This window comes from Eumetopias jubatus, unplaced genomic scaffold, assembly GCF_037043125.1.
Source record: "Eumetopias jubatus isolate StellerSeaLion01/CBP00866 unplaced genomic scaffold, mEumJub1_p1.0 scaffold_1, whole genome shotgun sequence".
Classification (NCBI taxonomy): domain Eukaryota; kingdom Metazoa; phylum Chordata; class Mammalia; order Carnivora; family Otariidae; genus Eumetopias; species Eumetopias jubatus.
In genome coordinates, this window is record NW_028274807.1 from 75,677,655 (window position 1) to 75,749,743 (window position 72,089).

General features: G+C 37.0%; 1 protein-coding gene across 1 annotated transcript; it reads left to right on the top strand.

Moving 5' to 3' along the window:
• Positions 1-29,450: 29,450 nt before the first annotated feature.
• Positions 29,451-35,526, top strand: GMNC (geminin coiled-coil domain containing). The gene is made up of 5 exons (XM_028101098.1): positions 29,451-29,525; positions 29,926-30,100; positions 31,784-31,872; positions 33,236-33,352; positions 34,906-35,526. The coding sequence occupies exons 1-5, from the start codon at positions 29,451-29,453 to the stop codon at positions 35,524-35,526; spliced, it is 1,077 nt and encodes a 358-aa protein (XP_027956899.1).
• The last annotated feature ends 36,563 nt before the right edge of the window (positions 35,527-72,089 follow it).

Sequence of the window (72,089 nt, forward strand, 5' to 3'; positions counted from 1 at the left end):
GAACCACGGAAGAACAAAAAATGGTGATGTAATGATGAATGAGATGCTTTAACAAAAAACTGGCAGTGGTGAGCAGTGCAGATTGGAGGAAAGCAAGAGGCTGTTGAAGATGCTGTGCTCTATATTCGTGACAGGCTCTTGGGCAAGGAGAGCTGAAATAGGACTAGATGGAAAGAGACAAATATGAGATATATTATTAAGGACTGAATCAGATGGCTGCAGCTAATGAAAGGAGAAATTCAAGATGATAATGCCAAATTGGCAAGCTTAGTAGCAAAAACCATGACAGTGGCAAAAGTGATGTGAAGACAAAGATATTGGAAGTCAGTTTTTTGACAGAGGAAATAGCATAGTTTTAGTCAAATTAAACTTGTGGAGTGATATGCGCAATGGGAATAAGTATCTGACAGATCTAGGTTCTGATCAGCAGAGGGGAAACATTTTAGTCTGAGAGTTACTGATATGATGAGGATTGCTGGACATGTGTGAATGGTGCACTCTTCAAGGGAGGGGATATAAACCAAGAGGAGCAATAGGTCATGCCCTAGGTGTTAATTCCCAGGATAAAGGGGCAGAAGGGAAAGAAGTTAGGAATGCAAACATAGGAAGAGAGCTGAAAAGAGTCAGGTAATGGAAACTACTAGAATTAGTGAAATCCTAAAAGGCAAAAAAAAAAAAAAAAGGTAAAAACATCTCGTGGAGCATTAAAAAAATGGCTAAAAATCTGGTTAAGTCCAATTAAATATCACTGGAACTTTTCAAATTCCATTTCTCAAATATGAGAGCCAGTGTGGTCAAAAGTATGGAGTCAGTGTTACACAGAGAGGCAAGATTTTATAATGTATTATTTACTAGTTTATAACCATGCTTATTAGGGGAATGGGTCAATAATTCTCCTCTCTTACGCTTTTCTTGCTCTGGTTTGGATATGGCAGTTACACTAGCTTGATAAGATGAATTGGGGTATCTTTTCTCTTTTTCTCTTCTCTGCAACTACCTGCAATAAACTGAGATTATCAGTTTGTTGAAAACTGGATTAAAAATTCCCCTATAAAACCATCTGAGCCCCAGTATATATGTTAGGCTTTTTAAAATTTTTTTATTTATTTGTCAGAGAGAGAACACAAGCAGGGGGAGCGGCAGGCAGAGCAGGCAGAGGGAGAAGCAGCCTTCCCAGTGAGCAGGGAGCCCGATGCGGGGCTCGATCCCAGGACCCTGGGATCATGACCTAAGCCGAAGGCATCCACTTAACTGAGTGAGCCACCCAGGCATCCCCCCCAGTATATATGTTAGAAGGGGATTTTCAACTCTGTATTTAGTTTCTTTAAAAGTTATCTAGTATTTTGAGTCATTTTTCCTCCCTTGAGTCATTTTATTCATATTTCTGAAAGAGTGATCATTCCAAGTTTCCAAAGATATTTGCATTAATAAATTCATAGTATGTTATGAGTTTAAAAGATTTGTTTATTTACTTGAGAGAAAGAGAGAGCATATGGGGGTAAGGGGCTGAGGGAGAGGGGGAGAGAGAGAGAGAGAGGGAATCTTTTTTTTTAAAGATTTTATTTATTTGAGAGAGAGAGAGAGAGAAAGCATGAGCAGGGAGGGGAGGTGCAGAGGGACAAGCAGATTGCCTGCTGAGTGCAGAGCCCTGACCAACCAACTAAGCAGGGCTCCATCCAAGGACCCTGAGATCATGACCTGAGTTGAAGTCATCCAGGTACCCTGGAAAGAGAGAATCTTAAGCAGACTTCCAACTGGGCATGGAACCTGACATGGGCTCCATCCAAGGACCCTGAGATCATGACCTGAGTTGAAGTCATCCAGGTACTGGATGAAGAGAGAATCTTAAGCAGACTTCCAACTGAGCATGGAACCTGACATGGGCTCAATTTCAGGACCCTGAGATCATGACCTGAGCAGAAATCAAGAGTTGGAAGCTTAACTGACTGAGCCAGTGAGGCACCCTAGTATGTTATGATTAAAAAAAAAAAAAAAAAAAAAAAAAAAAAAAAACTCAGTTATATCAAAGTTATAGGTTTCTCTTACTTCTAAAAATTAAATCTCTCTTTTCATAATCAGGGAACTACATATGTCTATTGGATTAGTTTCTTTCAAAAAATTACTATTGAGCTTGTTGATTAAGCAGATATTTTTTCAGTTCTTTGTTGTAATTAGTCCTTTTCTTTCTTTATAATTGCTTTTCTTCTACTTTTTAAAATTCCACTTTATTCTGGGTTGGTTTTTTTTTTGGATTAAAAGGTTAGTTAATGTGTGATTTTTCTTGTTTCCCAGTATTTTCATTTAAGCTTGTGAATCACAATTCTAAATCTTTATTTCACACACATTTTTATGCAAAATTATTTTATTCAGTTCTAAACCTTTTATGATATTTGTTGTGATTTTTTTCTTTAGCTTATTTATTACTTAGACATGTAGACATGGGCTTTACTTTTTTCAGGTGTATTGGCTTTGGTTTATATTCTGATTTCTAATTTTATTAAAGGGCCAGTAAATTGCTAGAGATTACTCACTAATCTCTGAGTTCAGCAAGGCTAAAGAGTGAGTTCAGCAAGGCTAAAAACTGAATTGTCCAAGATAAAGAAATGACAGAAGGTTGGACCATGGTGGTAGGATGGGAATGGAAATTGGAGTCTTAGGAAGTCATTTAGGATTGAGACTTCATGACTGACAGTAGAATGTGAGGGTGAGGGAGGAGTCAAGTATGAATTCCTTGATAGATTCTAGCTGGAGCGGCAGAATGGTGGTGTTACCCTCTACCGACCTGGAGAAGGTTGAGAAGGATAGCAACAGTTGCCTTCAGGTTTGGACAAGTGGTGCCTGTACTGCCTCCAAGACAGCAAGTAGGAGATAGCAAGAATGCAATAAATATACAGACCTTGAGATTCCAGGAATTGCTCAGGCTAAATATATAAATTTTGAAGTCATCAAGATGTAGAAAATCATTGAAACTATGGCGGTGGTTCAGTTTGCTCCAGAAAAATTTGTAGACTAAGAAAAGGGATGAGACTGAAAGCTTGAGCAATTCCAGTGGTCTGCTAGAAGAGGAGTTGGCAATGGAGATTCTGAAGTCACAGATAGCTTGAAGAGGAAGACGACTTGTGGTATCCTGGTACACAAGAGAAGGAGGTATGTGGAGAAAAAGAAAATCATGAGCAAAGAAATGTCATTAACAATAAAGTTAAGATGAATAATTGAAAACTATATTAATGCTTAATATATATTACAGTAAATTGTATTATAAAACTGTGATTTTCAAACTGAAGTACCCTTAGTATTATGACTAATACTAATTACGACTAATACTAGTATGATGACTATTACTAACAAGGATTTTAATTTAAGAAAGTCCTGTAAATTGTACATATTTTGTTGACAGGATTAAATGGAGTTGTCAGATCATTACATCTAGTAGAAATTCTGATAAGAAAATACCATGTAGTGAGTGTCCATCATGCTGCCACAGGAGTGATAATCACTTTACGCAGAGCAACTTTGAAAAAATTGTCATTTCTGGAGCACAGAATGATTTTAAACAAATGCTTTCTTTAATATAGTAAATCTCAATTTTGTTTTGCGATTTCTACTTTGCCAAGCACTTTTCATGTTGCTTAATTTGTCACTCTTGTTGAAAGAAAAAAAGAGATCTCATCTTCTCTTCTCCTCTCCTCTCCTCTCTTCTTCTCTCTTCTTCTCTCCTCTCCTCTCCTCTCCTCTTCTCCTCTCTTCTCCTCTCCTCTTCTCCTCTCCTCTCCTCTCCTCTCCTCTTCTCCTCTCCTCTCCTCTCCTCTTCTCTTCTCTCTTCTCTCCTCTCCTCTCCTCTCTTCTTCTCTCCTCTCCTCTCCTCTTCTCTCTTCTTCTCTCCTCTCCTCTCCTCTCCTCTTCTTCTCTCCTCTCCTCTCCTCTTCTCCTCTCCTCTCCTCTTCTTCTCTCCTCTCCTCTCCTCCTCTCCTCTCCTCTTCTTCTCTCCTCCCCTCTCCTCTTCTTCTCTCCTCTCCTCTTCTTCTCTCCTCTCCTCTCCTCTCCTCCTCTCCTCTCCTCTTTTCTCATCTCTTCTCTTCTCATGTATCTGCCTCAACCCTAGAGAAGGACACTTCTGTTGACAATTCTAACTTCTTTCTTCAGTCCCTTTCTTGTGTCTGCCCATAAGAAGAGGGGTTGGTCATTGACTGTACTGAACATGAGTCAGCTCATATTTTGCTGGTAGGCAGTTTCTTTTCTGTAAGAAGGAGGCAAATGCCCTGCTTTCTCTTTAACTTCTTGAAATCAGATGCCAAAATATACTTCCTATTCCCATGTGAAAAATACAGCTAGTCACATAGTTGTGAGGGTCTAACTTTGCAGGGCTGGCCATACATTTACTCTCTCTCTCTGTCTGTGCTACAAGGTGAAGGAGAGCGGTATAAACAATCATGTCACTAGTTGAATAAGTGGAAGTTGTTCCACAAAATAGCCATTCTAGATTTAAAGACATCTCACTTAGACATCCAGTCCTAAGTACATTCTCTTTCATATTTTACTGGAGAAACCCTGTGTTGGAGTTTATCAGGTGAACACCCAAATGAGCACGTGCATGTGCACACACACACACACACACACACACACACACACACACTCTTTTCCTCATTGGCATATTATCTTTGTAGCAAGTAAACTCAGGAGAAGAAACAAATTATTATTCATGTATTACAAATTTAAAAACTGAAGTCCTGAGGTCTTCCTTAGAACTTAACCAAGGTCAAACTATTAATAAAAACCAGACCTAGGATTTAAATCCAAATCTTTTCAGTTTACTTATAGTCTTCTTATACCTAATCTGTATTTTTTCACACAGACATTATATAATTAGTTAAATTTGATTAATCAAAATGTCTGTAGCATTTTTTACATTCTTATATAAGATCTTTGTCATTTGTATTCGTCAAGAGCTCAAATATATTATCTATTTTACTAATACCCAGTAATATATGGACTTTATGGATTTCAGAAAAAAACAGTGTTCCAAACTGGAGGAACAGCATTTTGAAAATGGGAGTCAAGTGAGAGATAGGGGAGAAAAAACATTAAATGTTAACCTAATTTCCATACCTGAATAGGAAATGAAATATTATCCTATAAGTCATTGGCTTGTCATCTTTACACAAACATTATCAAAAATATGAGGTCCTGGCTGATGTTCCCACATCAAAACCTTTACAGATCAGAAAAGACAAGGAGAACAAATGCAGAGTCACACTTAATAAATAGAACAAAACTATAACCATCTCAACCTTGAAATATTATAGTCAGAAATGGCAGCTGATAGCTTCATGGGAATGATAATGAGTTCACAGTAAAAATCCATGCAACTTCTGAGTAGTGTAAACATTCTGGGAGATAAAAAATGTATTATCTGATACTACAGAAGATAGAGCTAATGGAACAGAAAAAAACAAATATTTAAAACATGGATATAACTATTCTTCAAATTCTAAGGGAGGATGTTAGAAAACAAGAAGCAAGAATTAGAGATATTGGTTGTCAAAAATTTAATAGCTGAAGTAAAAAAAAAACTGAAAGAATTAGATAAGAGAATGATACTGCCTAATATTGATATGGATGTTAGGCAGAGACATGTCAGTACGTTCATACTAGGAATACAAGTAATGAAGGAAAATAATGCAAACAAAGCAATAAATTAAAAGAATAACTGAGAATTCCTCATATTGAAGCCATAAGATCTTAGACTGAAAAGCTTGGTAGAGTTTCAAGCCTTAAAGGGAAGAAAATCTCAACATCTTAAAGACATACTGATATATAAGAATATCAAAGATAAAATCTAAAGGATTCAAGAGCATAAGAAAATAGTTTTTAAAAGCAGCAAAGAATCAGATTGTTAGCTCTTCTTGATCTACAGATATGTTGGACTATTTCTTAATAAAAATAAAAATACTAATGAACATTTCATCTTAACCCATCTTATCCATAGGAGCATGGGTAGATCTCTCTCTCTCTTTTTAAAAGATTTATTTACTTATTTGAGAGAGAGAACGTGCAGGGGTGAGGAGCCGAGGGAGAGGGAGAGAGAAACCCAAGCAGACTCCGCGTGGAGTGTCTGGAGCCAGAAGCGGGCTGATCTCACAACCCCAAGATCAGACCGGAGCCAAACCAAGAGTCAGTCGCTTAACTAACTGTGCCACCCAGGGCCTGGGAAGATTGGGAGATCTTTATTTGTTCACAAACTTCCCCAAACTGCCTTTTTGGGGATTTAAGAAATAAGCTCATAACATTTTAATCTGAAATGGGTCTTTATCAAATTGCACTTCTTTATTTTTCATAGCGTGTTCTTCAAAGAGTACACAGGGACATCATAACTCTCCTTTTATAATACCGTCAGACAAAAAAGTATCATAGTGGTGAATAATGGCTTTCAGAATCCTACTTTTATGATTGTACTTCTCTTCCGTTGGCTTCTAAAAGTGCTTACTCTTATGTTCACAAATTTGAAGGACAGACTCTTCTAGACCTGGTTGGTATTTAAAGCAAATTAAATTAGCCTCATGCTAGAAAGTCATATTATTACAAAATGTCATATTTGCTGAAACATATTTTTTCACGTTTATTTTAAAGTAAAAAGTAGAATCACAATTCTCGATCAGAATGTGTACTATTATTAAGAGACACATATCCCTTACTTAAATCTGGCTCCATTAGAAAAGTCTTCAGGAAGCCCCCTCTAGTGTTTGAAGGATGCAACAGCTCACTGGCAGAGGATTTGAGAGACACACGGTTGTGAGAATTTTAGATTGTCTCCTCTAACTTGGCTCTAAGGGACCGTGGAGATCATCAACCCCAATATCCATTCTGTTTACAAATTGGAAAACTAAATGTCCAGGAAGAAAGTGCCTTGTCTAAGGTCACACTGAAAGTCAGCACTATTTATAAGTAGTAGAACCCAGGTCTCCTGACTCGGAGTTCCCAGAAAAATCTATTCTGGCCTGCAGACTTGCATCTGGGTCAAGCAGGCCCAGAGCGAAATAAACGTAAGGAGTTTTGAAGATGTGGGATTTCTTTTTTTTTCTTTTTTTAAGATTTTATGTATTTATTTGGCAGAGAGAGACACAGCGAGAGAGGGAACACAAGCAGAGGGAGTGGGAGAGGGAGAAGCAGGCTTCCCGCGGAGCAGGGAGCCCGATGTGGGGCTCGACTGTGGGATTTCTTTTAAACGGAAAGGATATAGAAATGAGGAAGAGTCATTGGGATACAGGAGATAGAGGAGAAAAAAAGAAAGTTAGCAAAAAGGGCAAGGAAACCATAGTTCTTTAAAGAACAGAAACCCAGGGATGGGGGAGAAGAATGATGAGTTAAGATGTAACATACTTCAGAATTTATTGGTAGGTGATTGGAAATATTCTTAAAATATTTTATTTGTGGTTCTGAAAATAAGATCACTAATGAAGTTTAACTATTCATTTCCCACTTATTAAAAGTTGTCACCTAAAAAAAAGTTGTTACCTAGCAATTATTTTTATTCTTGTCACCTGTCTCAGTAGAGACACTTTACTGATAATGCAGAACATGCAAATGTCATAACAAGGCAAGAAACATTGATTTTCCACCCCACACCAGTTCATGACGATGGACTGGCAGTGGTGGTGTGAGCTAAGCTAAAAACAGTCCTCATATATTATCATTGAATAGCATCTGCAACTTTTGGTCTCTTCATCCTTCCCTGAAAATGTATAAAGGGCAAGGCTCCTCTGGAAAATACTCTAAGAATTACCCTTAAAGATGTCAGTTTGAAAACACCCTAGTTACTTTATCCCTGAGTATGACTTTTCTCTGCATACTATTACTAGAATTAGTCTGCATAAAATATTTAACTATTTCTTGTTAATGAGCATTGAATGTGATAGTGTGATGTAGGGGTAGAGATGTGCACTGGGGAGCTCATGGTCTCGTGGGGGAAAACACAAAAGTATGGAAGAGAAGATAGGAACATATGGTGTCTAGTACCTTTTAATTCCAGCCTTTTCTATGCCTTAGAAATGATGGAATGTGATGCTGGAGCACTCTAGTGATGTGTTCCCAAAATTGCCAGGTACTAAGGATACCTTACATAGGAGTTCCTCCTCACCCATAATACTGGTGTAGAAGGTGAGTCAACAAGGAAGATAGAGCTTGAACAGCAACTTGACAGAAAGATAAAAATGTTTTAGAGAAGAAGCTGCCACATGGAACAAACAGTATGAGCAATGAATTAAGAAAGTGCTAGACATGTTTGGGGAAGAGCATGTAAATGGATGAGAATTTCTCAGTCTCTATAATATATTTCATGGGATGGAATTACAAAACTCCTTAAGACTGGCCTGGCTTATTTACTCGTTAATTGAGCTGGTCTGTGCCAGACAAGAATGGTAGGGACTTGGAAATAAATGAACTGTGGTTGCCTCTACTGAACCTATCTATAACCACTCTCACCATTTGCATCACACTGCTGTAAAGTCCCTTTTAAAAAATAAAAAGGACTTCATAGGAATTTCATTCTCCACCTCATCTTCAATTTTCATCATCGTTATCATAGATGAAGTTAAATACCAAATAAGTAAATTATACTGAGAGTCAAACCTGTGCCATGCACTGTTCTGGGTACTTTCACATGCATTGTCTTATCTTATTTTTATAAAAAACTCTCATCAGTGGGCAGTCCTACTGGCCCACCAGTATAAGAGAAACAAACAGTCAAAGCATCAGAGCATTCCCAGCAAAGGTTCTCCATCATATCTCTTAGCAAGTTGCTATATTTAAGATAGTATATACAATATTGTATGATTCCTATGTTTATGAAAGATTTTACTTATATATTAGCAAGAAAGAGCACAAGTCGGGGGGAGGGGCAAACGGAGAGGGAGAAGCAGGCTCCCTATTGAGCAAGGAGCCTGATGCAGGACTCATCCCAGGACCCTGGGATCATGACCTGAGCCAAAGGCAGAAGCTTAACCAACTGAGCCACCCAGGCACCTCTGATTCCTGTATTTTTGTGAATCTCACAGAGTTATACCTATGAAAATTTTATAAATGTAATTGGAGTACCATTAAAACTAAAATGCTATAAACATTTTCCAGCCAGTGAATGACTCTACCGTGCTTTAAGATATACGATACCTCCTTGCAAAGTACAAGGGAAGTATGATGGGTACACCCACCCTGGTGGAAGATGCGACACACAAGAGATCTAAGTTCAAATTGCAATTCTACCCCTATGGCAAATAATATTTCCTTCAAGATTCCATTTTCCTACTTTTTATTTTTTTAAAGGTTTTATTTATTTGAGAGAGAGAGAGAAAGCATAGGGGGGGAAGGAGCAGAGGAAGAGGGACAAATAGACTCCCTGCAGAGCAGGGAGCCCAACACGGAGTGAGGACTCCCCGCTGAATGAGGACCCTGAGATCATGACCCAAGCAGAAGTCAGAAGCTTAACCGACTGAGCCACCCAGGCACCCCTCCATTTCTCTAGTTTTTCAAACACAGTGGAATAACCACCTCATCTCTAAAGCACATTATAAAAGCTCTAATTACATCAAATATTGTTGATTGTTTTCACTCTTTGCCACAGCTTCCCTTTCTTACCCACATTCACCATCCTACCCAGAAGCATTCATTTAGTCATAAGAGGGACCCAAGTCCAACAAATTATTCTACAAACGAGTACTCTGAAGGGATGGCTAAAGTAAGTTCTACACTATATTCAAGAGGAAGAGATCAAAATACATTTAATTAGCTTTGGGACATCTTTCATAACTTCATCTTGTCACATTATCTGACAATAATCCACAACTTTCCAGTATTTTGCTCACTTATTCTTACTATGTTTGATCTCTGCCTTCCATGAGGCATCTAGTTTCTCGACTGTTCTCCCCAATTCTTTCAGTTCTCTTGAGACATTTTTCCTTTATGATCCAACACTCCTACCACTCCTTTACCAAAACCTCCAAATCTGTCACTATATTGAAGTTCCTATAAAACTTTTCAACTAGGGCGCCTGGGTGGCTCAGTCGTTAAGTGTCTGCCTTTGGCTCAAGTCATGATCCCAGGGTCCTGGGATCAAGCCCTGCAACAGGCTCCCTGCTCCACAGGAAGCCTGCTTCTCCCTCTCCCACTCCCCCTGCTTGTGTTCCCTCTCTTGCTGTGTCTCTCTCTGTCAAATAAATAAAATCTTTAAAAACAAAAAACCCAAAAAAACAAAAACAAACTTTTCAACAAACCCTCAAACATAGATAATCCAAACATCCTTTTGATCTGTCTTTACTCCTTTGTTACTGATCACATAATTTAGTTACTATGGTCTTTCTATTTATCTGAACCCTAGAGCTGATTGTTCTCTCTCTCTTTCCCTTCTGTGGCAATTTTTAACTTTCATAGCTTTCTATAAGCCTGTATCTCTATCTCTCAATGGATTTATTGTGTCCTTCTTTGTAGAAAAAAATAGAAATTATCAAGTAGATACTTTCTTAATCTTCTATCAAGAGTTGTGTCACATCAATTTTCCACATCTTTTTATCACTATTTAGCCCCTTTTCTTACTGAAGTTCTAACCCCTATGCTTTTTATGGATTTTAAATCATATCCTTTCTGTCTTGAAAGGCACTTATCTTATTAAAATTTTGCATTTGGATATACTATGTTCATGTTTATAAGACACAATGTTATTAGGATAACAATTCTTCCAAAAATGATAAAGAGATTCAATATAATCCCAACCAAACCCAGCAGTCTTTGGAGGAAATTGACAAGCTGACATTGAAATGCAAATGGCCAAGAATAGTCCAGATAATTTTTTTTTTTTTAAGAGAGAGAGAAATTGAGAGAAAGAGAGTGCTAGAGGTGGAGGACAGAAGGAGGGCGAGAGAGAATCTTAAGCAGGCTCTATGCCCAGGGCAGAGCTGGATGTGGGGCTTTATCTCCGGACGCTGAGATCCTGACCTGAGCTGAAATCAAGAGTCAGAAGCTTAACTGACTGAGCCACCCAGGGGACCCTAGCCTGGATATCTTTTGAGAACAAAAGACAAGATTTCAAAACTTAGTATAAAATTATAGTGATTAAGACAATGCATTACTGGAGCAAAAAACAAACAAAACCAAGATGAACAGAAGAAGAAATATAAGTTAAACTCAAATATATGATCACTTGATTTATGACCTGTGAAAATGGTAACACTAAAGTGCAGTGGAGAAAAAGTTCAATCATCTTAACAAAAATACTGAATCAAGTGGATATCTCTGTGGAGAAAGATGAATCTTAACCTCTACCTAACACAATAAAACATTACATCAGATAGACTTCAGATATAAATGCACAAAGTAAGACAACAAAACCTTCAGAAGAAAAGATAGGGGTAGCCAAAGATTTGGGGTAGCCAAAGATTTTTAAAACAGGACTCAAAAGAATTACCATAAAGGAAATATCGATCAATTAAACAATTTTAACATTCAGAATTTCAGGACATCAGAAAACATCAATCGGAGTGCAAAGGTAATACACTAAGTAGGTGAAGATATTTTTGTTGATAATGAAGCAAATGCTCCCTTAACTGATAGGATTAATGTATGATAGATGGATTTTTGGGTTCTCATTAAATATTTGATTACTTTGGAAACTATTAAGTGCCCAGTAAATGACAGGAGCAGGGTACTAGCATCTTTACACATATTATTTCATTTATTCCAAATCATAACCATGTAAAACTGTGTGGTAATATATTCATAAAGAAATTAAGAAATATATTTATGAAGAAGGATTTAGTAATTTGCTCCCAATCTCACTTCTAGGAGGAGACAGAGCTATGATTTAAGTCACAGTCTGAATTCAAAGTCCAAATTCTCTATAATCTGTCTTGGTTGACTTTATTCAATAGCTAGATGTGTGCATATTCTGTGTGACCCACTTCACAGAGTATATCTTAAATTATAAATAGAAAGAAATTTGAATATCATTTTTATGCCATTATCTTCAGTGGATTCTTAAATTTGAATAATCTAACAGCTAAGTGGATTTAAGACAATGCTGAAGGGAAAACAGAAGAAGAAAGGAAAACTTCAGTGAGAGAGAAGAAAACAGGATCCAGAAAAACTCTGATATAAAAAGACATAGAAATGAAAGGGAAGACATTATATAGCCCAGAAACAGAAAGTATTTCTGTGTAATGGAAAGACTCTACTAGCCTAGAAATATGGAGAAATATATCCAAGAAAGAGCTGTGCTAGGGTCTCAAGTGTGAGCCTGGCAAAGTCCCGTGATCTTTCTGCTAGTAAGTTCTCTGACTACAAGAGGAGAGAAATGGACCAAAGGGTCTCAATGTCCTTTGCATCTCTGATATTAAATGAATCTCTGTGTGTCTGCCAAGTGCTACACATAGGGCAAAGAACATACATTGCCATTGCAGAGTAAATCAAATTTGTCTACAATTGATGCTTTTCTTTTCCATTTATTTTTCAAAATTATGGATTAGTCATATTTAAGTCAATGCTTTGAAGAATTATAAATCACAATGTTTTTATTTTCCTATAAACTTTTGGTTTCACTTCTACCAGGCATGTGTTTTATATTAAATTGTATTGAGTTCAGTATTAGGAGGACAATGATACTGATTTAGTGGCCCATGTGACTATCTTGGGCATTTTAATATACACTTCTTTCACATGTACACCTTATATTTAGATTTCTTTTGTGTAGATAAATACCATTGTGCAAATCTCTGGGCCACATATATTCATGCATACATGCATGTATGCATGCATACATTCATACATAAATAAAGTGTGAATCAGCCAAAATCCCATAGAGGGCAGTATAGTTTTAGCTGACACAGTATTAAATCCTATTTTGTTGTAAAGAATGTAGTAACTCTTTCTTTAAAAAAGAAAAGGGTGAGGGGCAGAAGACTTCCAATTATAAAGTTACATATAATCATTGTAAAATCTTTGGAATATACCAAAGTAAATATAAATTTTAAATAAGCAGTAATTGATGTTTTAAAGATACACACACATATATATAATCATTTCAGTAATATATATATATATAGAGAGAGAGTAACATATGGTAACACATACATATATATATATAAACATTTCAGTAACTCTAAATGGTGAGCAACAACAGGTATTTAATGCTTTCTGGATTAAAAAAATGGTTAACTTTACAGAACAAGCAAGTTAAACAAAGTGAATATAAAGACTAATTCTTCTGATTTCTTGGATCTTAGAAAGATCAATGTTCATCAACATGAAAATAAAATGAACATTATTCTGCTAAAAATAGCAAATCAATAAAAGCATAAAACAAAATGAAACATACAAATGTTTTATCAATTATTACTTAAATTGGAAGCGGACTGCAGTCTCCCATAAAAATACTTGTGTTTTTTTAAAATGTATTAAAAAAATTCAGTTTTATGCTATTCATAAGAATCAGAATGAAAATTAATGAAAATCTTAAAGCAAAAGCAATTGAGACAGAGGAAAGGAATAGCAATGTCAGAAAGTGGATTTTATAGTGAAAGCACTAAAGAAGATATAAAGTGGTCTGGCATGTATTGACAAAAGACATGGGACCTGGGTGGCTCAGTCAGTTAAGCCACGGACTCTTGATTTAGGCTCTGGTCATGATCTCGGGGTCATGAGATCAAACCCCACTTCGGGCTCCACACCCATTGCGGAGACTGCTTAGGATTCTTTGCCTCTCCGTCGGTCCCTATCCCCCATGCTCTCTTTCTCTCTATCTCAAATAAATAAATAAATATATTTTTTTAAAGACATTTTGTGAGGAAGATATGCAGTATTGGACCTTCGTATGGCAAACAATACGGTAGCTAAACATATGAAGTACATATTAGAATATTGGCAACTTGATGAAAATATACTTAAAATAAGAACTTCCATTGTTTCGTTTGAAATTTGAGTAAATCTAAGCACTTTGTGAAAATTTACTCATTTAATCCTCACCATAATAACCCTGTGAAGTGGATATAATCATAACCTCTATTTACACTTGAGAAAAAATACAAAAGATAAACTATTTTTTTAAGAAGTCCAGTAAAAAATGATAAAGCCTTCAAAAGCCTGTTTAAGGACAAAAGAATGGGAGTAAAATATGTAAGATTAGAGATAAGACTTAACTGCAGAGGATATTAAAAGAATAATGTTATGATACATAATTATAGGACAACACATTTGAGAACCTAAAGAAATGAATGATCCTTTGGCAAATTATATAATTACCACAACTAAATGAAAAAATAAGTGGAAATTTTTAAACGATTACTAATAACAAAAAAAATTGAAGGAGTGAATTAGATAGAGATATTGAAAAGAAATTTGATAAAATTAAGCGGTCATTCTAATAATAACACCAAATAAAATTAGAAGAAACTATTAGATTTAATACTTCACTATGCAAGTAAAACAAGACATTGCTATAAATAGCAAAGCTTTACGTCGTTTTATGTAAGGCAACAGACTGGCTAGGGAAGACTGCTTTTAACATGAGTTTTCAATATTGGCTGGAGGTGTACTGAAAGCAGTAGGGTAAGGAAACAGATTAGTATTAATATTGGAAAAGAGAGAGTTTCACTTCCTTCTGCTGTTTTCTATGGTTGTAGCCATCCAAGGAGATTCTAGAAAAATCTATTAAAATTAATATGAGCATTTGTTAGAAGTCTGGATGCAAGACATACATTAAAAGAAACACAGTGGTTTTTCTCTTCAGCTCTGAAGCATGTAGGAATGGAAAGAGAAAAAAAATCTCATAGTCATAATAGCACACATACATAGACAACTGAAAATATTTAGAAATTAGCAGAGTAGAATAGGACCTATATGAAATATATGTGTTAAATATATATTAAATTATATATGAAATACATATGTATATATGTAAAAATTATGAAATATAAAATATTCTGAACAAATGAAAGAAGGCAAAAGCTGCTAATTGAAATGTGAAGCATTGCAGCCAATTTAAAAGAAGCAATCTAGCAATATCTATTAAAACTATAAGCCCTTTGACCCAGCAAATACTCTCCTGGAAACCTATCCTTAAGAAATAAATCACTCCTACATAAGGATATATGCATGGGAAAAGTTTATTATATAATATTTATGGGAAAAATATGGAAATTGGAATATCCTTTGAGAGAAATCATTGAATATATTATGTAATATTATATAGCCCAATATAATAGTTTAGCCAATATTTTATAGCCAACAAAATAAAATATATTAAAATTTTTCATTTATTTCATTTCTACAAGGTATCAGTGAGTGAGAAAAGATATATGGACAAATCTATATAATATCTTTCTTTTCTTATGTAACATGATGTTAAAATATAAAATAATGTTAAAAAGAGCCGTACATGGTATGTGTGTATGTGTTATTTATAGATGTCTATGTATTTAATTACTTAGGCATTGATAAATTACTTAAATGAGGGGTGTTGGTGGGGGACAATGTCCAGGACAGGGAGAGACAAGTGATCACTATGACTGTATAACAAACAACCTTAAAACTTAGTGGCTTTCAGCAAAAAAAAAAAAAAAAGAAAAAAAAAAGAAATCTTGCCGTTTGCAACGTGGATGGAGCTAGAGGGTATTATGCTAAGCGAAATAAGTCAATCAGAAAAAGACATGTATCATATGATCTCACTGATATGAGGAATTCTTAATCTCAGGAAACAAAGGGAGGGTTGCTGGAGTGGTGGGGGGTGGGAGGGATGGGGTGGCTGGGTGATAGACATTGGGGAGGGTGTGTGCTATGGTGAGCGCTGTGAATTGTGTTAGAATGATGAACCACAGATCTGTACCTCTGAAACAAATAATACATTATATGTTAAAAAAAAAAAGAAGAAGATAGCAGGAAGGGAAAAATGAAGGGGGGGAATCGGAGGGGGAGACGAACCATGAGACGCTATGGACTCTGAGAAACAAACTGAGGGTTCTAGAGGGGGGGGGGTGGGGGGATGGGTTAGCCTGGTGATGGGTATTAAAGAGGGCACGTTCTGCGTGGAGCACTGGGTGTTATATGCAAACAATGAATCATGGAACACTACATCAAAAACTAATGATGTAATGTATGGTGATTAACATAACACAATAAATTTTAAAAAAGATGTAAATTAAAAAATTAAAAAAAAACAAAAATACTTAGTGGCTTAAAGCAGTGATTCTCAATTGGGGGTGATTTTGCCACTCCCCAACAGACATTTTTTGATTGTCATCATTTACAAGGGGGTTAGTTTAGGCGAGAGGCCAAGGATGCTCGTAAATGCCTGCAATGCACAGAACAGCCCTCCACAACAAGGAATTGTTCTGTCCAAAATATCAGTAGGGTGAAGCTGAGAAATCCTTGCTTAAAGAAATGTCAATATTTGTTTTGCTCAGGAATCTGCAATTTGGACAGGGCAGAGCTCAGGAGAATGGCTCACTTCCGTTCTACCCTGGGTCATGATAGAAGACCAGGCTGATATCATGTGAACGCTCTCTCACTCATGTGGTTTGGTTTTGATACTGACTATAGGTTGAGACCCGAGACTGTCAACTGGAATGCCTATCTCCTGTAGCCTGGTCTTTCTCGTAGCAGTGTGGCTGGGTTCCAAGGTTGAGTAGTGAGAGGAAGAGACAAAGAAATTGAGAAAGAAGTCACAACACCTTGTGATGTTTATCTGGTTGAGGCAGTCCCAAAGTCCCATGCAATTTCAAGAGGAAGGGAAACACACTTACGTCTTGATGGGAGTGGCAAGTTTCTAAAAGCACATATGGAAATGGAAACACTACTGTATCTATTTTTAAAAAATATATCTGCCACACAAGCAAAGAATGATACATATTTTTAAAATTACTTCCGTAAAATTATCTATAAAGGTGCATGTGGACATTTTAGAATTCCTGGTAAGGTTAACAATTTTACACAACAGTAACCATTTGTTATTTTCTTCTATGAATATTCGTGTCTTCTGCACATTTTTTCTATTGTGATTTTAGAGCTTCCTTATTTATTTCTATATATATTTTATTATGAATTTTCCTCCACATCTTCCAGAAAACATTTAAACTTCTTAAAGGAATAGAAAAATACAAAAGTCTGATATAGAAAAAATAGGAGAGACAGAAGAAATTAAAGAAACGCAAAGATGTCGATGAAGACCAGAAGGGTAAAAATTAGTGTGATGAAAACCTTTACCTTCCCATAGGCTCTACACTTGCACAGCCATTGGAAGGAGGGAAATCTGGACCAGATTCTCAATATACATATTTATTTTGATATAAAAAACAAAAACAGGGGATGGGTAGGAACCGTGAGAAAAGAATATAATATTTAATGAAATACAACGATTTCAATGAAATGACAAGCTTCACAGGTGCTCTTAACACAGAATTGGAAACCAAACCTTCCCAATATTGTGTGCCTTGCTCTTTGTTCATAATGTCACCTATGGAATATTATTTCAGCCATAAAAGGGAGGAAATCTTGCCATCTGTGACAATATGGATGGACTTTGAGGGCATTATGCTAAGATAAATACTATATGATCTCACTAATATGAGGAATCTAAAAACAAACAAACAAAAAACCAAATTCATAGTTACAGAGAACAGATTGGTGGTTGCCAGAGGTGGGGGGGTGGAGGGGTTGGGGGAGGTGGGCAAATGATTGAAGATGGTTAAAAGGTACAAACTTCCAGTTATAAGACAAGTAAATCATGGGGATATGATGTCTAGCATGGTGACTATAGTTAATAATACTGTATTGTATATTTGAAAGTTGATAAGAGGGCAGATCTAAAAAAGAAGAAAGATGTTTTTATGCTTAGAAAGTCCTCCTGTAGCCAGAGTCCAGATTAATATTAAGAATATAGTGCTTTTTGTGTTAGAAACAGACTAAAATAATGGTGCTTAAACAAGGGGCGTAATATGGCTAATATAACTGCACTTTAATTTCAGGATATTATATAAGTTTTTCTGATGTTATTTAGAATACTCATTAGAATAACTTTTTAACAGTTCTGAATTATTATAAAAGATAAACACAATAGCCCAGGACTTCATATTTAAAATGTGATTGCCTAATAAACACTGCAGAATTATTACAATCACTAATCATTCATAAAATAGCAACACTGATTAATAGCAAGATTGGAAGGACGTTTAGAGATCCAGCTTCTGATTCTAGCTTTGCATTAAACAATAAGTAGCCTTGGGCAACTCATTGAAACTCTTGGGTGTGTCTTAGGAGATGAGAGATCAGATGAGATGAGGTCTAAAGCATCTTGCTATTCTAAAAATTATGAATCTACATATCTTAAACTTTGGGAATAATACAGGAAGAATGAAAAAGGATATTTTTGTATTGTTTTTAAATGAGAGCTAGTTCTACACAAGGGTTTGGGGACCTGTATTGTCTAAAGTATAACTGGTTGGAGGAAACACCTCAATTTGTAGACCCTCAAATTTGGAAGGCCATTCTTTTATCCAGTATTTGAAGATTTGGAAACAAATCTAACTGCATTCACCTCCTTAAAACCTTTCAATAATCTCCCACTGCTGTTAAAATAGAGCATGACGCCGACATGACTCCATCTCAACCTACCACTCCAGCCCCATTACTCGTCAGCGTTTCTATTTCCAGTATGTTTCAGGGCTTTTGCAGGTGCTCTTGAGTCTTCCTGGTTGCATATTTGCCTCTCCTTCTCCACCTGTTCAATTCCTACTCTTCCTTCAAGTTTTTGCTAAAATACCGTTTCCTCAGGAAAATGTACCTAAACACCGCAGTCTACTACTAGCTTTTTTTCCTTGGGACAAATCGGTTAGGGATGCAGTTCAACACTCACAAGGCACTTTATAATTCTTCCCTTTTTGTGCTTATCACAGTTTTAATTTATGTAAATATGTGTGCAATATTTCCTCCTAGGGTATAAACATAATGAAGACAGAGACTATGTATATTTTGTTCAGTGCTTTCTCCCCACTACTTATGTAAGGCAGCATGAAAGCTCACTTACTTTTTGAGTGAATCCCTTCTTGCAGTCACTAACTAACCTCCCTGCTTTCTGACCTTTTAAGGAATAGCTCCAGGGTTGGAGAACCCACCAATGCCCAAGGAAAACTTTCTTTTTTGACAACTCTATTAGAAGGAGCTTTAACTATTGAACGTAAAGCTATATCCCTATAATTTTTATGTTTCTGTTTTGACCTCTGCCTTTATATAGAAAAAGTGATTCTTGAGGGTCATTAACTATGTAGGACTTTCTCTATTCCATACATACATTTTCAACTAGAACATATCGTATTTCTAATGTAAAAGAAATAATGCAAGCATCATGCCTGTAGGGAAATGGCTAACTTTAGGAGAATAAAAGATGAGACCAAACTTTGCTCCACAAACAGCAAAAGCAATACACTTAACTCATGGTTTATTAGCCTCAATAAAATAGAGGATTTAGTGAACCAGTTTTCACATTCTCCTTCTCTTCTGATTGCCCGCTTTGTGGACAATTTCCTCCTTATATTCTTTAATTTATTTTTTAAATTTTACATTTTATGCAAGATATTGTCGTCTACTTTAACTGTGTATTTTTTTTTAATTTTCTAGAAATCCTGGTCTGCTCACAATCTGAAGTTTTCACAGGCATCAATGTGGAAGGAAGCTCAATTTGGTGACTTTTACCTTTGACTTGAACACTGATAAGGGATCTAGACCTGAAATCATCTTTATGATTTCATATATATTTGGACACCTTTTTCTGATTATGAAAGCAAAACATGTTTCCTTTAAAATTTCAGGAATATGCAGGAAGGTGAAAATAGAATCATAATCACACTTCCCTTACAAAACCACAAACATCATTAATATGTTAGCATATTTTCTCTTTGTTTATTTCATTTATATAAATATGCTTGTATGCTTTTAATACATTTAATATAATATTGTTTGTCCATGTCTTTAACTTTTTCCAAAAAGATTTTCTATGGATATGCAATCATGATATGGACATACTGCAATTTAATGAAAGAGTTTCTTATTATTGGATGTTTAGAAAGTTTTTACAAGTGTTTTTTTATACTGATAAGATGAACAAAGTTGAACATGATTTTTGTTCAAATTTATTTCTTTTATAAAAATTTTTTGTGCTTGCTGACAAAATATATGGATAGTTTAAAGTTCTCAAAATACATTTGCATATGGCTGAATTCCATGTATATTTTTTCTCCTGATTAATTATATTTTATTACATAGCATACAATTATTTCTTCATATATTTCTTTACATATAATCACACTCCTTTCTTTCTCTATGTTAAGAAACAAGCAACAGACACAAAAGACAGGCACATGGAAATAAATGTTACCTTTATCACTTCAAGAAGTTTGCTTGTCAAACATGACTTACATTTGTAGTTTTAATAGGCGTCCTAATATGCATTTCTTGATACTATAGATTTAATTGCCCTATCACAGGTGACACTGGCCAGCCAACCCCCAGGTGACGCTGTCTATCTGGGATAGAGCCTTCCTTGAAAGCTTTCTCCAGGGGAAGATGCTGTAGATTGTTGGCATTAATGTGGAAAACACATTTCCTTTTCTTCTTCCAAATTTTTTAAAGGTTTTATTTATTTATTTGACAGAGAGAAACACAAAGAGAGAGGGAAAACAAGCAAGAGGAGTGGGAGAGGGAGAAGCAGGCTTCCCATGGAGCAGGGAGCCAGATGCAGGGCTTGATCCCAGGACCCTGGGATCATGACCTGAGCCGAAGGCAGATGCTTAGCAACTGAGCTACCCAGGTGCCCCTCTTATTCCAATTTCATCAGTCAAATAAATCTGTTTTTGTGGGAATCATTGCCCTTGTATAGAAAAGCCTGGACTGGAGAATGAGTCTTTGTGTCCCAACATCTTTACACTGCCATCGGCAAGTATTTCAAAGCAGTGGGCCTCAGGGATTCCTCCAAATACATGCACGTGTATATATGCAAATATAAAAACATGTACATTTATACACTTCTAGATAGAATATGCAAAGAATATGCAAAGAATAATTGCTAATAAAAATTTTTAAAAGATGCAACTTCTACGATATGCAACTTGAGTTTTTACCAAGTGTACACTAGGACAGGAAACTGTTTTTTAAAGAGCTTAGTCAATTTGCTTGCTTATTTTTTGGTACCCTTTCACCTATAAATGAAGCTATTAAAATTTCTTTGTATGTTTAAGATTGGTTATGATTTGGTCATGCAGTGCTAACCCTGCTGTTCCAAAGGTGGCAGCCAGTAAGGCTTCTGGTTGGATGAAGCAAAAATTGTGCTCACCATTGCCCTCTAAGGATTTTGGAGTTTTACTTTATTGCTGGCATGGTACTTTATTCATATTCAAATGCTTCTCTGTATTCATTCTAATGGCATTTGGCATTATTAATTTCATAGCAATTAAAATTCTTGGTATTTTCTCAGATTGTTTTTTTTTAATTTTATTTTATTATGTTATGTTACTCACCGTACATCACTAGTTTCTGATGTAGTGTTCCATGATTCACTGTTTGCATATAACACCCAGTGCTCCATTCAATACATGCCCTCTTTAATACCCATCACCAGGCTAACCCGTCCCCCCACCACCGTCCCCTCTAGAACCCTCAGTTTGTTTCTCAGAATCCATAGTCTCTCATGGTTCGTCGCCCCCTCTGATTCCCCGCCCCCTTCATTTTTCCCTTCCTGCTATCTTCTTTTTTTTTTTTAACATATAATGTATTATTTATTTCAGAGGTACTGGTCTGTGATTCAACAGTCTTACACAATTCACAGTGCTCACCATAGCACATACCCTCCCCAATGTCCATCACCCAGCCACCCCATCCCTCCCATCCCCCACCACTCCAGCAACCCTCAGTTTGTTTCCTGAGATTAAGAATTCCTCATATCAGTGAGATCATATGATACATGTCTTTCTCTCATTGACTTACTTCGCTTACTATAATACCCTCTAGTTCCATCCACGTCGTTGCAAATGGCAAGAATTCGGGGGTTTTTTTTGATGGCTGCATAATATTCCATTGTATATATATATCACATCTTCTTTATCCATTCATCTGTCGATGGACATCTTGGCTCTTTCCATAGTTTAGCTATTGTGGACATTGCTGCTATAAACATTGGGGAACCCCTTCGGATCACATTTGTATCTTTGGGGTAAATACCGAGTAGTGCAATTGCTGGGTCTTACGGTGGCTCTATTTTCAACTTTTTGAGGGACCTCCATACTGTTTTCCAGAGTGGCTGTACCAGCTTGCATTCCCACCAACAGTGTATGAGGGTTCCCCTTTCTCAGATTGTTTTTTGAATGTATAAATGTTTCCACTGACTAGAGGCTGGCATTATGCTTTCATTTTATGAAAAAGAAATGTGCAAAACAGAGTTTGGCTAGAAACACCCAAATTTCATTATTACAAGCTTCAAGTTTCTTTGATTTGACTACAAGTAAGGTGACTTTTGTCACAAATTATTGGGTTAATAAGAAACCAGTTAACATTTTAGAGATTATGGATTTCAAAAATATGGAAATTTAAATTCACTATACCTTAACATTTTGTATCTAAATATATTTCTTTGTCTTCTGTTGGTGAAAGATGTCACATAATTGCAGATTCTCTGATAATTCCAGGGCTAGAAGGAATCGAGTCCCAGCTGTCCTGTTTTGCTATTACACTCTGAACTAAGCTTTTTGAAGAAACCAGGCAGTGATGCCCTTATTTCTATTATCTTCAGGATAAAATTGGATGCCATGTCACTGCCAATTCACCTTTCTGGTTTTTAATGCCTCATCAGCAATTCCTCTACCAACCACTAGATCAAAAATCCTTAAGAGGGATTTCAGGATCAATAAAGGCTCTGAAGCCTAGTTTATGAAAATACTAGTGTAACAAGCATAAATTCCTTTTTTTTTTGGAAGATTTATTTATTTGATTGAGAAAGGAAAAGAGAGAAAGAGAGACAGTGGGAGCATAGAGAGGAGGGCAGAAGGAGAGAGAACTTCAAGCCGACTCCAGGCTGATCTAGACCCGAGTTCATGACCTGAGCCCAGACCAAGAGTTGGAGGCTCAACTGACTGAGCCACCCAGGAGTGCCAGAAATTCCTTATGTTTCACATCACAGCCTGACGAACATATCGCTGATGTATAGTAGCTATAATAAGTCATTCTTTCCATTTTTTCTAATGTGGTTGGAGTAATGAGGAGTAGTTGTATTTGGTTTTTTTGTTTGTTTGTTTGGGATTCCAGGTCTCTAACCTTTGTAGTAATGTAAATTTAATTTCATTGTTTTGTATGTATTTTTATAGTGGTGTTGGGATAATTTTATTCCAGTTTGGCCAGATAGGTTATCACAGAGTAGAGTTTCCCTCCCAGTGCACCAAGGCATGATGAGTTAAAGCCCTGAGAGATATTGATGCCCCGTCCTCAGGAAGGCCTGACAGCATCTAGAGGAAATGGAAACCCCCAAGCCTGTCAGCATAAGCCTCAACTATTTATGCCAGCATGCCCACGAATATTATTTTCAAGTGTCATTTTATGAGAAAAGCCAGAAAACAATGCCACAGAGTGCAGGAAAGGCCTGCTTCACTTTGTACAACGAATACAGATCTCTATCCTTTTGCCAGTTATCCCTCAAATACGACATAGTTAATATTTGAAAAATCTACCCTTAGACTTGAGAATCTTCAAATCTGTGAATATTATTATAGGGTATGATCTGCCTTAACATAATACAACCAAATACAACTGAAAAATTAAGCAATCACTTAATGAGTCAATAAATAAAGGGTTAAAACTGGTTATAAAGTTATTGAAATAAATTCTGCCTGGAAAATCCAGAAAGTAGTATCATAAATTTTTATCTCCTTGCTCACCCCCTCCACACACACACACACACACACACACTTAGCTCTAAACTACACAAATCTAGTCAGGCCCTAATTAAATATTCTTTAATTTGTTCAAGGCCTTTCTCTTTTCTGGCTAATAACCTGATATAATTTTCTCAAACCTATTTTGTTCCTTTTCTGTTGCCAGAATTAACCGTTGACTTTCTTTTGTATAAATACCTTTGTTCATGTAGAAACAGATTTACCATGGCATGTTATTGTATATGCATGGTTCCTAGAAGCTCTGCTGACCTGTGGCTGGTAGGTAGTAGGCAAGACTCTGCTCATATCAGCATGATTGATTTCCACACATAATTCTGGAAGGGTAAAACTCAAAACTATGCCTCAATGAACTAAATCTGTCATGGTTCTCCAGACTTGCTAACATAAAATATGCAAGGGGTAAGTCTCCCAGTGTAAATCATCTACTGAACTGAATTTTCTCTAAGGGTTCTGCTTTTCTTTCCTTACATGTGAAAGCAGAAATACAATCTTTTTTATTGCCTGGAGATTCAGCTGTTGAAGCTATAGGGGAAGGCCATGTTTGTAAAGAGAATTTCTATATTGTTCTTTTATTATATATGCTACTGAATTCACTAATGAGGTAATCAAATAAAGTGTCCTCCAGGGGTGAAATAAAAGAACATTCCATATGCCAATCTGTTTATTTCCTTGGCCCACCACCGATCACACACTACCCTTTCCTGTCTGTAGACTTGGTTTGTGTGTAGGTCAAATTACCTTCTATTTTATTATTTCTTTGCCCTGGCAGGAGGTAGTACCCCAATTCAACAATTGGGCTGTTATTAGCTACCTCCCTTTTTACACCATCTCTTCAGCCCCAATGCAAAAGACAGTTTTTACTGATCTTATTGTTTACAGAAGAAAAAGTAATCACCAAAGAAGTTGCACCTCTTTCTTTCAAAAACGTGAATAAAAAAATGGCCAAAGGATTTCACATTATTGCTTACTTGACTCATTTAAAAAAAAAAAAAACTTCAAATAAACAAACAAACAAACAAAATAAATAAGGCTATACCCAAGCAGTAGATCTTTTGTTTTAAAATTTTATTTATTTAGGGCGCCTCGGTGGCTCAGTTGGTTAAGCGACTGCCTTCGGCTCAGGTCATGATCCTGGAGTCCCGGGATCGAGTCCCGCATCGGGCTCCCTGCTCGGCAGGGAGTCTGCTTCTCCCTTTGACCCTACCCCCTCTCATGTGCTCTCTCTCTCTCTGTCTCTTATTCTCTCTCTCAAATAAATAAATAAAATCTTTAAAAAATAAAATTTTATTTATTTATTTGAGAGAGAGCGAGCGCGCATGAGTTGGGGGGAGGCGCAGAAGGAGAGGGAGAAGCAGGCTCCCTGATGAACAGGGATCCTGAGCTGGGGCTCCTGCGACTGAACCGCCCAGACGCACCCCCCCACCCTGCCCCAAGGAGTAGATCTTAAATAAAAAGATATGCTTAAATCAGATCTTAAGGATTTGGAAATTTTTCCATCGGTTTATGATTTCAGGTAAGCTTTATCTTGTGACTTATGTTCAATTGTCAATAGCTCTTTACGGTTTAACTTTAGGGATCCTCTTACACCATATACACTCCCACTCCCACTAAACTAAAGTAGCTAATGATTTCTGAAATGTCTCTGTGCTAAAATCCACCGAAGACTTTTAAAAAATATGTTTAGCCCTCAAAAAATCTGTTTAATAAATGTAGCTTTTATTTTCAGTTGTTTTTAGCAGGCAAGACACAGCAGCATATACGTTCAAAGAATCTTCTACACATAACAATAATAGCTGCTATTTGTGATTTAGGCAGTGAATTTGGAATTTTCACGCATTAGTGGTCAGCTTTTTAATAAGCTTCTCAGGTACATAATTCTTCCTTAATTTACCATAGGCGCTGAGAATTTAGAGACCATGATAATATAGCCCCAGGTGTTTCAAGCTCAGAGAGTAGAACAACAATCAGACGGCAGGTATATTTGGACCCAACGTCTATGCCCTTTTGTTTCATGTCATGTTTGCTCAATTGCCCACTTTGTGTCATTTTTAGAGTCAAGAAATCATATCTTCCAGAGTTCCACATATCCAATTTATGAGTTTCCAAAAACAAACCGACACAATCCTCCTTTTTCTTCCCCTGGCTCTCATAAAAAAAAAAAAAAAAAAAAAGATTAGGATTTTCTTTGCCCTCAACAAGATCATCAATTCTCATAACCTAAACGGGTTTTTATCTGTTTCCCCCATCATCTCAGGGTCATATTGCCAGGGTATCCCCACCCCTTGTGCCACCCACATTTAGTCACTCACTGAAATGTGTCATGTCGTGTAACCCCATGTAAGACCCATTAGTCTTGCAGGCAGTGATCCTCAAAGCTGGTATTATTCACTTAACAATGCTTGTGAACAAGCAGTGTGAACAGGAGAAAGGGTATCGATCAAGTCTGGTGTCTTCCTCCTCTTCCTCTTCTATTCCTTCCTTAATGTCAGACACAGAACACTTCAGGAGCATTTGCCATGTTAGCCATTGCTAAGTGTTTTGGATGATGAGTTCAATCCAGGGCAAAATGAATAAAGGTCAAACTGGTTTAGAAAGAGGACTATGCAAGCCAGATTCTGAAGTTTTCTCAATCCCTACACCATGCCCGGATTAGTTTGCTAGGGCTTCCAGAACCACAGATGAGATGGCTTAAACAACATTTTCTCACATTTCTGGAGGCTGGAAGTCTAAGACCAAGGTGTCAGTGGGGTGGGTTATCAGTTTCTCCTGAGGCAAATGGACACCTTCTGGCTGTGTTCTTACATGGCCTTTTTTCTGGGTAGTCATCTCCTGGGTCTCTTCCTCTTCTTACAAGCACCAGTCTTACTAGATTAGGGCACCACCCTTATCATCTCTAAACCTTGATTCTTTAAATCTTTAGAGGCCTTATCTCCAAATACAGTCACATTCAGGGTTGGAGATTCAACCTACAAATTCTGAGATAACACTACCCAGTCCATAAAAGTACCCATTACAGGAATTGCTATAATGTGCAGTGAGAAAAAATAAAATAGAATTATGATAGTTAGGAGCAAGGATGCTGGAGCCAGAGGTTCTAATCCAGAGTCTGCTCCTTGCTAATTGTGTAATCATCAGTCATGTTTCTTAACTTCAGTGCTTCATTCATCATCCACTGAAACAGGGACAATAAGAGCACCCGCCTCCTAGGTTATTGCCAGTTGAAATAAGAGTTGGTTATTGGTAGTAGATGGATGGTTTTAAAAATGATATTACTCCTTTTTCTCCTGTGGATTATAACATCATAGGAATCGTGAGAATAAAATGCAAGAGAAAAGATGGGGGGAAACAAATACTTTGAGAAGTATTTCTCTTAATTGTAATAACTTATTCTATATGATCGTAGTTGTGAAGATAGGACCAACACAGACACAGACACTTCAGGTTCTTAAATTTGTAGCTTAATTAATTATTTATTGAACACCCATGACAGGTTAGGAATTGTTCCAGGCACTTTGGAGACAACATTGAACAAAATGGATAGGAAAGGCTCTTCCCCCGAAACTTTGATTCTAGAATGCATATAGATCATCTTCACATTTCACACCCACTTCAGGAGTTGGGGAAAATGAGATCTATCAAATGGTGGGAAAAAAAACCAATCAATTCACAACGTCATTCAGCAATTTGGTATTGATCACGTGGCCAGGAAATACACAGGAACAGTATTAAGTCTGGGGGCTGCTGCATATGCACCCCAAGTGCTGCTCTGATCCCTGACACCCTGCTTTAGGCTTTCTCCGACCCAAGGCCCCGGCGGGCAGGACCGACCAGTCCGCCCCGCCCTGCTCGGGGAGCCGGGTTCGCCCCGTCGGGCCGGCAGCGCGGTCCCCGCCCACCCCAACTCCCCGCAGACCGCGGGCAGAGAGCAGGCAGCGAGCGGGCGCCGCGCGGGTTTCGAAGCCGCGCAGCGCACCGGGACGCTGAGCGCCGCGGCAGGTCTCAAGGTCCCCGCGCGGCGGTCGCCTTGAGTGCCAGTGACTTTGGCTTCGGGTCTCCTGACTCACGTCACCAGTTTGACAGCCTCGCACCAAATCAGAGGGCGGCGCTCGCCGGGAGTCCCCGGCGTCACTGGGAGCTCCCGCAGATTAGAACTCGCCTCTCCTAGCTCCTCCCCTCAGTCCCATTTAAAGCTCCCACCGGATTTCCGAAAAATTGAGGGCTCAGTTTCTGCAGCGCCTTCTTCCACTGCAAGATGGTAAGTGAGGAGCCGGCGTTTAGGTAATGCGCTGGGGAAACCTGGGGGCTCTGAGAGCTAGTAAGCTTTGCATTTATAATTTCTTCCGCCTTGGATGCAAGATTTCTCTGCTACCTGCCCATTAAAAGGGCCTTCTCTGCTGCCCCATCTGCTTTTTCTTCTCCCCATCTTCTCTCTCTCTCTCTCTCCCGCCCTCCCCCCCCATTCCCCATCTCTCTCATCCTTTCACCTGCTGTGTTATTTCTACTCTCTGTACTTTCTCCCAACTTTCTTTCCCTCTATACTTGCACTCACTTTTCTTTCCACCTGTTTCCTCTAGATTATGTGCATATTTGCAAACACTTGGATTTGAGTTAGTCTAAGGGTATTTGAAGATTTGTTTTCTTCTCAGGTGTCAATTGCATAATAGTTCAGATTTGATTTCAATAATAACCTCAGGGAAAGAGCCTATGAACATGCTTTTAGAATAAAAGAAATAGTCCTTGATAAACTCTGGGCCGAATTTCTTTGGTCTGCACTGCCCAAGCTGGACTCGCTTCAAGACTGGATTTTTCCAAAACTTACTGGGAATATTAACAAATTGTGACTTAATTAACTTTTCTCTGTGTCTCTCTCTTATTATTTATTTTGTCTCTGTTTATGTTATGCCCAAGAAAGTCCTCAAGTCAACAAAAGACTTGTAGTGGTCCAAAAGAGTTTGTCCAAAGCTGGGCTCTGCTGAAATGAATGGCTTTTTACCTGATTAAACATTGACAAATAATTAAGAATGGGCTGTTGTACAAATTAACCCAGGAAGGCTGCATACCTGCCCCTGCTTGGACATTTGGAAAGAGTGTGTGTTTGAAGTTTGAGGAGTCGGGGGCAGGGGGTTGTGCACTGGCTCAGAACATAGTGGAGAATACATGCCAAGCAGTTGTAGTGGCAAGATAACTTAGGAAGGGCACAGAGATCTAGTGCTGGAGAGACCTAGAGCCTGCTGTCTTGGCTGACTAACATATTTCAGCTTTGATGATATGTTTACTTGGAGTGACCATATGTGACTGTGCTTGGGGTTAGGAGCAAAATGTATTTAGTTATCTCTGGAATATATCTGTATGTCTATACATCCATATCAAACCATTTGGACCACTGTAGGGTCCAGCAGCATTTAAAGCCAGAGGAAGGAGGAAGGAAGGAATGGGGCAAGTTTATAATTGAGAAACTAAGAAGCTAAAATAAGGAGATTTCCTTATATGTCGTGTTCAGTCCATTTCAGCCTTAGCATTCTGGGCTTTTTGTCTTTCAAGGTTATTAGAAATATAATTAAGGTATTTGCTAGAAAGAACTAAATAGTTCTTACATCTTTCAATCAGTAAGTAGAATTCCTTTTACTCAGATCCTGGATAGCCTGTTAGATGACTCAGTCATGGCAACAGAAAATACTCTTGGATATTTACAAATTTGGTCCATCCAATACTAGCCTGTTCTTTGCTGGGAGGTCCTAGGGAAAGTACTGGGCAAACCAAGATGCTGATTCTCTTTTAGTAATTACGTATTTTGACCACTCGAATTAATCTGGAATCTATGCTTAACACCTGTACTGTTTTTGATTCATTGCATCTAATTTGTGCCTCTTTCTCCCATCCTTATTCCCCTCCAAATCCCAATCACCCCATCTCCTGGGACCCTCCCCACCCCCGCTCCAATCCCTCATACTGACTTTCACAGAACACTGTTCTGCCTTGCCAAGACCAGTACTTTGTAGGAGGCCAGAGCTATAATTGCCCGTATTCCACTACAACGTCAGAATCTAGTGTTGACGTTTCCACGGAGACTTGGGTCTCTTTCTGGGCTGCTGGTCTCCTGGACAACAAAGAGCCCCAACAAGCACCACAGGCACAGGGTAAGTTCTGCTCTTCTGCTTTCCTGGTAGGTCTGAAGCCCTTTTCCAGCACCCATAGTTACAAAGCATCATGGCCTAGAACCCTGTAGAAGAAGAGATGCTATGGGAAGTTGAAGAAAGCCCAAAGACTCCTGCATTTTACAACCTAAATAACCTGCTTTTCTATACTTGCCAGATAGTGAAAATGGGAATCGCCCCCTTGTCCACTGGACGATATGTGGTTCTCCCCACACTTAACAGTTCCTGGAGACTTCCAACCCACTGAGGGATTTTGGGTTGGGTCAAAGTTTTATAAACAATACTATGAGATGCTTTTGGAGTCAAGATACCAGTTGGAGCATTTCTTTTGGAATTCAGGAAAGTTTCCCTGGGTATAAGAGAGAAGCAAGGAAAACCACTAACTTACTCTTTTATTTCCTACGGAAGTCCCAGGAACAATGTCTTATCAGTGGAAAAAAAAATGATTCCTTTTTGCCCAAAGAAGACTTCAACTTTGGAGGGAGAGATAACTTTGTGATGGAAAATTATGTATTAATTATCACCTGAGGCTGAGTAAATAGCATTTATAAATATTAAAGGAATTTATATGTTAACACTTTGGTTTCTAGAAAAACTGGTAGGCACTTCAGAATTAAGTATCTATCTGTATTCCTGGTTCTACCACATTATTTTGTATATGTGTGAATTTGAGAAAAAACAAACAAAAAGCCCCAAAATATTGAAACACACTTATATGTCAGGAAGGGAGTTATTCAATTTCAGCTTTCTACCACAAACAAAGAGAAGACAGAATGCCCAAGAATATAAAACCAAACTGTATAAAATTTGATTTCTGTCTCCTTACTCATCATTCTAATTTAGTCAAAAATATTTCAGTAATATGTCAGTTTCAGTAGAGATGGGCAAGAGTCAGACTGTACTAGATGAGGAAAATAAAATAAAAGTAAACCAATATAGCATGCCCATGCATAGTTTTTATCCGTAGTTATAGTTTGCTATCAAATAAGGAAGAAAAAAAAACTCTACAAAAGCATAAAAGACATACAAATGATGACATTTGGAATACATGAGTTCAGGGTACAGTTTTGAGATTTTCATCACGGTCTTGAGAAAAGCAAGGTCCAAATTATTTTAAAGTAGGAAGTGCTACCACTTATAATGCTGAATACTCTCCATCAGTTTTAACTGGCAAGCAAACAGGCAGAGATTTTCATCTGGGGAAAAAATGGTAGCATCAAGAATAGCATTTGATTCTAGAGCTAAACACTACAAGCACTAAACCTTAGAAAATAAGATAGAAACTTGGAAAACATAGTGGAATTGCAATGTTATGCCGAGTGGGGGAAAGATCAATAAATATTTGAGTGAATTCATAGTGCAGATGGGATGGTTTTTGTAAATTTAGCCAGTGGGAATTTATATGTAAGGAAGAAATGTGACCTCTTAGCTCCTAAAAATTCACCCCTTCAGCCATTTTGGCATAAAGTCTATAAATATTTGTCTTTCGTAACATGCTTATCCCTTCTGAAAGGCTTTAATATGTTGTTTCTTGTGTAGAGGCAATAGCTATTTTTAGAAAGGTAGTTGAATCTATTAAACTGTCTGAAATCCTTCAGTGAGCTCTGTATTACACAAAAACTGCAAGTGTGTTTTCTCAATTATCCATTTGGTATTTTCACAAAGAATCATCTAGTGACTCCGGTTTCCCTGTTCCTAACTCATGTTCGTGGGAAGAGGCTCAGCTTTCCTCCCAGCTCTACAGAAACAAGCAGGTATGTGTAGATCATCAGAACCCTGAGACTGGACCGACGGGTTCTATGTAGTCTGTTCTTTTTTTTTTTTCTTTTTAGTTTTATTTTCTGTTTAATTTTTTTTTTTTTAGTTAGTTTCAGGTGTATAACATAGTGATTCAACTTCTCTATACATTATACTCATCACAAGTGCGGCTACCATCTGTCACCATAAACACTACGACAGTATCATTAACTGTGTCCCCTGTGCTGTGCCTTTTATTCCCGTGACTTATTCACTCCATAACTAGAAGCCTGTATCTCCCTCTCCTCTTCACCCATTTTGCTCATCCTCCTACCTTCTTCCCTCTGGCAGCCATCAGTTTGTTCTCTATAGTTACAGGTCTGATTCTGCTTTTTGTGTGCTTATTCATTCGTTTTGTTTTTTAGATTCCACGTATGAATGAAATCACATGGCATTTGTCGTTCTCAGTCTGACTTATTTCAGTTCGCATGCAGTTTATTCTTAACATCGTCCCTTAATGTCACCTCGCTTCTTTTCCCTTGTTAAATTCATATGTTGACTTTCAGCTTGGAACCAAAGTGGATATATGTCCAGAGGGATGGACGTGAAGATAGGTGATCAGTGTCACAGGGAAAAACAACAACAAAGTCAACAACAATATCCAAAACCCTCCAGGAGGGCCTACAGTCAGGCCCTAACTTCATACATTGTAGTTATATGACCCCTTGAATCCTCTTTTACCTTAAATATGACACTGAAAGATTTATGCTGCCTTCCTCAGAGGGCTGTTGGAAAGATCAAATGATATAGTGAATGTGATTGTATTTTTAATCCATAAACATAGCTCCTCACTTGGAGAAAGGAGGATGATTATAAAGTTTGGCAAAGGCTGCTTCATTTTCCATGTTTTATTTGTTGTTGCTCCTGAGAGAGTAATTTAATCTAGTGGATATACAAACAGATCAATCTGAGGGTGAGGGAAGCCAACCCCTCCCCCTTGTTTTTCTTCTTTTCTTAACGTGCAAGGAAGGAGTCCAGCGAAACCTTTCTAAACACCTTTTTCTATATTTAAACAGTTTCACGCAGCTCATTTTCCTACAGACCTTCCCGATTCCCTTGTGGTTACAATCTTAAAAGTCATATAATCTCTTCAAATACTTTGCAGTGAATAAAAAGTTCAGAGCACAAAAATGAACAATGGGGTGGTAGGTGGGTGTAGACTGAATTTAGGCCTTAGAGGACAAGGGCCCCCTGAGGTTTGGTTCATAAAACAAATACAATAATAATCAAGCTTAAGCAGGTTAAGGATCAGTGGCATTATTATAAGGTTACAAAGTCAATATAGTAGAGGGGCCTTCACCATTGTATGCCTTTTTGCAGCTCCAAGATACTCTGGTGCAGAAGGAAGAAGAACTTGCTAGGTTGCATGAAGAGAATAATCATCTCAGACAATACCTGAATTCTGCTTTGATTAAATGTCTTGAGGAAAAGGCCAAGGTATGTAACTATCCCATTTATAAGAGCAAAGCAGTGATTTGAGAACGGAGACCATTTGGGTAAAACTGCTTGATTAAGTGTCGGAGGTGTATTGAACAGCATGGCTTCAAAGGCATTCATAGGCTAGATGGATTTTTCTGAAAGAAATATAGCACTTCCTAAAGAATTTTTATGTATCATTTCTTGGAATTATCTAGACTGCATATTTTAGCCATTTATTACAAAAAGAGTTGCTTAAGAATCAAAAGCCAGTCCAGGGAATTGCTAAGACAGCAGAGGTTAATCAAAAGACAGAGTTAAATGGATGGACCACTGGAGTGGGAATCAGATCTGAAAGACACTCGGTTCTTTTAATTATCTGCTTGACTTTTGGTAAATCTGTCACTTAGCCTCACTTACCTTCATCTGTAAATGCAGGGGCTAAAAGATCCTTTAAGAATCTCCCCAGCTCTAAAATGTTATGAATAGGACTGGAGCCCAGATCTCTTCACTGACAATTATATATTACCAATTACATTATCTTTTAGGGACCTTTTTTTCTTATACTTTTAAAACGGACTATTTCTAACTCAAGGACAAATAGCTTGTCCACAATCTCTCTCTAGTCTTCTTCCTTTCTTTTGGGTTTTGTATTTTTGTTATCTTTTTGCCATTCTGTTATCATTATTGCTTCTGTCATCAATCTTTACCTTGCTGCTAGACAACCTGCATTATTTGATATTATTTAATTTAAATTGATGATGCATCTTACCATTTTCACTGGAAATAACAGTTCAGAGAAAAAAGGGTACCATATCTGATTCCTTTGCAATTCAGTTACAATCTAGTCAGCTTTGTTAAGAAAAGGAGCACATCTCACTCCAGCCACCATTTTATAAAAAAGGACATGTATTAAATTAGTAAATGATATTGATTAGGCAGGTTTTTTTTCTCTCTTTTCCCCAATTGTTCAAGATGTGGAATAATACATATCTCATGAGAGTGCTATGAAAGTTAACAAAATAAGAAGAAGCAGTGTCATTGTTTCAATCAGTTGCTCTGTCTAGATTCAGGTGACTTAGATTTAATCTAGGCTGCATGATCCTTAATAAGTCACGAATATGTTTGTGCCTCAGTTTCCTCACTAAAGTGGATTTTATAAAATGAGATTACTATGCATGTAGTCAGTGTTCAATATGTGATAGTTGCTATTATTGTCATTATTATAAAAATAATTACTTCCCTGAATTGAAAATTTAAAGACATTATTTCTTTCAATGTTTTTAAATGATCAGTAAATAACATGAATTGTGGCTTCCGGGTGGTTACTTGTCATTATAGATTTTAATTTAGAAATAGAAACCAATCCAATTACTTTTACGTACGTGTGTGTGTATGTGTGTGTGTGTGTGTGTGTATGAGAGAGAGAGAGAGAGATAATAGAAATTTAATCACATTTTCTAAGAAATTAAGGTGAATAATAAATATATGAAGGAGTTTTAATTAGACAAGAGTAAAGAAAATGATCTTGGTTGACTGTCTGACTGTATATTTTCCAAATACTACTGCCTTAGAAATTGCTGTCATCAGATGAGTTTTCCAAAGCATGTGGACAATTCAGAAAGGGCAAGAGGAAACCCAAAGAGCAAAGATATTTTCCTCCTGAGATCCCCCATCACAAAAATGCCAAGAGAAACCTCTCTCGTGAATTTGCTAACTGTGAAGAACAGCCTGGGCCCCCTGTGGACCCCTGGGTTCTTCAAACACTTGGGTTAAAAGACCTCAACACCATCGATGACACTTCATCAGCTAACTACAGTGCCCACTCCTCTCATCCCAGAAGAATTGCCAGCACATTTCCCCCATTTCTGGATGATGCAGTTGATTATGAAAATGTCCCCAGGGAGGATCTGCCAATTGACTATGGAGGTGACCGAGCAACCCGCTCACATAGCACTGCCAGGCACAGGGAAGATTTTCACTTCCTTTCTCAACTTTCAAATCCGCCAGGAGGGCTGCAAACTCCTCTTTACTCTACTTCTGATGTGTCACCCAATAAAACGGAGATGGCCTTTTCCACATCCCTAAGCCCTCACTGTAATGTGAAAACTCATTCCTTCCACCAGGGACAAGCCTTTGTTTGTCGAGATGAGGTGGGAGGCTGGAAGTTTACCTGGGTCCCTAAGCAGTCTTAGTGACCCCCTTCTATCACAAAAGACTGCCATAAACTCTGTTTACAACGAACCTCTCTTGCACTTGAACCTGACTATTTGGAACATGGAAGCTTTTGCCTCGACTGTCTCCTACCACTTTAAATGTCACTCTCAATTACCCACTTAAATCTGCAGAGTACAGCTTCCAAGAATCCATAATGAAACATGCCTACTCTTCTTTCACCTAAATTTGACTTGTTTACACACCCACACCTGCTGTTGACTTCCTCCCTTCACCCTGTACCTGAAAAGGTATTTTTCTATTGCCTGAATATTCCTTTGAGGCTTACATCTACGGTTCCAATTATAGCAAGTCTTAACAGCTTTTCTCCTTTCATCAAGCAGTTTAAATGTTCACAGCCTCCACCCTCACACTTTTATCCTGTCTTGCTCCTCATTTCTGAAAACTGCGTTTAGAGTGAACACTATTATTGCTCCAGGTGCCTGTTACTGAGTGTTTAGATTATGGGGCGGAGGTAGAAGCAAGGGTCTCTGGCCATCATCATTCCCAAAGACATAGTGTAGACATGAGCAGTTAAGTGTCCCATGGTGGAGTTGACAAAGAGCCTCTTCAAAGAGCTGTAACTCTACTGAATAAGAAACACCACTGATAAATTAAAAAATGAAAGAGAATTAAGAGGACTTCAAAAGGCGCCACGGTCTATCAGCTTCTGTAGGCACCTGGCATTGCCTCTTTAGCCAACATGACTCAAACTAGAACATGTTTGAGGGACGTTTGGTAACAACAAGTCACCATCCAAATTGCCCAGGTGCTGTCAGTCTTCTGGTCCTGCAAGTATAGTCTAGCCCAGCTCTGCCATTGTCTCCCTCATTCATTCACTTATTCGTGTAATCATTTTTTCATTCATTGGCCCATGCAAAATACTTGTACAACACCCACCATGCACCCAGCGCTGTTCTGTGGGGTGGGGTGGTGATAAAATAAATGTGAGCAAGCTAGACCTTGTGGCCATCCTCATGAGACTTAGAGCCACTTTTTTGCCGTGACCTTGAGAAACCCACTTCCCAAGTGTGAAGATTCAGTTTTCCTGGCTGCAGAATACAGAAGCTGGATGAGATCATCACTAACATTCTATAAACTGAGGCTGGGTCCATCAACTTTACTCCAACACTGCCATCCCAGCTCATTCTTCTCTTTAGTTTTGATAGACACTATAGGTATATTGGGTGAGATTTACATACAATTTTTTTAAATGTGAGTCATTTGTAGTTGACACAAGAAACCATTGCTCTGATCACAGTATTCTTTTCCTGGTATGAGCCCATGTTGTAGGTTAATTCAGTCTAACTATGTGAGAGTAACTTGCATCTAACAAATAGAGACATTAATTTTTAAATAAGTGTGCATAAATTTAATGAAAATGTTAATATCAAAGATTTCTCTTTCTAAATAAAAAAATATATATTCTTAGTACTCCTATTAGTTCTCCTCAAGCTCCATATCTTTCGCAGAATAATTTACATATCAAAGATGTGCACCTCTGTTTTTTTGGAGAAAACTTCAGTTAGCAATAAAATCCACCATGTTGAGCCTCTTTCCTGTTTTTCTGTTTTCCACCTCTCGATAAGTCATGTTGTACCATCAGTGCCTGAGAACATGAGTGTGTGCCCTTTGGGAATTCTTTGTAACCAAGACATGACTTTTGTTGTTGTTGCTATTTGGTTTTTCTTTATTTTGGCGATTTTGAGCAAGTAATCTGTTTTAGAAAGTTTTCTTACCACCTAGTTTTCTTTATAATCCATGAAAGAGAATCTAAGATATTAACTAATATTACTCTCCAGAGTATTTTCATGACTTAGGAAGAGATAGAACACATTCTATTTTCTAAAAACAAAAACAAAAACAAAAACAGTAACAAAGAAGTGCCTTTTACACTACAGTATCTGCGCCCCTGGTGGGTGTAATTTATCTTTTTAAAATAACAAATTTAAGATAAGATTAAAGAATTAAAATTGATTGTACTTTAATACCCTAGGAATCAAGAAAGCAACATAACTACTTTAAAATTTTAAATGATCTAGCTGTAAAACAAAATTGATCATTCAACAAATATTTATTTCGCATTTTTGTGTGCCTTATCATGTGCTATGTACCATGAGGAAACACCCAGCCTTCGCGCAATGCATTTAGTAGAAACAGGCCTCATAAAATGTAATCATTTTTAAATGAAACTTGGTCTCAGCCTGGTTTAAAGAAATTATAGTACACTTGTGATAAATTATGGTAACTTGCTCTGGCTTATACCATGGATGAAAGAAAATTACCACATCTTCTTGAGACTACATATCTATAGACATTTGATACTCATTTGTATTATGTATAAAAACTCTTTTGTTGATGTTTGAGAAACTGAAAATTTGTCTCACCTAAGTATATGTTCTAATTATTATGGTTTTACCATGCCACTCCACTAAACCACAGTTAATATTTTATTAATGTAAAATGAGAAATAAAAACTTAGTACTTGTGTTTGTGATGGATACCTTTATATTGTGTATAACATTTTCCAGTCATGGATTTTCTTCTCCTAGGTTTTAACCATGATCCTGTTGATCTGTACCATTTTTGTATGATGTGTATGGCTAGACCAATCTTCAGCATTTAAGATTGAAGAGTTCTTTTCCTTATCTAGGATACATTAATGAGGCTTTCAGATGTTAAGGGGCCTGAAGAGTGCTTTGGGGGCACAGCAGCCTAACCTCCCATAAAGACTAGTATCTGACATCAATTTTTAAAATTTGATGACATTTCCTATATTCTCTGGTCATCTGAAAATAAACCTTACTTGTATCTTGCTAATATCTGGAGAATAAGGGCACTTGAAAGCCTCAGTTATGCAGGTGACACTTAATGAATGGGATTAATTTAAAACTGCAGTGATGCTAAACTATAATCTTGAAAAACTGGAAGAAAAAAGAACTGTGAATCAATGGGAAAAATTGCTCTATTTAACTATTTCAGAAAAAAAGATTTTTTTTTCAATGTGACAAATGAATTCAACAACCAACCTACATCATAGGTTCAAAGGAAAGTGTAGAATTTAGAAACCCAGTGATAATTTTTTATAAGTCCACTTCTCATCTATAAAGTCACAATACACAAATTTACGTTTGTTTCAGTTTACCAAAAGATTCATGTGGGTAAATATTAGATGCATCATTTTTTCTTTATTTTTCATGAAACCAAATAAAGTTGGTTTACAAGCTATAGATGCATGACATAAGTATATTTCTTAACATATTTGTCCTATTTTTATCTACATTTTTTGTTATGTGAGCAAAACCAGACATCCAGACATTCTTATGATGGATATTCTATAAATGTCAAATATAATTTAACATTTAATATTTTAAGTGACTTTGATTTGTTTGTGATTTAAAATATTTCTAATCATGTGAGTCGGTTTTGTAATGAATTCATGTCTAATAAATAAATAAATGGCAAAAACTTACTTGCTCCTACTTTTGTCCCTTATTTTAGAAATGTTTTTCAATGAATTGAACAACAGACTAACAAAAAGTTTTCTGTTCTCATTTCTGCCACAAATACTATGCATAGAAACAATATGTATTTTAATTTCCAAATAGTGGTAAGATTAATAATTGGGGTACTTACTCAAAAGATAATAGCCTGTGTCCAGCTCTGCAGAAGATAAAGGATAAAATATGTGCTCAAACCAACTTGCCTATAAATGAGAGAAACATAAACATGTTTAATCAAAGCAGGGGAATAATTAGCTCTCATAACTGGTAAGTCTATGCTTTAGCTATGGCTGGATCCAGGTGCTCAAGGAATGTTCTCAGGAATCTGGTTTGGGATCTAAAAGAAGACTGATGAATAGGAATGGATTCTGGAAGGGTGTTGAGATAGTACTTGCTACACAAAAGCATGACAAACCAGGATGGGGTAGGTAATGTAAATTTGAAGACCAGCAAGCTATATCCCATAAGATGTTCTCTAGTTTTGTGAACTTCTCCTTGTCCTTCACACTGTAATTCCCCAAGATGAATAAAATACCTCAGTTAAATGTTCTAGTTACAGAGTCTGGCATATGAAAATCATGGGCAGATTTCCCCTAAGTTCACTAGATAGGCCATATATCCCTAAGAGGAAGATTAATATCGATAGAAAATGGTTTGAGACTTGCATATCAGGCCAGAAACCCATTGCTATGTGGAGATTCTCCTATTACCAGTCATGGATAACCTGGCTTTTATTTAGTGTCCTTACAAGGATATATGATTGATTTTTTTTTTTCTTGGAGAACATTACACCTATGACTCACTCACTTTAAATGACCCTTGAATGTCATCAGGACAGGTTATTGGAAACATCAGGAAGAAGTAAGTATCCTGATTCCCATTTTACAGATGAAAAAACTGGCTCTAAGTTTTTTATGGATCATGTTATAATAAGTAGTTGAGGCCCAAGGTAAACCCTGGTGCTGATTTTGGGTCCAATTCTCTTTCTACTATGTCACACAATGATGATGTTTGGGACCAGTAAATGGGCTTACAGTCCTGTGTGTTACAAACTATTGTAGGTCTCAGAGCCAGGGGCCCAGAAGTATGGAGGGGCTCTGACATCTTTGCTTACATTCATTGGAGGGCTCACCTGGGTCCAGGTCTCTTAATCCTATCATTGCTAAAAGGGATTGTTCACAAGACACGTAATTCATCCTCTATCATTTCATTAAGAAAGAAGTGAATAAATTGAAAATTACTGCAGAAATTTGGGATGGGAAAGGTATACTACTCATGATAAAAAGTATTAGTATGTTTAAGTGAAAAAAGTTGGATTAATGAAAAGAAATATCTCTTCCAATTGCTTCTGCTAGTAGAAAGGCTTAATGTAGCACTTCATAAACAATGCTCATGCAGGCTCTCTCTTCTCCTCTTGTATGGGAACTAGATTTTATACCTGTTTGAGTAATTGCCTTACTCCCTTTCCTGGCAATCCTTTTAAGTATAACTCTAAGGGACAGTAAAGTAACTGAAGAAGCATATTTACAGTGCTGATCCCACTCCTAACACACGGGAGGCATTCAATATGCTCATTTTGGAAATCAGGAGTTAAATTATACCTTTTCAGGGAAACAGCAGATGGCTGTTGTTTTTTTTCTTTTTTCCTCATCTCTCTTCCAAGCTTATAATCTGAAATAATAAGTCACAGAAAGGGTGTTTCAAGGTGATTTCTTAATACCTAGTGGCTGGTCCCTCTGGGCTGAGACCCAGGATTTCAGATCTATAACCATGAACTTATAAAGGTAACGTTTCCTCAGGGCCCCCCAATTGCTTTGAACCTGAGAGCAGAGGCCCTTTAATATGTGTGCAGTGAGAAGTCAGAACCTCTTGTTTCAGTCAGGCAAAAAGCCAAAAAACACCTCCCTTTTCATTTGGTCTCCTGAGATTTGCTACCTTACAGAAGCCACAAAGTTATTCTTCTTCCATCCCTGGCATGCAGGGGAGTTGTCATGGGTGGAACAGGGGAGTGGCATCTGCACAGTGCAGCCCATGGTCCCATCCATTACGAGTTGTGTGCACCCCAGGAATCTCAGGCTCCTTCAGCAGTGGAGCACCATACTGCCAGAGCTTTAACCTTTCTTTCTCTTGCTTCTAAGGATCATAAATAGTTCACCCAGCCCATTCTAGGGCCCTCACTACACATTTCTATAATAGTTTTAATGAATATGCTGCTTTCTTTTGAAATGATAGAGGATGGATGGGGCTCCTTGTGAACCATTCTGACCATTGTTAGCAACAATGGAAGAAAAAGGACTGGAGACCTACAATAACTCTTTGACAAATGCAAATAGTACCCTCTCAAGGACCTGAGAGTGAGCTCTGAGGAGATTGTTCAATATCTATGATAATTCTTAGAATTTATTCATGTCAGTAGATAAGAATGCACAGATTCACACTCCCCTTTCTTATAGTGAAGTGATATCATGAACAAAGAGCTCTTCTCAACAAATCAGATTCCTTCACTCACAGCTGTATGACCTCAGAAATTCATTCAATCTTCCTCAGCCTTGAACGACATGGGCATGAACTGCACGGGTCCACTTATATGCAGATTTTTTTTGATAACTATAGTACAGTACTAAAATGTGTTTCCTCATCCTTATGATTTTCTTAATAACATTTTCTTTTCTCTAGCTACTATATTGTAAGAATACTGTACATAATACATATAACATACAAAATATGTATTAATTGACTGTTTATGTTATTGGTAAAACTTCGGATCAATAATAAGCTATCAGTGAAGTTTTTGAGGGGTCAAAAGTTGTACATGGATTTTCAACTGTGCAGGGAGGTCAGTACCCCTAACCCCCATATTGTTGGAAGGTCAAATTGTATTCACCTGTAACATGGAGATAATGTTTGCTCTATCCCACAAGTTTTTGAGTTAATCTTGTAATATTAAAAGATCACGTGTAAGTTAAGATTTAGTCATAAAAGTCCATTTCCATTTAATTTTTGAATGGAAAATTTCATACTTCATAAAATGCAACACTAAAAATCAGTTATACATACTTCTACTGGTACACTTCAGTAAATACTCACTGTTTTCCCACTATGTTCAAAGTAAAATTTTATGTTCTATGGACCATGGCCCATGTCTTAAAAGAGTTTACAAGTCGGTAGTGGAGGGAAACTAGGAAAGGATTCATTGAACACTTGATGTCAAAGACATTCATTGGGTATAAATTTAGAATTGTATCAGTAGAGGTAGAGGTAGGAGGAAAAAAAAGAGAAGAAAATATCAACAGGGAAAATATGAGGAATATTCAGAGAATGATGACTAGCCCAAGTGACTGCAGGGTAGATTTTTATAAAATAAAGTATCTCTTTTGGAATCCAGCAAAAATTTCTGTACAATGAAACACGCTGTAGCCTCTAACAATGTTCTGTTAATAATAAAAGTAAGGTGAAACCTATAAAATCCAAAAGGGTAAGGACAATAACTTAGCTGTATTATTTGCATCCTTAAAATCAATTCAGTCATCACCTTTCATGCTTATTTACAATGGTATTAGAATAGTAACTAGAAAGTGTCACTTTTTGTAGATTTCTTTTAAAATGCTCTCAATTTCTTAAGACTGAGTCAGGCTGACCCTTCACAGACAAAGGTACGGGGATGTAGGTAGTAGAAATTACCACTTGTCCCTGATTCATATCACCAGTTTGGTTTCAAAATCCTAAGTTTTTTGTTTGTTTGTTTAATAGGCTGTTCTAAACTTTCTTTGAAGATCTTAAATGTGCTGCACATGTAACATGAGGACTAGGGAGAATATATAGTGATAGTCATTATATTTTTGGAATCTTCACTGATAAGAATGCCTACCACAAGCACTTCCCATTAAAATTAAGGTAAGGTAATTTCCCCCTTGAAGCTAATGTACGTATGGAAGAGAATCATGTAAAGATTAAAAAACACAAATGAGAAAAATGATGTGAACTTTTGCTTCTTGGATAGACACTGGCTGCCGCAGTATAATCTTGCATGTGAGGGAAATGAAAGAGGAGGCAGCAGAGCAACTGGACTCCCAATGTTTTTTAAGGGAAAGGGATTCCTGGGGGGTTGATCCACATGGCAGAAGCTGCTGAGTTTGAGATCTCCATCTCCTAAGCAATGGACGTGAGAGGCAAGAGACTCTAGGGTAGACATCTGGTAGTATGAACTGAGGTTAGTGGAAGAGGGTTTGTGAGAAGGGATTAAGTCAAAGCTGTGTAGAAGTTCTTCTCCCCTAGAAAGTCCACATAAATATATCCCACAAGGAGCATGGTCATACAATTTGCTGTCCAATCTGTGACTTCTTTAGAGTGATAAATACTAACCTGGAAGGAATATTGGGACAAGAGATATAACCTTACTCTATTGCAACCAAACCAGACATATGTCCAAACTATATAGAAAAATCAACATTTGGATGTCTGCATAGAGGACATGGAGGACAACAACAGACAGTCATATGATCCAGGAAAGCAGCAACTATGAATAATCACAGGCTAAACCTCATCTGGTTATGTAGATATGTACCCAAATTAAAAGAAGAAAGCAGGAGCAGCCCTCCCTATTCTAAAGTGCCTTGAAGTTTAACCTACATTTTCATGAACCTAGACTTATTTTCATGAACAAAAATGACCTAAAACTGATGAGATCTACCCCCAAATGGAAAAGGTAATTCAGTGCAACAAGGCTGAAACCATCAAAAGGGAAAAATAAAGCTACATCATCTCAATACTTCAATGAGTTCTTGTCTCCCAATAAACCATTTGCAAGTGTTTGTGGGGAGCGAAAAGTAAGTTGAACAGAGAAATACTATAGGCTCTTTTGAACATAACAGTGGCTCATTTGTAGCTGATAATCAAAATGTATAGTAAAATAAATGTAGGTTACAATGCATCTTTCTTCTGCATTAATCAAGTGTTTAGAAGCAAGTTACAAATTACCAAACAAATATATAAAGACCAAAAAAGAAAAAAATTAAATTGCAACAAATTACTTCACATCACATATTTGTATACACATTTACACATTTCATTAAAAACATGCACTGAAAAATATGTAATAAAACGTTATGTATATATACCCTAAAGGATCTGTATATCATATATGCAGTGTTATAACCTTTCTTATGAAACACTAGCAATTTTTCTGATTATTAAATTCTTGTACAATATGATTTTCAGTTAATATTTAGTATGACTATTGTGTGCATATACTATAACATATTTAACTAATTACTTATTTATTCTCAGATATGAAGATTGCTTTCTATTTTCTTTGTTATCTGTAATGTAACCGTGTACATTCTTGTGGGAACATATTTTCCCAGTTTATTTCTTGGAATTGTCATTGCTTTATGAAAAAATATTTACACTTTTAAGGATTTGAAGATAAATAGCAAAAAATCTCCAGGCCTTATGCTGGAATGAGAGTGGCTAAAAAAGTCCCCATTTAAGCCTTCTAGTTTTGAAGGACCAGAAAGAAATTCTTCAGAATCTTGCCCGGGAAGAATTTATTGTTTTATGAGGCAAAGTCTTGTGTCTAATATTACACACTTGTGTATCTGCATTTGTTATGGGCCTCATATATTGAAAGGACACTCAAAAAAATCTGATGGAGATGAAAATTTCAGGTATTGTTTAGAAGTTTAATTCAATAAAATTACTTCTATCAATAGGACCAACACCTTTATTTTATTTTTTTTTTTTGGCTAAAAGTTCTGATTAAGACCCTTTAACCCTCTAGATGATTCTGTCAATTGACAAGAGCTTCAAATTTTGAGTTCTGAGGGGTTAATTGTGAAAATAAGCTACATTCTTTTCTGATTATACATGTAATCCATGCCCTTCATTCTGTCCCAACCTTTGTACCCCCACTCCTAATTCTCCTGTTCCCTCCTCTCCAAACTACCACTTTACACTTATATTTTCTTTTGGAGGATTTAGACTTTCCTTTTATTGAAGTATCATATTCCCTCACCTATGGCTCTTTCTTACTCATATGGTTTAGGAATGGAGAGATTTACTCTCCTTCTGACAACAAACTAGTCTCAGGCCGGGATCCAAGAGTACCAGGCTTAACCAAGAATTGTTAATTTTGAAAATAATCTACACTATTTTCTGATTATAGATGCAACCTGGGCTCATTTTCAAGGACTATATTTTATGAGATAATCATTATAAAATGAAGGCAAGAAACAATGAATCATGGAACACTACATCAAAAACTAATGATGTAATGTATGGTGATTAACATAACATAATGAAATAAAATTAATAAAATAAAATAAAATAAAATAAAATAAAATAAAATAAAATAAAATAAAATGAAGGAAAGAATCTCTGGGGAGATTGGGTGGCTCAGTCGGTTAAGGGTCTGCCTTCAGCTCAGGTCATGATCCCAGGGTCCTGGGATGGAGCCCCGCATTGGGCTCCCTGCTCAGTGGGCAGTCTGCTTCTCCTTCTCCTACTGCCCCTGCACCCTCGTACTCTCTCCCTCTCTCTCTCTATCTTCTCTCTCAAACCAATAAAATCTCTTTAAAAAGAAAAAGAAAAGAATCTCATATATTGTGGGTAACAAAGTAAATTATTTTACCAACCCCACTTTTTCTTCTTTTTCCTCCAAAATATTAGAAAGTGTAAAGAGCAGTGATTTTTGTTATTTTAAATGTATTCAACTTCACTTTATATATGTGACTATTTTAAGGTTTCCCTTTGTGTTTTCTCTATTTGCTTAAAATATTAGAAAATCATGGCCCATCTAAAAGTCTGAAGCAATGTCGATTAGTTTTTCTCTAAGACTCTGCTATCATCACTTGCAGATTATTATATTTTTTAGCTTGATGAAAGATACAGAATGTCAAAAACTATTTCCATGCAAAATATTGAGAAATATCTTTTCTGGTGCTATTAATTAACCATCAAATTATACTTTTATGAAAGTTCCCCTAATAATATATTTCATTTTTATATATGCATATGCATTTATAAACTTTATATTCCACTTTTTATATACAAAGGAAATGAGTCATGAAATATATGCTAAATGATAAAAATATAAACATAATTGTAACTTCATTACATGAAACAATTTAATAAAAATGTATATATAGGGGCGCCTGGGTGGCTCAGTGGGTTAAGCGTCTGCCTTCAGCTCAGGTCATGATCCCAGCGTCCTGGGATCCAGCCCTGCATCATGCTCCCTTCTCAGTGGGAAACCTGCTTCTCCCTCTCCCACTCCCCCTGCTTGTGTTCCCTTTGTTGCTGTGTCTCTCTCTGTCAAATAAATAAATTTAAAAAATCTTTTAAAAAATGTATACATAAACACAGCAAGAAACGGAAATGAGATCAACAATAAAAAGTTTTTTTGTGTGGGGAGCGCCTGGGTGGCTCAGTCAGTTGAGCAACGAACTCTTGATTTCAGCTCAGGTCATGATCTCAGGGTTGTGAAATCGAACCCGGAGCCGGGCACTGTGCTGAGCAGGGACTTTGCTAAAGATTCTCTACCTCTCCCACTGCCCTTCCCCCCACCACTCTCTCTCAGATAGATAAATAAATCTTTTCTAAAAAAAAAAGTGTTTGGGTCGGAACCAGTGGAGGAAAGGAGAACTTTGTATGACATTTTTTTCTCATTTATATTTCTGTTACTATCCAAACCAAAACAATTTGCAGAAAAGCTAAGGAGACATAATAACCAAAGATAATGAACAGAGGTCATGGTGATGAACATGTGATAAATTTCCATCCTCCCAAAGCAATGAATCAAATAGATGCAAGGAAAAGTGGGAAAAAAAAGTTATGTGGCTGAGTTAGACATTCAAGCAACAAATACTTGAGCTGTTTCGTTCCTAGATGAGACAATGATTTCTAAGCCATGGAAGGGAAGAATTCCCGATTTTTAGTTATTTAAATAATTCTTTTAGCTATCCAATTATGTATTTTGAATTCATCATAATTTTTAATAAAATAATACCACTAAGGTTAATATTATTAATTTACTAAATTGCATTTAATATCGTTTATTAAATTTTAAATACTACTTATGCTGATTGATTAAAATAAAAAGCAGCCAGTGTCTTTATGTATAGTGATCAAAAACTCATGTGTGCCATGAAAAAGTGCTCAACATCGCTTGGCATCAGGGAACTCCAAATCAAAACCTCCATGAGATACCACCTCACACCAGTCAGAATGGCTAAAATTAACAAGTCAGGAAACGACAGATGTTGGCAAGGATGGGGAGAAAGGGGAACCCTCCTACACTGTTGGTGGGAAGGCAAGCTGGTGCAGCCACTCTGGAGAACAGTATGGAGGTTCCTCAAAAAGTTGAAAATAGAGCTACCCTATGACCCAGGAATTGTATTACTGGGTATTTACCCCAAAGATAAAAATGTAGTGATCTGAAGGGGTACATGCACCCCAACGTTTATAGCAGCAGTATCCACAATAGCCAAAATATGGAAAGAGCCAAGAAGTCCATCAAAGGATGAATGGATAAAGAAGATGTGGTATAGGGCGCCTGGGTGGCTCAGTTGTTAAGCGTGTGTCTTCGGCTCAGGTCATGATCCCAGGGTCCTGGGATCGAGCCCCACATCGGGCTCCCTGCTCAGCGGGAAGCCTGCTTCTCCCTCTCCCACTCCCCCTGCTTGTGTTCTTGCTCTCGCTGTCTCTCTCTCTGTCAAATAAATAAATAAATAAAATCTTTAAAAAAAAAAGATGTGGTATATATAGACAATGGAATATTATGCAGCCATAAAAAAACAATGAAATCTTTCCATTTGCAATGTGAATGGAACTAGAGGGTATTATACTAAGCGAAATAAGTCAATCAGAAAAAGACATGTATCATATGATCTCACTGATATGAGGAATTCTTAATCTCAGGAAACAAACTGAGGGTTGTTGGAGTGGTGGGGGGTGGGAAGGATAGGGTGGCTGGGTGATAGACGTTGGGAAGGGTATGTGCTATGGTGAGCACTGTGAATTGTGTAAGACTGTTGAATCACAGACCAGTACCTCTGAAATAAATAATACACTATATGTTAAAAAATATAAAGATAATAAGAAGGGAAAAATGAAGGGGGGGATGAACCATGAGAGACTATGGACTCTGAGAAACAAACTGAGGGTTCCAGGAATGGGGGATGGGTTAGCTTGGTGATGGGTATTAAAGAGGGCACGTATTGAATGGAGCACTGGGTGTTATACACAAACAATGAATCATGGAACACTAATCAAAAACTAATGATGTAATGTATGGTGATTAACATAACATAATAAAATAATATTTAAAAAAAACTCATGTGTGCATGTTTGTGGGTTTAAAAAAAAATATGTGATAAGGAACAACCTCTCGAAGGAAAAAGAGTCAAGTTTACATTGTTGTGTGGGAGGGGGCCTGGGACGCAATTTCCTTCCAGAATCTCAAAGCGAAAACAGTGCAGAAAACTTTGTCATTTATGCTGTTGCCATTCACCTTCATCTTTTAATATGGCTTTTCTGTCAAAAAGAGGAGATTGTAACAAATATCTGACCATCTGCTTTTCCTTTCCTTTCCCCTCTCCTTTCTCTTCCAGCTTGTCTATAATCAAGCCCTAAAATCCTGCAAAGGAAATAATTTTTTCTCCCTAAATTGTGGCTGTCAGTCTTATGATCTTTCTGCAATATTATTTGGAAAGTCAAAACTGAATTTCCACACTTATTTTTCCTTTCATATTACTATCATGACAGTGCTGACCCTCTACCAAGCCAGAGACTCATGCATACTCAGCTTGTCTAGAGACACCGTGTGCAGAAAATATAAATAAAAGGCATATTACTCTCCATAAAATATTTTCTTAAATCTAAAAGAACTAAGAAAGTGCTCAGTGCATATTTACTATCTCATAAATTTTTGTAATCTGATCAATAGGCTTTGGGATCTACTATAACCAACACTGAGGAATACTGACATTTTGGATGACTTTTATTGAATATTGAGTCTCCAATTCTACAAAGACCAGTTAAAGCAATCTTCACATCATGTCTGGAGTCAACTAAAACTTAAAACTATTAATCGATAAGTTCCAAAAAAGGCTGATTTCCTCACAATTTAGAATGGATTATCATTTTCTTCTTAACAGTTGTGTGGCTTTAGACACATTACTTAAGCTTTTTAGGACTTTGGCTCATTTATAATATTGACAGTGTAATTGTGCCTAACTCAAGTTTTGAGGCAAACAGTAGATTGGTTATATTGAAATATTTAAAATTGCTTCTGACACATAGTTAGTACACAGAAATGCTAATTATCATTATCACTGTCATGATCATCTATAAAGAAAAGTATCAGCATAGAATATGAAAGCCTGGAAGTAAAAATTATGAGAACTGGAAGATATTTTCAAAACCATCTAGAACAACTGTTTATAGCCCCTGTTTCAAGTACAAAGAGAAAGTTGGTAATTTAAAAATGGACAAGGACTCTGTGACTAGGAAGAATGGTCAACTAAATTGCTATGGCTTGTCCTCAGGATATCATTATGCTCTTAGGTTGGTCTCTTTACCTTTATTGTCACTGCTGCTATCAAACTATATTAGACCTATGAGGGATGTGACTTACTTAAATCTATGATCACTGATAAGGCTCCTGCTTCACTGTAGCATTGCAAGAGCAAGCTAATGATTTATTTTTATGAAAAATGTGTATTATTTTTAAAATCATACACTTATGAGAGAAATAACAGAAAATAAAGATAAGTAAAAAGAACAAGCATAACTCTGAAACCACTATACACATTTCTCTATATTTCTCTTTCCCTCTATACACAGATGTGTATATTGTATTTTTAAAAAATCAAAGGATTGTGTTTCTTTTCATTTTTATGTAAAATTGTTTACTTAAAAATAACTTCAGTAGAAGTCTTTGTCATATACAAAGGGAGGTAGGAATTTTGGAATAGATGATCTTCATGGGTTTTTTTTCATCCTGAGGACTCTATGATTGATTTTTTACAAAGATGTTTATTAGTGGATACTTATAGAATGATTTTGGTTGGCTTTTATATCCCTTTGCCAATAACTTTTGAATATGCATTTATTGGCATAGAGAAACAATATTTGCCTTATTGAAGCCAATGTGTAGAAATACAAAAAAAAAAAAAATGCTCTTAATCCTATTGCTCTGACCAAGGTGCTGAAGTGGGCCTCTGACATTGCATCCCAACTGTCAATAGGCATAAGAAAGTGGTAATTCGGGGGGCCTGGGTGGCTCAGCTGTTAAGCGTCTGTCTTCAGCTCAGGTCACGATCCCAGAGTCCTGGGATCAAGCCCTGCATGGGGCTCCCTGCATGGGGTTCCCTGCTCGGTGGGAAGCCTGCTTCTCCCTCTCCTACTCCCCCTGCTTGTGTTCCCTCTTTGGCTGTCTCTCTCTGTCAGAAAAATAAATAAAATGTTTTTTTTAAAAAAAGAAAGTGATCATTGTTTTCCATTGTATTTCTAATCACATCCAAATGAAACATATAGTAAGGTATTAAATAATTCTCAATATTAACCTTCCCCTATCCTGGCAAAAATAAAGCAGGCTACTATAACCAAAATTATAGCTGAAGATTAATATCAAAGCCATGTTAAAACCCATTTAAAAATACTGATGTTTAGAAAACAAGCAAATTTTATGACACATTGAAGAGACCATAACACAAACATATACACACAAGAGAAATTGAAATCCTTTCTATTTCTAAAGTCTTCCCTCATTATTTACATATTTTACCATCTAAGTGTCATTAAATACATTCCACATCTTGAGGGAGACAACTCAGTTTCATGGCTGGTCACTCAGCTATTATGTTGTCAACATCCATCTGTATCTCATTCACTCAATAAAAATTACTTAGCACCACACACAAGACTACGTATTGAGGGTAAAAAGAAAAATAAAACAGTGAGGATGGGGGATAAGACAAATACAAATATGTTTAATACACATGTTTTAAATTGTACATTCCATAAGAGAAAAAATAGTGGCATGGGCACTAAATATAGAAAGAGATTAATTACTTCTACCTTGGGAGAGGTAGTTATTGGAAGAGTATGAATAAGGACTGGGGAAGCGGCATTTCATCTGGGCCCTGAAGGATTGTTAAAATTTTGACTAATGGAGATTGGAAGAGCAATTGAGAGGAAAAGAAATAGTGAGAATAATATCATGCAGGAAGAAATTTAGGGCACACGAATAAAGTGATGGTAAATAAAACTGGGAAATTAGGTGGTAATAAAGTTTAGAGAGCCTCCGATTCAACTAGAAAAATTTTACTAAGTTTAGACTTATCCTTTAGAAAACAGGAATTCACGCAGGCTTTTGAGAAAGAGAATTATTCACTCACAATTATATTTTAGGAAGATAAAGATAGCAATAAATGTAGTGGGCAATGAAGAGGAATTAGAAAAATAGGGAGTTATGCTCATACCTGTATTGGTAGCAATATAGAAAGGAAACTCAGAAAGGATGACATGAATTCTTAACAACTTTTCTAATATACTGAAATTCCCATAAATAAAATACTTGAATGTTAATTAATTATGATCATAATTTTCAAATGAACTGGAAAGTATTTACCTATCATGATAGTTATTCAAAAGTTATTCACTGAACAAATACAATGTTAATTGAGTGCTTAATAGAAGATAGCAAATTTGCTCAATTTAGGGAGTAAATACACCTACGATACATACCCTTGTCCTCAAGAAGCTTATATTCTAGTTTGGGACACAATGTATAAATATAAAACTTATGTATCACTATATAATAGCATAGATTAAAAAACATATTGAGAGGATTTATCAATATGATATAAAGGAAAGAACACTACAGTGAGAGTCTGGAAGTCTGAGTTCAAACTCTGGATGTCACTTACAGTTTGTGTGAACTTGTGTCATAAGTCAGTTACTTCAAGAAATAGATTCTGATACAGAGGTTTGCATGCAGGAGATTTTCATGAGCATGTTCTCAGGAGCAACACATCTAAGGAAAATACATACAAGTCTTGGAAAAGAGAAAAAAATTAATGATGTTGTGGTCAAAACAAAGTCCTCAGCCAAATACGAGGGGAGCTCCAGAGCTGAGATGGCCCTTTAGAATTGAAGCAAGAAGCTGAATTTTTGTAGCCTGACCTTAAAAATAATATTAACCTTGGGTGGGATGGCTTCTTTCAGCTGAAGTTAATTCCTGGAGAATGTGAGATAAGGATGCCTTGATCTTGAAAAAGATTTTTGGTGATGCATCAGCTACAGCACTCCTTATGACGTACTCCTTGCAACTGCTTAGATCCACTTGCCTCAATAGTAAGTTCATCCCATTTGGAAGGCAGCTATGCTCACCACTATACCACCAACACAGACTGTTCATCCCATTTGGAGACATCCCCTATGATATCCTAGTTGATATTTTCCTGGAGAAACTTACAAGAAGAATTTAAAAACTACGGTGACCACATAGAAGCTCATCTTGGAACTGCAACTGATACTCATCATATCTCTTATTTATTATCCATTCTAGATGCACTTAAACTTTTGCTAGCACTTCTACTCATCTAGGTGACTCACCTTATAGTGAACCAGACTATAATCCCTGTGTAGTATGAAGCCCTGATCACCATGACTTCTCACCATGGTCAGCTACAACTGATGCACTTGTGCATTTACTATCAAATTGGTGAAGAGAATACTAAGAGTTGCTACAGTGAGGGAGGGAGATGTCAAGCATTCCCTCCTTATCAGCACTCTGTAACAGTCGCCTGCTCTTCTCCTGATGACCAGCATAAACTACCCATGCCAGTGTTGTGATTCTTTTCCTTATCTCTTGTCACTTGGCATAAGGAGCCCAAATGACTTGGTAGCACCGATAGTTTAAAGTTCAATAGGATTTGTACTGTTCTTTTGTTGGAAGTGTTCCTCCTCTAAGAAGATGGCATCTAGAAAACAGACACTAAAGCACAAATTCTCCAAGTGGGTCAATGGGAGTAAGGGTAAGTGGACCACTCTTACCTCCTCTCCTTTGATCTGGACCCATATATTCTATCTAATGGAGACCTAGTGCCGTAAATTGGTCACTGATTTAGGATATAAACTACATCTTGGGGGACAACATATCATTCTTGTGGGTTGTCACCTCCAAGTTGGTGCCTCATCTACATCTACTCTATCAAGTTGGCAGATTCTGGGTGGGGTAGTATGTGATAACTCATATGTCCACTTCCATACCTCTTTTGGTAGTTTCCTTTTTCTGAGGTAATATTGTTCAGTATTCTGAGCTAGATCAAAACTTCATATGCCCTTAAATAGTGGTGCTGGCCAAGGCCCTGAGGACTAGAAGGCTGGCCTCTAACTTTAATGTGTATCTGCCTCAGTCAAAATGAATTGTTGCCTTTTTGTGATGAAAGTGGTCCAATGTAGTCATCTGGAAACCAAATAACTAACTGGTCTCCTTGAGGGGGAGTTCCTGCTCCATATTGGTCTCTGTTGATGGCAGGTTTATGTTAAGCAATGGCCAGAGCTAAATCAGATTTGGGTAGTTGAAGACCACGTTGGTAGGTTTATGTATGCATAGCCTCCATCTCAACTAGCAAGGCTGCTCCATTTGGGAGCCCATTGTGTTGCACTGTAGGCCAGTGGGGCCTCTCCCATGGCAGATGTTGTTAACTTGTAATAAGATCTTCACAGCTCATGTCCATGCCAATAAGGGACTTTTGGTGTATTATTGTGTCTAAGAGTAGGGTTGGGGACAGAATCAGAGGTTTCCACTCCATTTTCCCCAACTTCAATAGCTCTGGTCCATAAGCCAAGAAATCAATATGGGGTTCTTCTGAGAACCAAATACGTCCATTCCAATTAAGCATTCAAAGACCAGACAAATAATTTCTGGGATGTCTGTGAACCACAAAGACTTAATGTCAGCTAACCCTGAGCCAGAGCTCCACTTATTATCAGGTCCTCAGACATACCTACCTTAACAGCAGGACCATAATTATGACTCAGGCTTTCAAGTGTTAACATCAACCTGAACTATGTTCCACAGTTCTCAAAATGTCACAGCATTCACATTTTAACAGTGTATGGTTATCTGATTAAATAGCTGTAAGTCCTTTGGGATATTGGAGAAATCATAATTGTAGACACATGCCATGATGTTCAAAATCATTCCTCATGGGGACACAGCCTCTCCATTAATCAATGGATTAATGGGGCTCAAGAACTGGCTCAGATTGGAAACTGGGCAAGGCATCCGAATATTTTGTTGGAGTGACTGCTTGTACCCTTCCTTGTTGGCTGACTACCTATATTTCCCATAGAAACACTGTATCTTTTTAATCATCTACCTAATTCTTGGGCTGCACATTGACATGGGTACTCATCACTAATGACTTCAAACTTGCTGTCATCTGGCTTCTCTAAATAAGAGTATCTTATCCCCATTGCTACCAGTGAGCTAAATTCTTAGCGTCTCTTACCTACCCTGGATGAGAGAGGATGGTCATCACTGAGCTTTTCAAATGTGCTAGTTTCACTCTCATCAGTGCATTGCTAATGACTTTGGTAAACAGAGTCATGGGGGCTCTTTTGTAACATAACCAGCTATTGTGTTTTCTTGTCTCAGTAAATCCACTATAGCATGCCCACTTCGCTAATCATCCCTTCACCATTTGCCTTAGTATTTCTTGCATTTCTAGTTTGCTTCCATGCAGGCTATCATTTCTTTCCAGCATCCAACAGCCATTTTAACAGTGTATGGTACCATGATTCATGGTTCTTCCTAAAGTGTAAATCTTGCATCACTTATCTTTATCAACTCTCTGCTCCTCTTTGACCCAACACATTTAAGATCCATTTCACTATGTATACCCAAGATATCCTTATGCATATTTTAAGAGAAAAGCCAAGATTCAAGGCATAGAAAGAGGGTTTATAAATGATAATTATCTGTTGAGACTTAATGTATAGCTACTGTCATTCTAGGTTAACTTGATGATCCTCACTTACATATATTTTATGATTATAGAATGTGGGCACATGAAACATAAAGCCTGGTGCATTTTTCACTAGATGACCACTTGCAGTGTGCACAATTTTGAGCATATGCATTCATGCACACACATGCACATTCACACATTCACACATATGTATATACTACACATTCTCCCTCATCCTGGACCAAGGAGTAACAACAGGTTTAACCTAGGTCAAGGGATGAGGGGGAGAGAAGTTCCAATCCTTTAATGTTTAAGTGCCTCCAGTTATGCATGAATGAGAAGAGTGAATTCAACTTGCCAAATAGGTCAGCAGACAGTACTATGAAAGATCAGAACAGTCTGGTCATGGATCACCTTTTCCAGGACTGGTCCATTACCTTCCATTTTAATTGATGAACATTACCCATTATATCAAGCCTGGATTATCTAAGATGAAACAGTCTATGCTGCCAGAAATAAGGTGGGCGCAGGAAGACAGAGAAATTGTTAATTTAAGATTGGAACTCTTTGGAACCTAACTTACCGAGGCCAAGTTAGAGCACCATGAGGTCAAAGAGCCACAGGAGAAAATCAGGGATGAGATATATTGCCAATTTCAAAATAGCTTTTACGTATGAAATTAGCAAAATTGATTGTGACTAGGTGTTAAAAAGCAAATACTACTAATTGATAATCTCTTCTGAGAAACTAAGCTGGTTTTTTAATGATTATCAGAGTTTCGGGGGTTCATCTTACTGCTGAACCATCACCAAAATACTGTATTTTAATGAAATCTAAGTATTTATGTATGTCTTTGACTTTCATAATTTGGCATTTTATCTATCATATTTAATCACGTAGGGTATAGTCTTCTCCCTGTACCTTTCCCCTTCTCTACATTTTGAGGAAATCAATGTTGTCTTTTCAGCATAAATCTCACTCCAAAAAATTTTTTTTTGCCTGGCTTGGTTAGAATAATTAGTCCTTATAGAGGTTTGATAAGAACACTTGAAAATAGAGGAACATTGATTTCATTAAATGAATAAAAGGAAAGGGTGCTTTTAAAATCTCTTTAATTAATTTCATTTTAAGTGGCTCCATTAGGAAAAAAAAGTTTTTATATAAGAGATGGGGAGGCTGGCATGACTAAGGTTACCCTCATCCGCGGGACCACATATTAAGTTGAAATTTCCATTTCCATTGAACAAATATGGCCTAATATTGGCAACATCATTTAATTTAATCTACCTGCATAGGCATCTATCATATATTTAATGGAAAAGTATCTGAAAGTGCTTAGAAAATTAAACTGATAAACAAAGTATATAATCAAAGAGCTAGAAGTGGCTACTTCACATTTGGTACCATATAATTGAATTTAATATTTCTTTTCTGTGAATGCTTGCCTTGACTGTAAAATAATGCTGTTTAATTTCAAAACTGACAACTAATTCAGATCATTTGTAACCATTAAATATATTTGAGAATCAAGTCCAAATGTAAGGCTAATAATCATTACAAAATGCCAATCCAGCCCATGATTTGCTTGTTACTTAAAAATTTTATTGAATGAAAAACTTTCCTCTACATATAAAAGTGAATGTCTTCACCTGGAGACCTTTAACAGACTCTGTAGCATTCCAAAAGTGTTAGATTAGTTATTTATAGTCCTCAGTAATAAAAGCAAAGCCTCTAACTCAGATAGCTTTCTTGTTTTTTGTGAATCACTGCTAACATTTTTGGAACAATACTTTAGAGGAATATACAAATTTGCTGCTTATCTTGAAGCCACTCCATTGAAAAATCTGTCATTTACATGTGTATTTAACTAGCCAGGTCAGTGCACACCAGTGTATGGTGACCTACTTTTATTCCTATGGTGCAAGCAGTGAAATAAGGAGACACTTATAAGCCAACAGGTAAGTGACTTCAGTGGCTAAAATCCAGTGTCTGAAATTACTAATGTTCTTCTGTGCTGCAGCAAATATAAAAGTAATTGCTCTAGAAAGATTGTCTTGCAAAAGATTGTTCTCTAGATCAGTGTGCCAACTTATGACAAAGAAATATATGCCAAGAATATCTCTAGATATAGACAGCAAAGTAGCTCCTCATATTCCCCTAACACCTAGGACAGTGATGAAAACATTTAATATGTATTCAGAAAGGGTTCATGAAAATAACAAAAGAATAAATACATTAATTAATGAACTCTTTAGTGATCAAGGAGTACCTCATGTGTATGCAACACCTTACCATTTATCAAACGTTATCAAATACATACAATATAATTGGATACTCTAAGGATGTATGATATACTGAAATGCACATAAAATTTGGAATGAGAGGATTAAGGTTTGAGTTCTGTTTTTATAATTTTTTCTGTTAAGATAACTTTGAATAAGTAAACACGCTGAGTCTTAATTTCCACATCTGTCAAGAGAATTGATGGAAACTCTACCTAAGTGCTACAGCAAGAATTGAGAGATTACATGAAAAAAAAAAAACACAATTTATAAAAATAATTTAAGGGTTAAAATGTCTAATCAGAGATGAACAATCTTCACTTTTGGGAAATTAAGTTACTTGACCAAAGTCCATAGCTACAAATCTAGTTTCCCAGATGTAGGTTACAACAATGCCCATTTTTGTCATATTTATGAACCCCTGATGACATACAGTGTTCATATAGTTATAGTGGAGAAGATAGTATTTTATTATGAATATCATATTTTAACATTTCATTCAAGGCCTCAATTTTCCCTCTTTTAATGTTCATTATAGGCTTCTGTGAGTGGTTTGTATTCATAAAAGGAATAAGGACCAGATACCGAGATTTTCCTTCCCTGACTAGAGAGTGCATCATTTGTACAAGCAAATGAATGGTAGGATCTAGGAATTAGTTCCCAAGAAAACTTCCTTTCCAAACCCTATCATCAATGGACAGATCATTACTCTTCCCTTTGTTCTTCCTATCTCAACATAACGTCTGTTCCTCCTTTTAATTTACATTCCTAGCTTTGTGCAAGCCTTTCTAACTGGTTCTCACAATCATTCAGATATTTGTTAGTATCCACTCTGTGTGGGATTCTATGCAAACAGCACTAAGGAGTACCAGGAAGGATTAGATTTTGGAATAAAATTTTGGCCTCTGGAGACCTAGGAATAGGTAGCAGTTACTTTTTATAGTTTAATAAAAAAAAGTGCCTCTGATCCTTGAGAAGACTAAATGTTCAATTCCATTAAACTACTTTATCTTTTCAGCTAACTTTATTTGAAAACAAGGGGATATTATCATTGATGAACTTATTAATAATTCCACATGGAAGTTTCAGTTTTTAGACCTTCTTATATTTTTCTACAGATTGCAACCAGATACAGCCTTCCCCTTAGAGAAACTTTTTCTTGTGCCTTTCAGATTAAACTAGATTCTCCCAATTTTCTCTCCCACGGGACTCTGAATATTTTCTCCATGGCAATTCTGACAGTTTGTAATGATTCACTTCATTACAGTGAATAGGATAATGTCTATTATCCTATTAGAGTGTGAGTCTCTGAGGGCAGGCAAGTTCCTAATATTATTCATCTTCTTTTGGCTCAGGGCCTATGACAGTAACTGGGATATACTGTTGTCCAACAACCGTGTTGAATGACTGTATGCACCTTCCAGAGTGTTTGTCTCAATGACTTCCCCTTCCGTTAACATTCCTTACATCAACCAGCTAGGAAGGGATCCAAGGAAGATTTCATATTTTAGCCGAGAAAATAAAAACTCCATCAGGGTTAGATATAGAACAGGGAAATTAGTTTAATGTACCAATTTCTCACAAAAGCCATGAGGGAAAAGTTTAAAGTTAAAGCCTTTGAAACTAAACAAACTCCCTCCTTTCCTCACATATTTTTATACCATGTAGAAATCTTCCCCATCTGATTCATCCCAAATCTGAACTATAACTAAACCTACACATACATATGATATGCTGCTTTCTTTTTTGGTGTTGCTGGTAGAAAATTCAAAGATCTCGGAGACTTGTCCCATCAGGAGGACATATGTGATTTTTTCTTTTTTTTTTTTTTTTTTTTTGGTGAGGGTAAAGGGGACAGGGGACAGCTGAGAATGACATTGCAAAATATCGCACTAGAATTGGAATGGTCAGGGGTTCTAGGATAGAAGTCACCTTGGTTTTCAATGTAGGGAAGATAAACATGGAAGTCTGGTGACTTAGGGGATTAATCTCTCCTCTAAGTGATTCTGCATTCTTTCCTTTTTATTTTTCTTTCTTTTTTACTTTTCTTCTGAGCTGCTGTGGATCTCTTTGGAATGTGCTGTTCATTTCAGCATGGATGCACTCAGCAGTCTGTGGCCCGCTGGGCTGTTTTACTTCACTGCCGGGTCATGCTTGCCAGCTTTTGTTGAGAAATAACAGGAGGTCAAACACGGTGTCAAGAAAATGTTGGCATAGTTAGAGAAACAGGTATTGTATTAGTTGCAATGAATTCAGACCTACTGATGGTAGGATTAATGAAATCCGTGTCTGGCACTCTCTGTTGCTCAAGGGCGCTTACAATGAGCATAGCCTAGACACTAGAGGCCCAGCAAGCCCCCTGGCCTATGGCCGGCTTCATCAGCCCAGATTGGCCCAAAGTATTCAGTAAGTGAAGGCCTCCTAAAACACCTACCTAGAAAAGTAGGAGCAGACAGGGGTGAAGAAAAGAAAGATGGATGAAAGAAAAGAAGGAAGGAAGGAATGGAGGAAGGAAGAAAGGAAGGAAGGAGTGAGGAAGGAAGGAGGGGAGGAAGGAAGGAAGGAAAGAAGAAAGGAAGAAAGGAGGGAGAGAAGGAAAGAAGGAGGGAAGGAAAGAAGGAAGGAAAATCAGAATTATATAAAATATCTATCTTTGGCAATTCCAAATTGAATTAAAATAAATTAAAATGAATTCAAAGTAGCAACACTTTATTAACTGCTTTATTGCAGACAAGTCACCGGTCCAAAAACTTTACATGTATTAATGAATGCATCTCACAACCACACAGTGATGTAGATACTACTTATTTCCTCTTTTGACAGATGAGAAAGTGGGGCATAGAGGGACTAAAGTGAATTGTCCAAGAGTTCACCTGTAGAAAAGGGTAGATCTGGGAGTTGAACTCAGAAAATCTGACTACAGAGTCTGTGTTCTTACACCCTGGGCACAACTGCTTCTCTCTGTAGGCTGTCACCCAGACTCTGTTGGTAATCCTCAAACATGGTTTGGCGGACAGGGTGAGTAAATATGTGGGAAACAACCTTAGAAACATGGAATGACAGAACTGTGGTAGATTTCAGAAGGCAGGTGTTTTTAGAGGAATACTGGAGGAGAGGAATTTACACATCTCATGCTTTGATATGGGTAACTGATTTTTCTTCTTTTATGTGTCATGCCAGGAAAGCACAGTCCCAAGCCATCCTTCTGCTCAGTACAAGCTAGCTGCCCTTTAGTCATTCCTTTTCCTTATAGAATCTGGAGGTTATACTGCTTTTACATATCATTTACTTAAATTCTGAATGCATGGTTAAGGCAGGTCAGAGGGAGGAAAGATCCAGTTATATAGAAAGGCAGCGGGGGTTAGAGAAACCAAGTCTCCTAAATCCTAAGTGAGTCTTCTTTGTATTCCACACACACAGGGATATAAAGACATAACAATCTATCCCCAAACTGTGAAGAAAGGGAGAGACCAACGTGGAAAGAAGCTCCAAAGAGATGGACAGAAATTCACTCCCTTCCATCAGGCTATAAATAATAGTTATAAAACTCTTCCTGTCACTTTATTTCATGTTTATTTCACCAGCACACAATAGCCATCCCTAACTCATTTTTCTCCTCTTTTTAGTGTTTCCAGAACTTCAGGAGCATTCATGTAACATGGACATGTGCAAACATCTAGTCCTCTTACATTTAAGTTTACATGTGTAAGTTCTGTGTATGGCTACAGAGCTCCCACACACACACTTACCTGTGGTTTCTTTTTGTCTACCATCAACTGCAGTCAGGAAGCAGATGATCCATCCTTTTCCTGATGTATCTTCAGAGAGTCAACCGGAGTCTAAGGCTACATCACAATGCCAATATCATTCACCCCACTTCCTCTCACCAAGTGGACATTGTATTATCTCACATCATCACAAAGGGATGAGTCTAGTACAGTAAGATATTTTGAAAGAAAATGAGATCACATTCTCATAAATTTATTACAGTATATTGTTGTAATTGTTCTTTTTTATTATTAGTTGTTAATCTCTTACAGTGCCTAATTTATAAATTAAACTTAACCTAGGTGTGTATATATAGAAAAAAAATAGTATATTTAGGGTTCAGTAGTATCTATAGTTTCAGGCATCCTTTGGGGGGTCTTGGAATGTATCCCTCGCAGAGAAAGGGGGACTACTGTACTTCTCTTACCTCTCAGGATTCTCAGAATGAAACTTGAGTGCCCCTTAGGTGTCTTAATAATCTTCCAAGTTGGCTCTGAAGATCATTTAAAAGAGAAAATGGATAAAGACAAACCCTTGAACACATTTGTATTAATATGCTGAAGTCCCTGCCCTCTAACTGGGGCCAGCAGTCTCCAGACATAGAAGAATTGAATTCAATTAATTAAAGGTCCCATTTCTTTTTCCTAAATCTATCTGTTTAACACTATGGTGAAAACATGGGAAAAGATCATTCCATTTCTGAATTGCATCTTGGACGATGTTGCTTTTGAAGAAAAAAAATTTAATGTTGAGTGATTTTATTCTTTGTTATGCAAAAATGCTGCTAAAGTGTGAATACAGAATAAATGAAAATGTGATATTGAAACATCCTTATAAAGTTAGATAAAGTAATATATTGAGAGATCTGTATGAGTTTTTATGCATTATGTATAAAATATAAAATTACTTGCAAATTTGAGGGACTAGAAGACTTCAAAGTTTAAAAAGTTGTTTTCATATCTTTTTTCCAAGTAAGTTGCAATTCTTAGTTTTTATACATTTAATTTTCATGGAAACATTTATTCATTTATCTTGAGAACAATGATGTAAACTATCATGCAGTAGCTTTAAAGTTTATTTGGTGAGTTATGAAAGACCATCTTCTGTATATAAAAGGCAACTTGGGGGGTGTTTCTATAAAATAGTAGTATATTTGAATAAATGTTTGCATGAAAATGAAATATACAAAAACTAAGAATTACTGTAAGTCATTCTTGCTAAAGTCTTTACTGAATAATACAGCATTTAGTCAATAGTTTTTACTGCTTCTTTTTCATATATTGCACTTGCATTTGTACTATAAGTACCCTTTCTGATTATTTTTATATGTTTCTACAGATCTAGGCTTTCACTTGGTATGGTTTCTCTTCATCCTGAAGAATTTCTTTTTAAGTTTTTTTTTGTGTGTGTGAATTTCAATGCAGCGTATTCTCTAAGCTTTATATGAAATGTGTTTATGCCTTTCATTTTTGAAAAACATTTTTGTTGTACCTAAAGTTCTATTTTGACAGTTTGTTTTTCCTTTCATCATTTTAAAGACTTTTCTCACTGTCTCTGACTTCCATTGTTTCTGATGAGAATTTCTCATTCTCATGTTCCACTGTATGGATGTCTTTTTTCACTAGTTGCTTTTAAATGTTATTTTTATAAAAGTTTGTTTTTTAGCAGTTTGCCTGTGAAATGCTGCGGTGTAGTTTTTTCTGTTAAAATAATATACTCATTGTCCTGGGAGTTTTTGGAGCTGCCTGGATCTGAAGATTGCTTGCTTGATTACATTTGAAAACTGTTATCCATTATTTCTTCAAATATTGTTCTATCTCAAGTTCTCTGTCCTCTCCTTATGGCATTCCATTTATATGGAATGGACATATGCTTGACTAATTTATAGTTTCTAAGAGGTCATTGAGACTTTGTCCATTTTCTTCTATAATTTCTTTCTCTGTGTACTTCAGATTGGATGGTTACTATTGATTCATCTTCAAGTTCACTGATACTTTCTTCCATTGTGTCCAATTTGCTCTTAATCATATTCAATTATTTTTCAAAAAAATTACAGATATTGTATTCATCATTTCTAGGTTTCCCATTTTTTCTTTTGTAATGTTTTCAAGTCTTTCCTTAGAGACTTCTCTCATTTCTTCACTCATCTTATCTTTTCCTGTAGATTCTTTAAGATATTTATCAAGGTTATTTTGAAGTTCTTATTAATAATTCCAACATATAGATTGTCTGTTGTTCTCTTTTAATTTACTGAATACTCTCGTGTCATGGGTCATATTCTCCTGTTTATTCACAAGTTTTGTAATTTCTATGCTGATATTGTGTGCAAAAGAAAAGACAGATATAGAATATATATACCTCTCCAAAAGGTAATGCACTTTCCTCTCTTAGGTAGTTAGACTAAGACTGATCAGTTTATTATTTAAAGCAGAAGCTGAACTGTTTATGGAGTTGTGTTGTGTTGTGACCTTAAACCCTCTACCAGGGCTTGGAGTTAGATCTCCAGACATTGAGGAAGTTCTCTCTTTTCAGCCCAGACCTCAACTTTTTAGGTCACAAAAAGGCCAAAGTTTTTATGTTATTAGAAGTTTCCTTAGTTGCAACTTTAGTTAGATTCATTTCAACTTTGTCTTTAATTGCTTTGAAAGTTTGGTTTCTTCTGTTGTGTACAATCTGGTTTTAATCATATTCAATGAATTATTTGAAAGTTTGCTCGGGACTGTGAATAAATACTGCAAGATGGTAAGCTTCAAAAATGAAAGACCTTGAGATTATGGAACTATAATAATGCTAGAGCTTCAGGATGTAAGACCTTGATGAGCCTTTGGAAACTGCAAGACAGCAGCACTATGAAAGTACAAGATGTGAAAACCCTTCACTCTCACTGAAAGAGTATGAAATCCCCAGATAAGTAAGAGCAACCCAAATTTTTCTTCAAATTCATTGAAAAGCAATGGACCCAAATATTTTAAAAATATAAAAATAAATTCAAGAAGGATGATCTCAAGAGAGGGGATGTTTTCACACTTGGAGTTAAACTGGAGGCAAGAGGTTGGGCAAAGAAGCTAACCTGCCACAGGACAGTCTTGTAGATGAAGGGAATTCAGCCAAGCTTTTGATTAACCCACCCTCGGGTATGCCAGAATTTATTCTGGAAGAGCCCCCAAAACAAAGATAATCCTCTCTGCTAAGTTATTCTCTTACATAGGGAATTTGCTAAGCAAGGAAAAGCTAGAGGTGGCACTGGAAAGTAGAAAGCATGTTGCAATCTTTCAGTTTTGTAGTTGCAAAATCCTGCAGTTTTAAAAGACTTGCAATCTCAGAGCCTTGTAGGTTCCTTCAGGATCCAGTCTCAGTTTCCTAATCTCATAGACTTGCAGTCTTGATATCTGACAGTCTCAAGTTTTAGAAATATTAAAGTCTAAAGTTCTCAAAGTCTTACAATTTTTAGATCTTGCAGTCTTGTAGTGTTTTACCATAGATCCTACCTGGCGGAGAATCCTGAACTCATTGTTTATTTCATTGCATAGAGAATTTAACCCCCCAAATTTCTGATATGATAATTTACTAAGTTATGCCTTGTGACCTAGCATCTAACTATTGAAAAATTATATCTATCTACACACATACTCACAAACATGATACATCCGTTTCTTAGGTTTAAAACTTAATACAGCTCTTAATTCAGTGTTAACAGTTTGATTTCTGTATATGCTCATCCACATATCCTCTGCTGTATGTCATTCTACACATTCTCCCTTGTGAAATAATCCATTCCCATGTTTTTAATTACCAAACACATATCTTTGAACTAAATCCCTTTCTTAAGCTTGATACTTACTTGTTTACTTGATCTGTCTACTTCAGTGTCACGCATACTTCAAATATTAGAAATGCAAAACTGAATTCTTCATCTACTCTCTCCCCATTCCACCTCAAATGGCCCTTTTCTCTCTCTCATCACAGAGAATGGCATCATGCAGTTTCCCAGGTCTAAATCGTGGACATTATCATAATTGACTCTTTTTTCTCTCTTATCCTTACATCCAAATAGTTATAGAGAACTATGATTTCTACCCTGTAAACATATTTTGATGCCATCTACTTCTCTTTAATCCCTCTAACACTACTCAGTCTCAGTGGAGCACTGAGGGACCCTTGATGGAGGCTAATTATTTGTTGTGCCTCCAGATAGGCATTTTTTATATATCTCTTCAATAATTATTTGTAAAGGGGAGAGTAGAGAAATAGGACCACTGGAGCTAGGGCTCTACCTTTCTTTTATTTTCCTGAATTCTCATCTCTGATTCCAAACTCACATACAGGTCAGCAAAACAAAACCTTAGCAGCTGAGACTTACCATCCTCAAGTGGCATGTTGCCTTTCATCTGTGGTCACTTGAGTTTGTTGTCTGAGGATCTCTATCATCATCCTAAGCTGCTCATTAAAGTATTCTTCCCCAAAATATACTGCATTCTCCCAGGGAAGAGCTTTGATAATTATAAATTTCCATATTTTCTTACATTTCCAGCAATGTTTTGTTACCCTGGTGATATTTTATTTACCCTTTTAGGTTGGCATCCCCCCATAAAGCTTTTTTGCTGGCCGAGCCCTTTATCCCTGTCTGTCCTTCATCCCAGCAGCAGCTGCAGCATTTCACATGAGTTTTGCAACAGCTCCCTAGCTGGTCTATCTTCCAGTATGGCACCATGCTCCTTTCTACCACCTACCACACCTATACCAAACACAATTTAGTTTCCATACTTCAGCCAGAATAACTGAAAAATACAAATCTAATCACATCATTCTTCTGCATGAATTTTTATAATGGGTTTCTTTTTTTCTTACACAAAATTTCAAGACCTACCAGGACCTAAATTTCCAACCTTATCTTTTGACATTCCCCATTGCACTATTTTCCAAGCGAAATGAATTTTTTTTTTTTTAAGTCACTCGCATATCCAGTGCCTTTTTCAAATGCGGTCCTCTTTTCCTGGAACATTCTTAAGAGATAGCAATTCTTTACTCATCATTCAGATACAAAATTAGACTTCATCTCTTTTGGAAAGTTTCTCCTAACTCCTAAAACCATCTTCCACAGGACCCAGTCCTCCCATGATAGTATACCTACCACACCAGATTTTAATCACTTAACTGCCTCTTATTTCCTGTTCTAGATCATAAGCTCTGTGACCAAGAGCCTAACAAGTACTCAATAAATATATATATATTTTTTGAAGATTTTATTTATTTATTTGACAGAGAGATAGACAGAAGAGCACAAGCAGAGGGAATGGCAAAAGGAGAGGGAGAAGCAGGCTCTGCACTGAGCAGGGAGTCTGATGCGGGACTCAGTCCCAGGAAGCTGGGATCATGACCTGAGCCAAAGGCAGACGCTTAACCATCTGAGCCACCCAGGCGCCCTCAATAAATATATTTTTTAAAAAGGTGATTGAACGTGTGTATAAAAAACTCTACCCCTAGGTCATAGTATGATTTACTGATCAATTATTTAAAAACATTAAATAAGCATTTTTTGAACAAAAGCCAAGTGCTAGGAATGTTGAGATAAAACAAATAGAATCCTTTGAGCTATCACTCGTATCAGATATAATTTCAAGAAAAATATGACGTAGATCTGGTCCTTAAATAATAGAAATAAAGGTTTTCTATGCATGAGGAACAGAATAGAGGAATGAGGAAAATGAGAGGACGAGAAGAAAGTTCTCATATTGGGAAATAACTGGACAATTATTTAACATTTCAAGAGCTAGATTGATGTCAACAGCTTTCAAACATTCTCCTGTATTAGTGAACGTCTCTCCAATGGGGTGAATAGAATTTCTATTTGACTTCACTCACCAGCACTCTTCTAATAGATAAAAGCTAAATAGGAGTTGTTTCAAATGCCTTATTTAAAAGCTAACTTGTGAGGCGCTGGGTGGCTCAGTCGTTAACCGTCTGCCTTGGGCTCAGGTCATGGTCCCAGCGTCCTGGAATCGAGCCCCGCATCAGGCTCCCTGCTCCGTGGGAAGCCTGCTAATCCCTCTGCCACTGCCCCTGCTTGTGTTCCCTCTCTCTGGGTGTCTTTCTCTCTGTCAAATAAATAAAATCTTTAAAAAATAAATAAATAAATAAATAAATAAATAAATAAATAAATAAATAAAAGTTAACTTACATTTTTGTACCCTTTTTCTATATCACACAAATGTGCCTTTTTCCTGCATCAACTAATCAACGTTTTCCGCTCAGACAGTATTTGTCTCATTCACCTTTCCCCCTTGATGTCCCAAGCAGGATGTTTGCTAATGCACAGCGCCATCTTCTGGCAGTAATTTGGAACCAACAGCATGCTTGCACAAAGATTGAGACTTCTGTGGAAAAACCTGTTTAGTCCTCACTATGGGCAGATTTTTGCTGACATAATGATATTAGGAAACTCGAGCAAAAACCACTGTGGAAAAACCATCCCCTTTATTAGAGATGTGCCTGTGTGACTTGGATTATAGAGACGGTGATATCTTTGCTTTTGTGTGTGCCATTACAAATACATAATGGATTACAGTATATGGATTTGCAGTATAACATATACTGCAAATTGATATATTGCTTATATATATAATCAATAAATACTGGGTGTTGATAGTACTCTGACATCAGGAATAACATAAAATGGCTCTGTATTTGAGACTGAAGAAAAAGCACTCATCTGGAGTCAAAAAAACCCCTGGATTTTAGCTGTGTGAACTTTAGCAAGTGCCTTCTTTTTCATGAGGTTCTGATTCCTTATTAAATCTCTCCACCCTGTCTTGGGGTGCTATTCTGGGAATAAAGTGTGATTGAAATTGATGTGAAAATGTTAGTGAAAGGCCAAACACATAAAGTGACATGTTTTAGTAGTCACGGTTAGCTATTGAAATCGGATTATTCTGAAGCTGAATATAAAGCTGAAATTACAGCTTTCAGGACACAACTCAGTCTGAGCTTTGATACCATTTCAGGCAGGGATTACAGCTATGAAGCTATGATGTCTTATGGAGTATAAATATTATTAATAAGTTTCCTTGTCATTTGGGAAAAAAAACAGATGATCCCTCCCTCCAAGGATAATATTCTCATTCCCTTGACTGCTGTGTTCAACAAGGATGGGTGGTGTCTCAGATAAGGAGCCTATCCTCCCCTGGGAAGAAGTAGTTTCACCACAGAGTGATAAAAAATTCTATGAGAGGATCTACACATGGTCAATATAGCTTTGTCCTCTGCCCTTATCCCATGTCCACACAGATAGGACCCACAGAACAGTCTAGAGGAAGCTCTTTATTCCATTCTCTCAGGCCACAATTTCACACTCTGCTTTAAAAATTACCTGTTAATACGCTTTTTGTCCTTTTGAAAATGAAGGTTTTGAGAGGATTTGTGCTTAGGACTCTAGAGAATAGTGAGTCTAGGTGTTTTCTTTCACAGATGAGAAAACTGATAACCACAGTAGAAACAACAAAGATTTCCTTTTGACATCACAAAGATGCCAAATATATTAAATTACCAAAAGGTATTTTCTTTGTTTTGGTTTTATAGTACCAGGTGTTGTCCTGGCTTTGTAGATCTTTGTATCTAGACTCCAAAAATGATTCTGATTATTGAATATTAACATCATAAAAAGATACAGTCTGATGACCAAATACCTACCCTTGGCTTACAAACATAGAGCATGAACATGGATCATAAGTTGTGTCAGTGGTGAAATATCCAGAGAGTACTTGGATATCCATAGGAGAGAGGCAGCAGAGAAGGATAAGCTGAACTGCATGAAATAAAGAAAGGCCAGTAAAGTTGAAAACAGGGTCCAGAGACTGGCAAATGTTGGCCACCCACATAGGTGTTGGGTAGTACTAGACAACTAAATTTGATTCCAAACCAGGAGCAAGGGATAGTACCAGGAAAAAGGGATAAGTGATTTACAGATAAGACCAGTAGCCTTGATAGTACTAGTCACCAGTTAGGTACTTGAGTGCCTAGCAGAGCACTCAGAACACAGTGGCTAATATATATGTTAAAATACATATCTTTAAGGTAACAGATATTTAAGTAGAAATTTTAGAAATTTCAGATAGCATCACAGATAATAAAATCACCATCAATCTCATGTCACAAAGATAATCCCTCTTAAGATTCTCAGTCATTTACCCTACGGTAATTATTATTATAATGAGAGATATATAAATAAAGGAGTCATCTCCTTTTAATTTCCACAAACTACCCCACATAGTCTGGGGGACAACTAAATTTGATTCCAAACCAGGAGCAACTCTTATAGTCTCTGACTCCAGGCAGCCATGACCACAGTGGCTGCTGACCCTGACATTATACTTGAACTGGTTGGGGGCAGAGTTGGAATTTTATTGAATTTTGAAGTCTACTCAAGATCTAAAAGGACGCTGGGGTCTTCAGGGATCAGGTGCAGGGAAGACTTTTGTAGCGTTCACCAGCAGCCTTCCTCGCTCAAGCTCAACTCTGAGAACATGGACCAAATCCTCATTGAACTCACTCTAGCTGGAGGAAACAGAACGTGGTACTTGGAGAATGATCTCATGTGTCTCTGGACTGCTTCTTCTCCTTCTTTTTTTTTTTTTTTTTATTTCTCAGTGCCTATGATCATATCTGTTTCTGGACCCAAAGGCTATAAAAGCCGAGCATCAGACCAAGAGACAAGATGGGAACTTACATGTGCGTTCAAGTTTAAGGATCCTGAAAGCCATGGATGCAAATTCTGGAAGAGAAATGTCCTTCTTTCAGGTGTCCATAAATCTTATTCAACTTCAAAAAGGTATTCAACAGAGGCATCTGACTTTTACCTAAAGGAAATAAGGAAGGCACATGTATTGCTAGAGACAGAAGTGCCCAATGCAAAGCATGAGCTTGAGCAGAACCAAACACAGGGAGTACTGGTCCTTCCTATCCTAGACAAAACAAAGACAATTACCTCTAAAGGTCTCAATCTGTGTGGTTAGTTATTAACATTGGCAGCATGCTCAGGGCCCCACAAAGCATAGTGGAGTTCTACTGTTGTTTAAATTACAACCTTGGGCCCTGTGTCAGACAGCAAGCCAGGGAGGATGGGGGCATCATAATAAGTACAAGGAGGCTTGAAGCACAGAACAAAATTCCTCTGCTTCAGCTATTCATTTTGGAGTCTTTAATGTTTAATATTTAATGGGTATGGATATAATTGGTCATTTTAAGTCTTTGTTTATTTGCACAGATTTTAAAAGCAACCGACTCAGCTGCCTGTCTGTTGACCTGTGGGGTAACTGTTCCTGGTCAGTGACCTGGGAGCAGCCTGACTTACTCACAATAGAAACCTTCCTCTTCAGATTGTTAAGTGGCTTCTTAGGAAAACATTAAAGCCTGATCTGGAATCACTCACTGTTACTAGGATAACATTGGGCTTGAAGTCAGACAGGTATCCCAAGAAGGATTCTAAGAGGAAAAAAGGTGCCTTTTTAGAGTAACCTCTGGGCACTGTTAATTTTGGATTCTATTATATTCAACAGACATTTATAAGAACCTATTCTCAAGATGGGCTGTAAGAACTAAATGACAAAACTGAAGGGAGAAGTGCCTAGCAGAGCACTCAGAACACAGTGGCTAATATATATGTTAAAATACATATCTTTAAGGTAACAGATATTTAAGTAGAAATTTTAGAAATTTCAGATAGCATCACAGATAATAAAATCACCATGAATCTCATGTCACAAAGATAATCCCTCTTAAGATTCTCAGTCATTTACCCTACGGTAATTATTATTATAATGAGAGATATATAAATTATATTTTCCACCTGCTTCTTGGATGCCATGATAGCCATTCCTGAGAGACTTGGTGAAAACACTACTGAATCAAAGTTGGGAGACTAAGGTTTTAGTCTAATCCTGCAGTGAACTAGCTTCTGACCTTGAGGGGTTCTCTGAAGACCCTGTAGTCTTCATTTTCACCTCTATAAACGTGCAGGTAGAGCTAGACAATCAGTAATGGTCTTCTTGACTAAAAATGAATGTGAGAAACAAGGTCCTATTGTCCTCTTTTCTGTTTCAATATTTTCACCCTAGCATGCACAGACATGAAAGGATTAAATCAGCTAAGGTTGGAACTATGATTTCAAAAAACTACAAGTAAAATTAATCTCCTATATTCATATTTTTGATTAATGATCATGTACATATAGTTGCAAATATATGTACACACACACATACCCATATTCTTGATAGTACTAGTCACCAGTAGGTCAAAAAGATACTCAAATATAAGACCTGACACAGTTTCAGCAATTAGTGAAGCTAAATCTACTTGGTCTCTTAATTTGTCAGTGAAAAATTGATGAGTTGTGCCTGCTCAAGCTCTGGGCTAAGGTCTAAGCACCCTTGAGGAGACAGGAAAAAGGGATAAGTGATTTACAGATAAGACCAGTAGCCTTGGCACTAGGAGCTTTTGTTTTCTTAGCTCTAGTCCCTGGGAGAGGAGTGTGCCTCAGCAGGCACAAAGTATTCCCCAAACAATGTTAGACACACGCCAAATTGAAGCCCAGCCAGGTTCCAGCTACCACACCGAATTCCTGCTGCTGCCCATGGGCACACACAAAAGGCAGGTCCAGGTTACCACAGCCTCTCAGGTAAGGACCAAAGCTGCTATTTGTCATCATTAAGTGAATGGGCCATTCTTCTTTCTCCCTTCCTCAAATCAATGGCAGTGAAACTTGCCTGGAAAAAAATAGTGGGACAAAGAACAGCTCAAAATTCTGGACTTAGGTAAGAGTGAACTCCCTTCTCTCAACTGCTTCTACATCAGGAAACATCGCCAGATTCTACTGCTTATTCTCTATGTCATCTTGAGTTTTTTATTTTTCTAAATAGCTATATAAATATTAATGCCTGAATATGAAAGTCATGCTTATCTTTGTAGATGGTTTAGAAAATCTGAAGTATCTAAGAAAGAAATTAAGAAGCTTTGATAA

Excerpts from the sequence above, each read along its gene's own strand:
- GMNC (XM_028101098.1), top strand. The coding sequence starts at position 29,451 with ATGTCGTGTTCAGTCCATTTCAGCCTTAGCATTCTGGGCTTTTTGTCT. Across the intron at positions 29,526-29,925 it reads TTATTAGAAATATAATTAAG|AACACTGTTCTGCCTTGCCA; the intron begins GTATTTGCTAGA and ends TGACTTTCACAG. Across the intron at positions 30,101-31,783 it reads ACAAGCACCACAGGCACAGG|AATCATCTAGTGACTCCGGT; the intron begins GTAAGTTCTGCT and ends ATTTTCACAAAG.